The 69,738-nt window shown below is 36.3% G+C and overlaps 2 non-coding genes across 2 annotated transcripts; both read right to left on the reverse strand.

Moving 5' to 3' along the window:
* Positions 1–21,486: 21,486 nt before the first annotated feature.
* On the reverse strand, positions 21,487–21,559 carry TRNAV-CAC (transfer RNA valine (anticodon CAC)). The gene has a single exon. It is a non-coding gene; the product is annotated as a tRNA-Val (tRNA).
* Positions 21,560–21,753: 194 nt separating this feature from the next.
* TRNAV-CAC (transfer RNA valine (anticodon CAC)) lies at positions 21,754–21,826 on the reverse strand. The gene has a single exon. It is a non-coding gene; the product is annotated as a tRNA-Val (tRNA).
* Between the last annotated feature and the right edge of the window lie 47,912 nt (positions 21,827–69,738).

Genomic DNA, 69,738 nt, shown 5'->3' on the forward strand with positions numbered 1-69,738 from the left:
TTCCTGAAAATTCTCGAAAGGGCCTTGGTCCTCGAACCATTCTAATGCTGCACCTGTGCACATTGTTGGTATCCAATGCTTGATAAACAAGTCTTCGGGGCATCCCCGGGAGATAAAAAATTGGCGCGCTTTTACAAGGAACTCTTTCGTGTTTTCGCTAAAACTACCCGAAAACATGGGGGGTGAAAAAGGGGGAGTCCACGAGCTAGGGAGAGGCTGAGGTTGGTCCTCGTGGCGCCCATTGTTAGCTATATTTCCTGGGTTTTGGCGCCCTTCTAACGCTCGGTTTTGAGCGACTACTTGCGCGGACAGCTGCCTTATTTGTTCTTGTAATGCTGCAATAGCCGCTACGTTAGGATCGGGGGCGTTTTCGTTAGGCATGTTGGCTGGTGGGGGATTACGTTTTTGCTTTCTAATTTCTCGGGCGTGATTTTGTTCAATTTTAAGAATTTAGTAGCACTCTTCGCAAGAGTAAAATTTTCCCTAAGTTAAGCTGGCAAAGCTTATGACCGTCCTGAGACGATGACATATACCATGTTATAAGCTTAATTTAAAGCATGCGCTTAATTGAACCGAACGTGTACGGGGGAATTTACTAGGTAATAATAATAGGGACCAGTGACCAACCATAAAAAATACACTCCTAACGTTTTTAAAAAAAATTCTAACCAAAACTTTTAATAAAGCTATCCTACTTAAATCTACAACAAAATAAACTGAACTAAAGCTACACTAATTTCACTAAAAATAACCTACACAATTACGCTACCCACGTAAACTAAACAACACTACGCTAACCACGCAGACTTAAACAAAAATTACGTTAACCACGTAAATATTAAAATATTAGTGCTAGTCTTTAAAATTCAATTTCTTTGTTCCTAATTCATTAAATTACTTAATGGTTACCATCCGTTAATTAATTGGGGAATTTTAGTAGTTCTGATCCCGGACGGACCCCAAAATGCGACATTTTAGTTACAAGATATAAGAGATAAAAGAAAATGTTGATTTATTTAGTATCTAAATTGGGGTGGTCATTTGTCTAGGGGTATTATTTACTAATTAGTTTAAAATATCGCATTGGTGATAAATAAATAGTTCAAAATAGTTCAAATATGTTGTAGCATAATAATGGGGCTGGTTTCTGGTCCGCGTGAGCTCATAAGTAATAATTGTTTACGATACCGTTTTTCTTTGTTCTCCGCACATTCGTTCGCGATCTCTTTAGATCGTTGGGCCACGAGCCGTGAGGTTGATTCCGTTGGACGGGAAAAGGGTTAATAGTCCGGCATCGTGGAAACGGGCTCATCGGGCGGCATTCCTTTGGTTCAATTCAGGTACGGGTCATCGTCGAGAGTCCAAGAGCATCCCAGCATAAGAGCGTAAAGGCGAGAGAGAGAGCAAGAGAGCGAGCCTCTTGGCCGGGTCTCCTTTTATACCTTTTAGGTCAGATCTACGGGGTTCCATATGTCCAACCAGGACACGGCCTGGTTTTTGCGCGGGGTGCCAAAAGTTCGGGCACGATCCCATCCCGTTCGCGAGAGGCAAGTTTGCCTCGTGCGCGATGGTAAAAACCCGATGACGTAAATATTGTAGGGCTATGCCCTTTCGACCAGAATCAGTAGTCCCATCCAGAAACCAGTATTGGGGGAGTTAAAGCTATAGTGCTATAATGGCTATTTTTAAGGTGGTAGTATTTAAAATTAAAGGGGCAGTAACATAAAAACTGTTACAATGTCTGTATTTTTAGAGCGCGAAGATTTAACGGACCATGCATAAAAATGTTTGGACTAAGTTTTTTAAGTACTGGAAACGCATATATTTCTTAATCTTTATTATAATAATTATTAAAAAGGGAAAATTATTAATAATTATTAAAAAAGAATATGTATAATAGAAAGTTAAAGCCATATTAATATTTCTAGAAAGTCAAAAATCATATTATTATTTTTATTATTATTAGAAAGATAAAAATCATATTATTATTATTACTATTAGGAAGAAAAATCATATTATTATTATTATTATTATTAGGAAGATAAAAATCATATTATTTTTATTATTATTAGAAAAATAAAAAATCTTATTATTATTAGAAAAATAAAAATCCTATTATTATTATTATTCAAAAGATGAAATTCAACTTATTACTATTAGAAATTAAAAATAAATAAGAACTATGTTAGAAATACAATAATTATAACTATGCGCGAAACGAGCCTTTTGCCCTTTTCCCCAGCACTGTACGAAACATGATTTGGATTGAGACGCGTGTTGCAATCACCCGCCAATAGCAGATTTTAAATTTTAAACCGTAATCTTAAGGGCGCACCAAGCGGCGAAAAAAAGTGCCAAAAATAAATCCTCGAATGCTAGTATGCGCGGGCCTCGATTAACGTAGGCTCGTTTCAAATCTAGGGTACGACCCCATATTTGTTTTCATTTTAATTTTTAATTTTAAGAATTTAAACTTTTTTTCCTCTCCATGTGACGCTTACATTGGACGTTTCTGTGTGTCTGTAAACTCAGTTTTACATTGATGGCCTTTTGTATTTGTTCGCCTAAATTATTTGGCATTTATAATTTTTAACGAGAATGCTGATTCTAACCGTTAGGGGGATGAAACTAAAATAAGTGATAGAAAAGGGTGAGAACTATTAGCTATTATCATTCATGGCCAACTCCAAATTTAAATGTTTGTTATTCGATAATTAATGGTAGGAAACTTTAGTAGGAAACCTTGTTCGCTTAACCTTAACTCTAATTCGAAAAACATAATCCATGTCGTAATGTTAGGGATTTTCTTAATCAATTGTTTCATGGTTTTACCGATATTATACAATTTCAAACTCGAAAATATAATTAACGCACCTGTACCATCTCCTGAAATTCAAAATTGGTTATTTAAACATTTTTAATAAAGAAGACAATTGTAGATTATTAGACTAATTAATGATGAAGTATACCTAAGAGAAACCCTCCTCTGCTACCGCAGGGTAAAATTATCTCATGGCGGGCGCAGATGGCCATCAATGCCTTTAGTTGAACCCCCGATAAATTTGCATACGTTCCTTTTAGTTTAAAGTTGTTATCTTTCAAAGAAACGCAGTTTAAAAATGACCCTTCACAAACGTGTGCTGGATGATCCTCGTTCGTTTTTGTGTACGTCGCTCCTCTTGATAAGTTTTCCATGATCTATTATTTTCAGCGCTATGTATTTATTAATAGCCATGTTAGAATAGCGAAAATCAGTGATAAAAGTTATTTGGACTCAGTTTTCATTCTTTCTTGCTACTAACAATAAATGTATCTTACCTATCAAAGTATTCTTAAACCCCCTTTTCAAGAAGAAAATTAGCCACGACCGCGTTTATCTGATTTTCTCGAAAAAATGAAACATTTACATATACTCAAGAATTATTCACCATTGAATATTCACCGAGGTAAGGAAACAGCGGCTTAAGATACAAAACAAGTTCACCCCAACAAAATAATTTAACTCCGATTTATCTTATACGACTTATTCTATTAAACGCGCATAGCGAGTATAATAACTAAAGCCACTTATACCTTTGAAAACCGGAAGTAAAGTAGTTAACCGCGGACATCGAAATTAACTTAACCAAAGACATCGAAAAGAAGTTAACCACAAACATCGAAGAAAAGTTAGCCAAGATAAATAAAACGCAAACATACAAGTTAAGTTAACCATGGACATTGAAGAGAATTTAACTGGTACCTCTAGTTTTTTCACTCACAATATGTACTCCGTGCAAAATGTTACAGATGGAAACGAAGGGAAGCTCGGTTTTACATATGAAATAGGATAACCCAGATACACAAGTTAAGATAACCGCCGCGATACCTACTGAACTCATGCTTAACCATGGACTAACTTATTTCAAGGTTTCGTCCAGCTAAGACGCGCTACACTGCAATAAATCTTTCAATTCGTTGCCTTATAGAACAAATACGACTTTGTATATAATTTTTTATTCCTATAGAACTTTTGTGAAGTATGAGTTACTTTAAAGTTAGGGTGAAGTGGAAAATGCATTGTTTTTGAATAAATTAAGCTACTATTTATAAGAGAATAGTGCATAGTTAAACATTTGGGGAAATATAACCGATTAATTTTAATATTCAAATTAGTTAAAATTCATTTGGGCATGGAGCGTGCCACTGGAATTTTGTTAACATGAAGGCAGGGCGTTACGCAGTACGTCGGAGGTCCTAATTCATATTATACATTTAATCTCAAACTAATTAGAATTTTAAAAACTAAGCGCGACATTTTCAAAATGTTTCTATAAGCAGAATTATCTTAAAATTAGTAGGAAAAAGTAAAAATTTTACTACATTTAAATAGATCAAAAGAAAAACGAAACATCTGGCGTCATAAACGGCAGAGAAAATTTATTTTATGGCATAGGCATGGATAAAGAATGCGCGTGAGGAAATCTGTGTTCACTCTACAGGATAGGCAACTCCCTATCTCGAACGACAGCTTATTCTGTATATACTCTGTTACAACATCGTTTGGCAGCACGCGTAAACCTAGGTTTCTAAGTAACGTAGCTAAGTACGTGCTGTCGAGAAAAAACTTCAGGATCTTCAGGATTTAAGATATCCGCGAGTTTTTTAGCTCGAGTGCACGGACCTCTAGGCTTTAGTTTCAAATACGTGTGGTAGGCTGTATACAATTTCACACGTATTTGAAAACTAAGGCCTAGAGGTCCGTGCACTCGAGCTAAAAAACTAGCGGATATCTTAAATCCTGAAGATCCTGAAGTTTTTAGTCTCTTGACAGCACGTACAAAGCTACATTACATAGACACTTAACTTTGCGCGTGCTGCAAACCGGTGTTGTAACAGAGTATATACAGAATAAGCTGTCGTACGAGATAGGGAGTTCCCGATCCTATAGCGTGAGAACAAATTTCCGCACGTGCATGGCATAGGGGAGAACTTGACCGAGGGGACCGACATTAGAGCGTACTTGATAATAAAACACTATAGATTTTCATGATTTCAATGACTAAATAATGATTTTACTGATTTGGAGGTCAATTTCACGTTTTTTAATTAAAAGATTGGAAGAATTTCTGTAAACCATAAAAAAGGAAAACAGGGGAAAATGGAAAAATGAGGGAAATAAATAGTTAACAAAAACTACTCGGGGAAATTTAGAATTTTTTATGTAAATTGAGAGATATTTGCCGAATAATTAAGCAAAATGTTCGTGAATATTCCCTCCGTAGGATTAACATTACACTAAACTTTGGAGGCTCATAACTCTGTTTAAATTAGATATAGGGGTCCTTTGATTGTATAATAGTCCTATTTGCCCCCTCTTTCGATAACATTTGATCCATATGATACTCCCATATACAGGAAAATTAAGGAAAACTCGAGGAAGTATATGTGGAAATGCCTGGAAATCCCTGGAAAATGTTTTTTTACAAAAGTTGTATGAACCCTGGGTAAAGCTTCGAGAGATACATTACAGATTTCACTAATTCGTTTATACTGATTTGAATGTTTTACCAAATTTTTGCAGTTAATTTAACGATTACATGGATATCACGGCGATTTTAGTGAATTTTTGTGTACGAGATTTGAAAGAGCGACGGCACCCTCGTCTTTTGACGCATCCGTAAAAGCAATAAAAATCTTAAAAGGAATGAAAACAAATAGAGGGGGGTATACCGAACCTTTTCCTTAACTACCCATTTTACAGTGGACGGTGAACCATCAGGATAGGAGAAACATTAGTAAAGGGACTTAACCTGAGATTAACCCAATGAATAGAGTTAATGTTACCGTCCAAAACTGGCAATTTTGTTCTAAGAAAAGGGATCAACCTACAGTTCAACACGAAGTAGACCATTTTACTTAACTACCATTTTCATTCTTGTTTACGAAGTGTCAATAGATAGAAGTCCTTAACTGGAGATGGTCGAAGGTCCCCAAATGAGGTATGTTTCCAATTTCGTTTATAGAGCTTCACTTTTTAATAATGTGGGGTTTTGAACGTTAAAGAATTGTACAAACCCCGAGTTAACTACTTTACTCTCGATAAAAACATGAGTCACATTGACACTTGCGAAATGGGACTTAGACTCAAACTTAAGCTAAATATTTCCCGGGAAACCAACTTAACTTTTACTTAACTTGCACATAACAAAATGGACGGAGAACAATCGGGATAATAGAAAGAGGAGTAAAGGGAGTTAACCTTAGATTAACTTATTGAATACGGTAAACTACACCGCGGGTAAAGTAACTTTGCTTTTCGTGAAATGCTTGGTAAATGGAATAAACATGAGTTTAACTTATCAAGTACAGAAGACAAAATAATGAGTTTACTTGACAACCAGTTTCATTCTGTTACAGGTATTGTTGTACGATAGAGAAAGAAATTACGTGGACACTTATAACATTCGAAGGAAATCTAATCTGGTAAGTGTTAAAGTACGTTTTACACACAATGATAAGAAATCCAGAGCTTTAATTTCTAATAATGTGGGGTTTTGAACGTTAAAGAATTGTTCAAACCCCGAGTTAACTACTTTACTCTCGATAAAAACATGAGTCACATTGACACTTGCGAAATGGGACTTAGACTCAAACTTAAGCTAAATATTTCCCGGGAAACCAACTTAACTTTTACTTAACTTGCACATAACAAAATGGACGGAGAACAATCGGGATAATAGAAAGAGGAGTAAAGGGAGTTAACCTTAGATTAACTTATTGAATACGGTAAACTACACCGCGGGTAAAGTAACTTTGCTTTTCGTGAAATGCTTGGTAAATGGAATAAACATGAGTTTAACTTATCAAGTACAGAAGACAAAATAATGAGTTTACTTGACAACCAGTTTCATTCTGTTACAGGTATTGTTGTACGATAGAGAAAGAAATTACGTGGACACTTATAACATTCGAAGGAAATCTAATCTGGTAAGTGTTAAAGTACGTTTTACACACAATGATAAGAAATCCAGAGCTTTAATTTCTAATAATGTGGGGTTTTGAACGTTAAAGAATTGTTCAAACCCCGAGTTAACTACTTTACTCTCGATAAAAACATGAGTCACATTGACACTTGCGAAATGGGACTTAGACTCAAACTTAAGCTAAATATTTCCCGGGAAACCAACTTAACTTTTACTTAACTTGCACATAACAAAATGGACGGAGAACAATCGGGATAATAGAAAGAGGAGTAAAGGGAGTTAACCTTAGATTAACTTATTGAATACGGTAAACTGCACCGCGGGTAAAGTAACTTTGCTTTTCGTGAAATGCTTGGTAAAGGGAATAAACATGAGTTTAACTTATCAAGTACAGAAGACAAAATAAAGAGTTTACTTGACAACCAGTTTCATTCTGTTACAGGTATTGTTGTACGATAGAGAAAGAAATTAGGTGGACACTTATAATTTTCGAAGGAAATCTAATCTGGTAAGTGTTAAAGTACGTTTCACACACAATGATAAGAAATCCAGAGCTTTTATTTCTAATAATGTGGGGTTTTGAACGTTAAAGAATTGTTCAAACCCCGATTTAACTGGTTTACTCTCGATAAAAACATGAGGCACATTGACACTTGCGAAATGGGACTGAGACTCAAACTTAAGCTTAATATTTCCCGGGAAATCAACTTAACTTTTACTTAACTTGCACATAACAAAATGGACGGTGATCAATCGTGATAAAACTGAAAGTAGTAGAGGAAGTTAACCCGAGATTAACTTATTGAATAGGGTAAACTTTACCGCGGGTACATTTACTATGCTTTTCCTGAAATGGTTTAATTTAGGATCGACTAAGGTCGAACACCAAAGAGCGAATTATAAACGAGATCAAGTTTTATAAATCTTTGTTCTAATATTCCCATTTTTAAAAACAGGTCTTTAGTAAAATTAACGCCAAAAAAAATGAGTAAGTGCAAACTGAATAGTTTAGATTTTAATTTAATCATTTTAACTTAACTTTAAAATAAAAATAGTCGTTAAAATAGACATAATATATGGAGAAATAAATCTGCAAAACTATTCATATATATTCTTCCATATTTAACATTTTCAGGCGCAAGATATTTAACAATAAAATATATAGCAGCAAAGCTAGTAGAAACGTATAACGCTGAAAAAGATGCACCAAAATCATCGAACTATAGAATTTACGACGTCGTTAAACAATTAATATTGTTTTGCTCAAACCCAGAAATTAACATTGAAAAGGTTAATGGACTGTATTTATTGGAGGAGGAAATTCCCAACATGTGCAAGGAGAAAACCAAAAAAAAGTATTCGTGGTACAAAATTGTGTACGAAAGTTACCCCAAAGAAACGTAAGAAAGAAAAACCATTTATAGCATCTAAGTCATACATTGATAACTGATGAGCCGTAGGAAATTTTTTTATGAGAGATTGGGAGTTACCTATGTTAGAAGGGAAAATCATATTTAATGAACCTCGTACTTTACAAATGCTAATAATATGTAGGCTTACGTAATTTTAAATTCTTAAATTACTCAAAATGACGGGGGAAATTAAATTGCGTAATAAAATAATTTGCCGAAACGTCAAACCGTTTTGGAGATGAAATTTTAAGGTTTTTCTAATGACGCCTTATATTTAACATGAAGCTGAAAATGAACTTAATAAGTTAGCGCGGTATACATTTAATCTACGACGGACTTGGCGTGACATTATTTTGATCGTCCAGTTCTTCAAAGATTTTATATTGAAAACGCGCAGTTGAAAACGTATAAAATTGATATCATTGGCATAATTTTAGGAATAATTTGAACAAAAAATCTCAAAATAATAAATCCATAACGGTGACGCGAATGTAAAAATATAATAGAAAAATTTGCGTTTAAATTCGATAAACTTTAAACCTAAATTTATCGATACAAGTACACCTTTTGTTAGAACAGGTTATGTTAAATTAAATTTATTATTAATAAACATTTAGGCGAACAAAGCTTTGTTCGAGCATAAATAAATCTTCGAAACGTTTCGCTCAATGTATGGGAAAAAGATTAAACAAGAAAGGGGAGAGCACATTCGCTGATTTAGTGACTTCACTAATAGCAAAACTAGTGTGTAAGTGCCACTTTGAAATATTTTCGACGAAGCTGATTTCCATAGACTAATTCGCTTAGTTTCATTTAAACGTTTTTATTTTGGATGTGAAGTCGCAAAGTATGGCTATACGACATCGCTAGTGGAACAGCTAAAACCAGAAATCGTAGAAGCCTACAAAAATATAATTGAACTATTTCCAATTTGGAAAAAAAAATTTGCCTGCCTCAAGAGCTATTGGAGAGCTACCCATACGCTGAAAACGAAGATGATCCTTCTTTGGACTGTTTGAATGAAGGTAAGATAAATTTTGTGTCATGTAAAACGATTTTCGTGCAAACGTCAATGAGATCAGAGGGGGTTGATCAATTAATTCATGATGTTAACTTACGAAAAATTACGTATACAACAAAGTTTTTGTAAAATAATGCCTGGAACAACAAATCTCAGACTTAAAGGATTCGTACAATTTGCGCGAGGAGGCCGGGCTACTACTTGGCGTTTACTAAGCTACAAGTAACCTGGCCTCTATGTATGAAAACTATATATAAGCGCAAATGACCTATTTAGTTTTTTAACAATAACACAGGCATTAACTATCGGCAAGTTGGTTTTAATTATTTTTACGCTTCAGATACGCCAGTCGAAGAAGTGGCACAAAAACAAACGAAAGAAGCAACGGAACACAACCTTCATGAAGGCTTGTTGGATTTAGAAGAAAAATTACATGTTAAAGAAAAAAAATTCCAAGTAATTCTTAGTATTTCTAAAAATGGGCCTGCAAATAAATAACTAAATGTCGGATAAAAATACAACATTATCAATGTTTGTTATTAATCGTTCCTGGTTATTATTACCCTGTAGAAAATGGAAAAACATAAAATAACACTGAAAGAAGAAATGGAGCAAGTGGACCTAGGCCTCATAAAAATGAAACAAGAAAATGAAAATTTGAAATCAGTCATTAAACAAAACAAGATGGCCCCGGCCAGATTACACTTTTGCGCGCCCTCTAGTGACTAGAATTAGTATTACTATATTCATTGACCCCGACAAATTTATAATTTTCAGGTTTTTTTCCATTGTTTATAAAATAGCATTCCGATTATGAATAAAACCAATCTAGTAAGAATTTGTTTTACAGTTTAATTAAATAAGTAATTAACTGTAGTGTTCAAGTCTTGGTGGATTAATTAGGCTAGATATACTAATCAATATCCAAGATTTATTCTACCATATGCTTATGGTCATTCGTTACATTGGGTGGCAAGGATGCCGCTTGAGTGCGGATAAAGAAGTGAGGAGTGTTCTCTCCTATACGCGATGCACGAGGTTACCTCCCATTTTTAAAATGTGAGTAGTTTTTGGTAATCGCCATCTAGTGAGCGAATTCTGTACTTTGATTTTATTCCGTATTTTAAAAATGGCCGCGGACAACAACAATATTTATGACACAGAGTTAACCCTTTGTCAGGTCCCGAATGAAGTTTGCAAACCCACGATCTCCACTCCCTTAAATCCCTATCACTACTTTTACAGCCAAGAACGGAACATGTTCTACCCCAGCTTGCCATTTTTATTTTTCAAAACTTACTAATTACCAATGAGAATTAAAAAATATGTTCAAATCTTCGGATTCACCGAGCCAAAGGATTTCTGACGATGGTTCTTCCTGCTTTTGAACGCTAGATGGCTTTAAACACCGACGTTTAAAGAGACAAAAATACCGAATTTTACGCTTTACTTCGACGCTAGATGGCGGTATCAAAAACTACTAAGACGCAATGGCAGCCCCCCTTGAATTTGCCTGGTAAACGATGTATATCTCATGCTTAGAAAATGGGGGTTACAATCAATCGATATCTGAGGATGGGGCGCCATCTAGGTTGTGTTTGGAATAGGCGGGAATTACGAATATAGCAATACTCTCCCGTGAGATTAAAACCCAGTGACTGTATGAGTCTTAAGATAATGTGAGGGTTTAACAATAAAATTCGAAGATCCTTGGCAACTTGTAATATTGCGCTATGCATTTGTAACAGTTTGGTTGAGCTTAATGAGGTAGATTGTAATTCAGATTTAACTTTGTTTAAGTCACTATTTTATACTGTCCTTTATGAGGTTATTGTTATTGTGGTGAAAAGTTTGTTTAAAGTCATTATTTATACTGTCCTTTATGAGGTTATTGTTATTATGGTGAAAAGTTTGTTTAAACTCATTATTTATACTGTCCTTCATGAGGTTATTGTTATTATGGTGAAAACTTGGTTTAGCTGCTGTCTCATAGGTTGAGCCTTTCAGGCGCTCGTCTGTTTCGGAGTGGGTTGCGGCGAATTGGTGTCGCGGATGTGGTGGTGGTCCTTGGGACCAGTGACCCTCGCATTAATTATTATTTTACCGGTCCCACTATAAATTAAATTTCTAAAATGGTGAGAATAAAAAGCACGTAAAGACACAAAAGTAAAGAAGCTGAAAATTCTAATTGAATTTGAATTTTTTACTGAAGGAAAAAGTAGCATATAACAATCCATAACAGTTAACTTTTATTTCTTATCACAATTTTTCAACTAGTTGCCACTAAATATTAATCAACATGTCTAATGATATTTGAAGTTCTTAATCCTTTTCTGAACTATCCTTATTCCTTATTGCATTTTACATAAATTCGGTGGCAATATCTTTTCTCGCTATCAGTAAGCCAGATCAAAATCCTGTAATGTGACCATACACTACTGCCTAATGCAACTACTGACAACTAGTACTGACTATCGTCTAGGCTGTCGACTACAAGAGACTCATTCTAGAGTATAGACGCTAGACAAGATCAATAGTCAATAGAATACAAAACTTTTGTAGGGAAGTTGTAGCCAAGGAGAACTAACTACCTAGGAGTAGAATTGGTAGAAAATGTGTTGAGCTAGAAAAATTCTTAAAAGGAACCCCGAATTTATAAACTGGTCCCACCGTCTATTTTTTCCAAAAACCCTAATTAATAAAGTGCTCCCTGATACCACTGACCCCACTTAATATAGGTATAATCTAATTATTTTCATTTCCTTCATCCGTAGCTGGAACTTCTTTACTTTTTGCCCTTCTCCTCGCGGTTTTCCAAGTCATTAATTTCTTTTATTTATCACTAATTGTCTGCTTTAAGGAAGCTTTTGGCACATCCGGAAATTTTCTGCCTGCAAACCCTAAAATTATCTAAATACATGTATTAGAATAAGAATTTTTAAATGAACGCAGATATGAAGGTTACTAATCATTAGTACCTTTCACTGTTTGATAAATCAGAACATTTTTATGCTTGAAAAGTGTGTAGCGGACAGCTTTTTAAGCGAATCGGTTACAAGTGGTACGTGTAGTTAATGTTAGAAAAATCAACTCTTAAATAAATATACATGCAAAAGTGTTTATGAAAATATACCTAGTACTGTGATGACTCGCTTCTGGTCCAATTGTCTTTTAGGGGGAATGTGCTTGTAGGCATTTGATTGTTTTCCAGTAAGAGACGTGTTGGCAATTTCCAATTCAGTAAATACCTTCAGTAAAAGATTTCTGGCAAAAAACCGCCCATTTCCGTTAGAAGAAAGCTCGGCTTGGGTAACATCGGTTGTCTTCACGAAAACCCCATCTCCTATGTTCATCTACAAAAAGAGAAAGCTATGAATCAGCGTCTAAGGAAAGTATACAATTGCTAAAACCAATTTAATTACCATTTCATCCTCAGTTGGGTCAGGAAAACCATGCTTGCAACCATTTCCTGAACTATTTTCAAGTTTCTTGTGCATTTTTTATTAAACAATTCAAATTTCAGTTCCCTATATTTAATGGAAAAAATATCAAAAGTTTCATTGAATTTATTACATGTGTTTTGCATCCTAACGAGGGGGTGTAAACTATTATCCGCAATATAAAAAGCCGAGCGGTGTCGCGATGTCTGATAGACCTGAAAGTTTAATTTTCCTAAAAGGGCAGGTAAGTATACAAAGTTGTGGATAAGTTTATAGACAAATTTTACTTCATTAAGATCTAAAAGACAGCGCATAGTAGGAAGGGATAGAATTTCAAGTAAGAATAAATAGTCATAGCGAGCTTTAGGTATAAAATACGTGTGGCAATATTCAACAAATTTCCTTTGAATACGTTCAATCTTATCAAAGTGGTGGGCACTAACACCACCCCAAGCAACCCATCCAAAAACGGCACGAGATCTTACAAGACTGAGGTACAAGATTCTGAAATGTATTAATGAGTGTATCTTTCGTGTAAGTTTAAGAGATATCGCGAGAGTGCGCCTGCATCTACTAACACAATTATTGACATGATTCGAAAAAAGTAGGCGGGAATCAAAAATGACGCCAAGATCCTTGGTCGTAGTTGAAGTGGGTATAACGGAGTGGTCTATAACGTAAGAAGTGGTAATAGTTCTACTAATGCGGCGAGTGTATGAGATATGAATTGATTTTAACGGATTAATAGGTATGTTATTGCGATTACACCATAGGGACACAGCCTCAATGTTACTTTGTAGAAACAACCTATTCTGAATGGAATCAATCACTTTAATAAGTTTATTATCATCGGCAAACTGAAGCAGATTGGAATGACGAACTGCGTATTGAAGGTCATATAGATAAATGTTAAAAAGAAGAGACCCCAGGGATGAACCCTGTGGGACCCCACAATGTACAGGATATGACACAGAGGTAAGCGTATCTTTGCACTTGACAACATTGGTACGACTATGCAAATAACTACAAATCCAATCAAGTAGTTTACCATGAATTCCAAATGTAAATAATTTATCGCGTAAAAATTTATGGGAACTCTGTTAAACGCTTTGGCTAGGTCTAAGTAAATCATATCGACCTGACCACGGGTCTCAACCACAGGGGCAACGATGTCCATGAAAGCAGCATGATTAGTATCTACACTTTCGTTTGGGGAAAAACCATGCTGGCAATCATTAGGAAACATGGTAAACCAACGCTGGACATGGACATGCATAACAATATTAAAAACCTTAGCAAACGCACACAACAGGGAGATCGGTTGGTAGTTTTTTGAGTCGCACTCGGAACCAGATTTGAAAACCGGTACAACAACAGCCTGTTTCCGAATGGAAGGGAATATTCCGGTAGAAAGAGACAAATTAAAAACGTGTTCTAACAGAGATAGTAGGAGATCCCCACAGCCCTTGATAATAAAAGCAGGGACACCATCGACCGCTGTGGAGAACTTAGCAGGGAGTTTAACAATAGCCCGACGAATGTCCGCTTGTGTTATAACCTGATTAGAGTAAGGGTGATTAGCTAGAGGCGTCAAAAGTCTATGTCCCAGTACGGTCAGTGTTATCGACAGCAATAAACGAAAAGTGGGCCCTGAAAAGTTCGCAAGGATCAGTCACCAAAGGTTGTCCCCGCTTTAAAGCAATGGTGTCAAACCTTACCCCGAGGTTGCCCTTGATATATCTCAAAAGTATTTTAGGATCAGAAAGTGCGTACTGGCACGTGGCCGTAACCATAGCAGTATGATCACGCGCGAGAAGGCGCCGCCTAGCTGTAGCTTGAAGTCTACGAAATTCTGTGGCATCAGACAAAGCACTGGTTTTTTTTTCTTAAAATAGTAACGTTTTAGTTTCAGTGCCATTCTAAGATCTTGTGAATACCAATTGGGAAATTTCCTATTGCCGCGCTTAAGTTTCTTAGGAATTCCCCCAAGTTCATAGCTGTAACAAGACGGTTGGTAATTAATTCAGCACAATAATCAACATAAGTAGAAGCGGGAACATCAGACCAATCATGTGGTATAGAGGAGAATGTAGTCCCCTTGAATGTAAACGTAAGCAGGTCCCTGAGGCGGAGTCACAGAGCCAAGGTTAACAGAAAAAGTCATAGTTAACGGTGTCGGTGGGTGATACTTATCAATAGCAACAACTAGGGGCTCAATAACTAGTCCATTTGTATTAGTTAGGCAAAGGTCTAAAAAATTAACTGTGCTAGGAGTAAGGTTAACCTGGTTCAAATTAAGAGCAAAACACAAATCCATAATGGGAGTAGCTTTAGCTTGGATAAGGGAGGAACAGCCCTGACAGCCATAAAGGTTCCAATCAACTCCCGGTAGATTAAAATCACCGAGTAAAATTACATTTGTCAAGGAGGAGTCTATGAAAGATTCTAATCGGTTATTATACTCTTTGTACTCCAAGTTAGAAATACTGGGGGTAAGATAGGTAGTGCCCGGAATAAGGGAACGACGGGAATCAAGTTTAATATCTACAAACACACTTTCAGAAGTAGCCTCAAGGGCATGCCTCCGAAGGCAAACAATAGAATTCTTTATAGCAATCAGGGAGCCCCTCCTCGAACATTTTTAAAGTTGAGGGTCAAGGCGATCGGCAAGATGTATCGTGTATTGGGACGGAAAATAATCACTTGAAAAATGTGAATTATTCAACCACGTTTCTGTGATACAAATTATGTCCAAGTCCATGATAACAATTTCTCTGAAAAACCCATCAGATTTTGTATGAAGACCGCGAACATTTTGGTAAGCAATGGCAAACTCTGTCATAATATTATTCATAAGTTTGATCGGTAGTATCACTTAATCCAGAGCTATGTTTGTGAGTATCCGGAAGAACACCGTGGAAGTCAGTGATTTTGCAATGTAATGGCCAGATCAGAACGTTTTTCAAACTCATTAGCATCAGTACAATTAACGTAAAAAGAGGAATGGTCGGCCACAGTGTTTTTAGGTTTAAGTCGAATACAATGAGCAGTCATTATACCAGCTTCTTCAGAGAGTGTGTACTGTTAGCCTTTGGAGAGCAAGGGAACGTTGAGGCGACTAGTTAGTTATTGCTTTGAGCTTAGTGATAGTGGCAGACCCAGTCTGCACAGGCTTGGATGGGTTTGAAGTCACGTATTTTCAAAATTCCAAGGAAACAAAGCTACAAAGCACGGTACTGCACTGGAACCTGCAGCTAGAAATATTTACGAAGACATTTATGGAGTGAAGAAGAAAATCTACGCGAATTCCTTTCCCAATTTTGAAATGTAGAGATGTTCAATCTAGTCCACGAATTCCAGAATAATACGTACACAATAACTTACTAGGGAAGATAAATTTGAAAACTGTTTGAGGGCTTTGGATGGGGTTGAGGCGTCTCAACACTATGATTATTAGAGAGACAATATACTTCAATGATTATTAGAGAGAAAATATACTTCAATGATTATTAGAGAGACAATATACTTAAATGATTATTAGAGAGACAATATACTTAAATGATTATTAGAGAGACAATATACTTAAATGATTATTAGAGAGACAATATACTTAAATGATTATTAGAGAGACAATATACTTAAATGATTACTAGAGAGACAATATACTTAAATGATTATTAGAGAGACAATATACTTAAATGATTATTAGAGAGACAATATACTTAAATGATTATTAGAGAGACAATATACTTCAGTGATTATTAGAGAGACAATATACTTCAATGATTATTAGAAAGAAAATAAACTTTAATTATTACTACTGAAACAATGTACTTTAAATATTATTAGAGAGACAATATACTTCATTATTAGAGATACATTCTCTAACTATTATTAGAGAGACATAATACTTCAATGATTATTAGAGAGACAATATACTTCAATGATTATTAGAGAGACAATATACTTTAAATATAATTAGAGAGACAATATACTTTAAATATAATTAGAGAGACAATATACTTCAATGATTATTAGTGAGACAATATACTTCAATGATTATTAGAGAGACAATATACTTTAATTAAAATTGAAAGGAAAAACTATTATTTGAAAGACAAAAATTATTTTTACAAAGACCAAAACTATTATTACAAAGACCAATAACTGTTATTAGAAAGACAATAAATATTACTCGAAAGACTATAATTATTATTAGTAAGACATATATTATTATATAAAAACGTCTTGGTTTGGACCGAGGCCGAAAAAACAAACGATATGTGTGAGGTTTATCAATTGGCTGAAGTTCAGATATTGAAATTTTTTTCTAGTTATTTTTATCCACTCAGTCCTTAATCAATATTTAATTCAATCAACTGATTTTACTGTTAATCGATCTATTCCCTCTAAATTAATTGAAAAAATTACATATCTACGCTTTTTCAAGAACAATTACATTTTCCGAAAACATTTTATCATGAAATTAATTATTTTAAAGGGAGTACGTGTTGAGGATCCAGTATGGAATATTTGAAATGTTCTACTGGATGTCTAAAAAGAGAAAGCGAACTTTGGCATAACTCGAATGGTAAATGTAAATATTTAATCGTGGATGCCAAACAAGGGTGTTGCGCGAATTTATACATTTAATTTCGTATATCGAAATGCTATATTTCTATTTTCTCCTGTATGGTGGTAAAGTTGCACTGGAACTTCCATTTCCGTACTTAAGAATTTCTTGGTCATAACTCAGTCTATGGTAATATTATCTGAGTGTGTTGCAACGGCTCAGGTGACCCATACACTGAAACCACTGGTGATTATAAAATGCCATATATTGGGAAAATTGAGGAAGGGAAGGGGTGTCGGAGTTAATGTGACCTTCTTGGCATAACTAGTAATGAATGATGTGTTTAACCATATTATTTCTGCGGGAAATGAATATAACAAGTACTGAGAAGTATTTCGGTATATGTGATCTTTACCCTTTACCACACAGGATAAACTTTGTTGCTTTGTCTTAATTAGACGACATTCACTGTAAACGACAGTCTTATCAACAACTTAAAACAGATATAAACTTCTTTTGGTGCAAACTTGATAATTTGTCAAGCCAGCGACAATTAAAACTATGTCGGTCAAGGTGCTCACAAGTTAGTGTGCATCGACACGAAATCCCTTCAAAATAATTAATTTCATGATAAAATGTTTTCGGAAAATGTAATTGTTCTTGAAAAAGCGTAGAAACGTAATTTTTTCAATTAATTTAGAGGGACTAGATCGATTAACAGTAAAATCAGTTGATTGAATTAAATATTGATTAAGGACTGAGTGGATAAAAATAACTATCTGAAACTTCAGTCAATTGATAAACCTCACACATATCGTTTGTTTTTTCGGCCTTGGTCCAAACCAAGACGTTTTTATATAATATCTGTCACTTCAGTCTTAATGTAATTACAAGTTGGGAAAACCAAAATATTACCTCTGAGTCGGGGAAAAGACTAGTATACGACTCAATATCGAAATACTAGAGCAACATTTTTTCGCTTTGTTTTGTCTAACGAGCCTTAAGCCATTGAATAGTTTTCTCTACATTGTCAAAATATATAATCATCCGCTAATCCTAGGTTTCAAATCATTATTTACAAAGAATATATAAGTTCTATGTTAAATTTTATTCTCTGATGCATACCACTAACCCGATAACGATTAGCCCTTTCACTGATCTAATTGCTACCATGATGCTTTCTTCTATTATAAAATCTAAATCTGATTATTTAAACGTGTATTTAACTTTCAGCTCACTCTGAACCGTTAATGTCCCTTCATTACAGACACGATAATCAAAACCCAAAGTTACTCCACCTCAGGTCTCAATTATTTTCTCTTTGGTTCACTAAGCCTGTTGCGGATCAAACTTGATTTACCCGACAGAATCCAGGCCTTAGCTTTCTTCTTGAAATAACTAAACCAAGGATTATTCTATATACAGATGTAGTATAGCTTAAGTAATATATAAACAGCCATTTCAAATAATAATATTAAAAAACAACCTTTTAATATCAAAATGAAACAGAGCTTTAAAGCTACAAAAGTACTAAATGCATCGTAATAGACCTTTTCGCAAATTTATGCGCGCATGCGCTTGTCGTGGATAAATTAGCAGACGACGCCATCGGCCTACGGAGAAATTGCTGGGATTGTAGATAAGGGAGTAAATTTGAATCTAAACTATGATAAACTAAAAATATTGGATCATAAATAAGTTTGTAAAAATATGGGAATTATATTTAAATCCTACTGGAGAAAACACATGCACATTGAAGCTTTAAAAAATGATAATATCGAAAATATTTCCCTTTATAACCAAGGCTTAGTGTCGGCTTCATAAATAATGTCGGTATCCAAGCAGGGCCGGGCAAAACCACGAGAGCAACCCCACAAAAAAAGTGCGCTTTCCCCGCGAGGGCCGCCGATTCCCGACCAGGGTCCGATACACACTAACGAAATGCATGTTACATATCCCCGTCTTTGGAGTTCCAACATTTTCGATTTATAACTCTTTCTCCTTTTCACAATAATTCTGTGAAATATCATTTCCACTGTTTTACCATCCCTCTTTACTTTATACGACTGATTCTTGAATCCAACCCACTATCACAACACAGCAATCATATGAAAAAAAATAATTGAACAATGCTACAAAATTGAACTAACTAAAAAACCACTGGCTTAAATGAATTTTATTACACTTTTTTCCAAATCTCTAAGAAAAAAATCAAGAAAATGTATCGAAAATGATCAGATTTAATGGCAAAGCTGATGCCTCTAAAATAATGAGGAAATACGCGGAGGCTAAGAACGTAGTCTGCTATTTTATCCACGTTGTTACTAACACGCATGCGCCTCGCATTTTCCCCCACTTTTACCCTCCGACATGCGAAAAGGGCTATTGCGAAAAAGATTTCCACATATTCACTTTATATTATGGAAAAAGTGAATGTTAAGGTTCTGTAGGATTTCTTAACACATCAAAACAAAGCGAATTGGTAACTCGGCGCACTAGTGTGACAACGGACAGACACACACAGACAAAAAATAGACTGCTTTTTAACTCTTTCCGTATTTATTTTGAATTGAGAAAAGAGATTATCTTAAATATTAAAATAAATATAATTAATATTTAATATTTTCTTCGTTAGTTGTTCGCCTTTTTGAGCGTTACATCGTTTTGAAAAAGAATAATTAAACAACCTTGAGAGACTTGACTAATATTGACGTTTGAATTGATGAATATGACTGTTGTTTCGCCTTACTCAAATAGGTAGTATATAAAGGATTCGAATCGCAGCAGTAGATAAGAACATCGCAATTGCGTGAACCTTGGAGGAAGACCCCTCCATTGGAACGCTAGACGTTTCTCGTAACCCTAGCCGATCGCCGCGTATGTCTTAACCTTAAGGATAATGGTGGTGTTAGGAGGCAGGTGTACAGACTGGTGTCCATGTGGGGTGGACAAAAACAAAGACCAGAAGATGGTGGTGTTAGAAGCCAGGTGTACAGACTGGTTTCCATGTGGGATGGACAAAAACAAAGACCAGAAGATGGTGATGTTAGAAGCCAGGTGTACAGACTGGTGTCCATGTGGGTTGGACAAAAACAAAGACCAGAAGATGGTGGTGTTAGAAGCCAGGTGTACAGACTGGTGTCCATGTGCAATGGACAGAGACGAGAAGGTGGTGGTGTTTAGAAGCCAGTAAGTACAGACTGGTGTCCATGTGGAATGGGCGAAAGACTAGAAGATGGTGGTGTTTAGAAGCTAGTAAGCTCAGACTGGTGTCCATATGGAATGGGCGAAAGACTAGAAGATGGTGGTGTTTAGAAGCTAGTAAGTTCAGACTGGTGTCCATGTGGAATGGGCGAAAGACGAGAAGATGGTGGTGTTTAGAAGCTAGTAAGTTCAGACTGGTGTCCATGTGGGGTGGACAAATGAACAGAGTTGTTAGACAGGCAATGGAGTCTGTAAGTGGAATACAATTTCCGGGAGTGTAAATGCGGTCTGGAAATTAAATACACGTTTGCTCCGATTTGCAAACTGCGAACGCGGTCACGTGGGTGTAACAACGGACAGACAGGCACACAGACAGACTGACAGACACACAGACACGTCGAAATTGGAACCTCTCCGTGACACCCGTCTCTCGGAGAGGTAAAAATTAGAATAATTATGTTTGCTTTACCGTCATACATTTGCACTCTAAAATATAATGGTGCATTCAAACACCATATATGCTGTTTTTTCCAGTGCCAAAATGACATCATTTAGGGTGTACTTTAACCCCATTTCTATGATCAATTCACGACATTTACTAATATTTTTTTCAAGTATTAAGGAAATATTAGGCATTAATGCACTATTTACAGTGGCTTTTAACATCTTTTTTAGACAATCTGTTGAACTTCTAATATTACTTAGTTTAATGGTTATAAAAGTAGGGAAAAAGTACGCTACCTATGTCAGATTATTAAACCAAGTGAAGTGAAATAATTGTTAAATATTTATTATAGCCACTACACCAAAGACACGTGGTAAGTCTAAGTTTTCCAAGAGATCTAGCTAATTAATCACGATGGTTAAAACGTGTATCTACCTGGGCTCGAACCTGGGACTTTCCGCGTGTGAAGCGGACGTGATAACCACTACACCATAGATACGTGATTATACTGAGTTTTCCAAGAGATCTAGCTAATTAATCACGATGGTTAAAACGTGTATCTACCTGGGCTCGAACCTGGGACCTTCCGCGTGTGAAGCGGACGAGATAACCACAGCACCATAGATACGTGGTAGCACTGAGTTTTCCAAGAGATCTAGCTAATTCTTATGTCCAATCATAATGGTCAATACATGTATCTACCAGGGCTCGAACCTGGGACCTTCCGCGTGTGAAGCGGACGTGATAACCACCGCACTACAGATACGTAGTAATACAGAGTTTTCCAAGAGATCTAGCTAATTATTATGTCCAATCACGATGGTCAAAGCCGTACTTCTGTAATTAACTAAAATTAACATACTTAGACTTAATTGTTTTGATCTAACTGGCTGATAGCACACCCTGAATACTTAATTGTTAATTTAAGATAATTCCGAAAAGTATCTTCGCTGTAGTTTTTAAGTTATCGGTGGGGAAAAATCACGAAAAACCCATGTTAATCTCCATAGGAAATTTAGCAAAAGCATGTGAATTTTTCTTTAACGTTACAAAACGGTATCAAGTCATATCTACAAGGGCCTACCGGCCCTGTAGAATTAGAAAGACAATAATTATTACTAGAAAGACAATTCTTATTAGTTGCACAAAACTGTACGTGGTTTAATTGACTACAAACAGGTGAATAAATCATTTACCATTATTTTCCGGAAAAACTGTAATCTAAATTTCAAAAATTTTAATCGCTAATTTACCTTCATTTAGTCGAAAAAATTATTAAGTCTAATTCTTCTGACAGGTGGCCAAACCCTTGTGTTCTTCTTAACATACCAGATATTGCTGACCAAAGACAAGATGGACAGTATTTTTGACGCCGCGAATACTATAAATACGACGCTAATGTCTTGAAAGGTCATCTTCGAAAATTCCGTACTTTTCTGTCCTATTAGATATTTCGTGCAGAATATCTTGTTCGCTCGGATACGATGTCCAGTTTCCCAAAAGTGTTGAATTCTATAAATATAAAATAAAACAAGACAGACATTTGATTAATTTAGACCCAGAATGCCTCGCAGTGGCTTCGCCAGGGGTTTTTTGGAGGCGCTTGAGCCCCTGAAAATTCTCTGAGGCCCCTCCTAAAATTTCTTAAAAGCGCTCCCTTACATTTACCTAAAGCCTCTCCTAATTATTCAGTTGGGGTGAATTGAAGTTTTTACTATATGAAAGTGAAATACACATAGAAACACTATATCATATTTATATCATCTAGAGCGTATGTATACAGTCGTAACAGTCTATTTTCATGATTTGTCTATAGTATAGCTACCCTACACCGTCCCAAGCACTGATGGCAACATCTTCCCCCTTTCGTCTCAATCGCCTGCCTTCCGAAGCAAGGTCTAAAAAATAATATCTCCCCGTCCTCTACCCACTAAAGTACCTAGGATCTCCGAATCGAATAATTGAAATTATGCCATTAACGCCCCCCCCCTTCAATTAAGCACGCCCACTAGTCACACTCGAGTTTAGTCTATAGTCCTAGGGATGCACCGATATCGGTCCAGCCGATATATTGGCCGATATTATCGGCCCATAAAAAATAATATTTCTCCATAAATATCGTTCCCAAGAGTAGAATCAGCATTATTTAGGACCATTTACGTTTTAACTTTGTTTTATTAGAGACACGTGTCACATTTCTATCGTGTAATGTGGTACCAATACATATTTTAGCCTTAACCCCCCTTCCTTCAAAAATGGTGTGGTCTAACTTAAATCCTTGCTTGGTTTTTAGTAAAAATGCAGCTCCTTTCCTTGTTCAGCATGAAGTAGCGTTATAAGCAGACTTTTGGACCATAAGTGAAAAGTTCAAAATGTAAATTAGTGACACCAAACACATTAGAGAGCGTCAGTGTCGACTTCGACTGTCTACGGGAGGTATGGCAAACTAGGGAAATTACTTTCTCATAGTCGTAAACAACGGCATAGAACTGAGATTGTGGAAAACCTTGCATTTTTAAAGGCAAATGTTAAATTGTGGGCATAACTTTTTTTGATGTGTTTCAATTAGTATTCATTGAGTACTTTATTTCTTGTAAATTTTTTTCCCGGAAATATCGGTTTACACGATGCCGGTATTGGCTGATACCGATATAAAAAACATAGGCCGATAAATCGGTGCATCCCTAATATAGTCAATGTCAAGTTATATTCAAACATTTTCACACTAATAAAATTAATTTGTGTGATGCGAAAGCTTTTGTGATAAAACATGCGTTCAGTTCTTAATTACTTTTCCTTATTTTATTACTCTAATATTCGCCTTATAGACAAGAGGGTGTCATGATAAAAGTGGTGTGTTTTGAAAAATTGGAAACACAATTCTTTAGGGAGGGCTTAAGCCCTCCCAGTTTCGAGACCCACGCCACTGATGCCTCGGGGACTAGGCATTAAGCTGAAATAGCAATCCAACGGTGACTAGGATGGCTGCTTTAAAACGTGCGGCAGCTGGGAATTATCTTCAAGACCATGCAAATTGTTCGCAAGGTTTGTAAATTTTTATCTCGGCTTGAGTAGTTGAAACATTTTTGGGGAAATTTGTGCCCAAAGAGGCTAAAGTGCACAATTTCTGGAATAAGTTACCTCATGTTTATGACGTTTTGGATAATAGGTGATGCCTTATTTGACATTTCAAAAATCTTATAGGTCGATAAGAAAGGATCTTTTCCGTAATGTAATGACTTTTTCTGGTTGTAACCATAATGACAGAAAAACTCCAAATGACTAAGACTACCAAAGTAGACTGCGTTTCCGTTGTTGAAGACGAAATCCTCGTCTTCTCCCGTCTTCCTCGGGAAAGTCTTCAATCTTCTCTGGAACTCTTGAAAAATATCTTGACGGTTGGCCTGTAGAAGAGGGAATTTAGTTTGAGCTTAATAGACAACAATGACAAAATGAACTTTAAGTTAAGGTTTTCATTCGGATCGGTCTATGCTATTTTCGGACAAGAGCAAATGTGTCTTAACCCGCATCGCCAGATCTGTACCACGGTGTGAGTAATTAACGAAGACAAAAGTCACTACATTCTACCTAGGTTACGGACTTTCCAGTTTTAGGGTTATGATAAGTTATTTTTTTTTCAAACCGAGGAATTAAAACTCACTAAACTTGAAACAACTATTTACCTTAAGAAAGTCAACTAATGCATTGTTGTGTTGAAAAACCATGCGCGTTTTAGGGTATTTGAAGATATCGTTCATGTGATTTATGTTTCGATCCACCTGCACCGTCAATTTGGTCGACATGCTGGCCTTGAAGGCTTCAACCAAAAGGAAACAGCCGACGAGGTAGGTGACCCACAGAATCTTTTGGGCACTATCGTATTTGTTAATAAATAAATCACAGTCACTTAAAGAAACCAATCGGGGCACCAATCGTTTGCAAATCGCGAACAGAAGTTTTATATTGAACAAAATAAGAAACATATTGATAAAAATCCATACCTGAAAAAGTCAATACATCGGTTAAAATTTAAAAAAAAGCTTCTGCCTGTTTTTGGGTAAAATGCCAAGTTCTGTTATATTGACTTTTACATTCGCTTGCAGGCAGGGTTGGCAGATTTTCCCTAGGGCCGGTTTTAACCACGATTAAAACCGGTTAAAAGGGTCCTGGGAAAACCAATTCTCCCCAGTTTTCGAAGTTTCGAACTAATATTAAACTATTCCTTTCTTAAAGAAGGGTAAGGCGCGTTTTATTGTTTTAGACAATTAGTTTTGGTATATTTTTTTAGTTTTACTTTTTTGGAAAAATGTATCTCTACTATAAAGAAGTAAGATGCGAGCCGCGTAGAATATATTTTTCAATTAATATTAAAATTAAACTTCTATAAATTAATTTTAATTTTAAATGAACTCTCAATAGGACAAGCCTTGGATATAGGATGCCATAAGCCTTTGTGGTAAATGAATTTTGAAAGATATTCAGGCCGTAAATGGTTTAGACCGGTGAAGCCCATTTTTTTGTAGTGTCCTGGGAAAAACTAGTTTTTCCTATTTTTCCCACTAACCTAGTTTTTGACGGGAAAACCCGACCCTGCTTGCTGGTGACTAGTGGGCAATTAAGAAATAGAGAAGAGATACACCAAAGGTCGAAAGATATCAAAAATTCCGGTCAATGATATTTGGTATTCGTCTTCCCGGAAGTAAGACAGGATGTTATGTTCGGAGTGAAAATATGGGTGTGTGTAAGTTCGGTTATACTTAGCCCGAAGGATATCATAAACTTGAAGAGCAAAGGGAGCGAAGTAGAAATCACCGGTCTAAAACGACATATAAAATTAATATAATTTTCTTCAAATGTATCATAAACCAAAACATTGCCTGTTCGAAGTTCCTTATGACGACGGGAATGTACGATATATTCACCCTTTTATTAAATTTGAATTAAAATTTAGGTCCCACTTTAAAAATGTTACTTTAAACGCCAGAAACACTTACTTTCCAGTCGGATATAAAATGAATTCGTTGATAAGAGTATCTTCATGGGTGAACTTTTCATAAGCAAATGTTCTCGTTCTGTTGCTGTAATGCTTCTAAAGAAACAAATGCGGAAGACAATTGATAGTAAATTTTTGAAAGCATTTCGAAGTGGACAAGTCCCCTTTTAATAAGTGAAAGATTGATGTCAAAAACGTCAAGGCACTATGTTATAAAGAACCGATATTTCGGCAAAAATTACACGAGGCTCATAGTGACATTATTTAGCCCTGTTTGACTTCCACTGAGTTCTAGGATGATGCCAAACTAGGGTGCGCCATAATGTGGACAATTTAGCCTCCTAGTAGGTTTAATTGTGTTTTGACCTTTGTAATGGTGAGAAGCATAAACTTTCTATATAAGTAAAGAGCTTCATTTCTCTGTTATGTTAAAAGGCCCATTAGTAAATATCGCTTAACATTAGAGATAGGGCGAAAAAACATTCGAAAATTGCGCAAAATGGGTCATTTTTGATCATTGATTACTCTTAAAAGCGCGAGTGAATTTCGACGCGCTTTCTTTAAAATGTAGTGAGAATGTCACGCTATAGAAATACCTGGAAGGATACTTGCGGTTTTTAGCTGGTCTTTTAACAGTTGGTGTCACAATGTCTAAATTAAAAATGGAACGAAATATGCAAAACGGTAAACGGCTCACTTAAAAACATACAGCACCTTTATGCCAACAATAAGGGAAACATTAAAGTTCAAAATGAAACAGAATATGTTTGTTTATTAATTTTATAGTACATTTTGGTATGATAAAACTATAACAGTTTACCCGTAATCTTTATATCTGTTCTTCACTCGGTGTCCAAACTGAAAACAATCTACATTCGGTAGTACCCTTACAAAAATTTTAAGCTGTAATTCATCTGCATACGCTCTTTTTTATCGCTACTACGCTGTAATATGTATACATTAAGGCTACATTTTCTGCAGCTCGAAAAACGCGAAAATTTCACAGCAATTCCAGAACTGCAAATTGTCTGCCGTTTCTACATTTTCTGTTTATTAACTGTTAATGGTCTGTACTGGCAGAAATATGCAGCGCGATTCTGCAAACGCGATGCAAAAGTATAAAAAAAGCTGCAAGTTTAAAACTGTAATTTGACCACAGTTATAGACATGTTACATGCCTGCAAATGTGATGGAAAAGTAGAAATACCAGCTGCTAGTTTAAAACTGCAACTTGACCACATTTATAGACATGTTACAAGTCTGAAAAAGTGATGCAAAAGTAGAATTCCAGCTGCCAATTTAAAACTGTAATTTGACCATATTTATAGACATATTGCAGGTATTCAATTCAAGTAAAATGTCCTACTTTTGAATACCTGAAATATGGCTCTAAATGTGGTCAAATTACAGTTTTAATTTGGCAGCTGCATTTCTAATTTTCCATCACTTTTGCAGACCTGTAACATGTCTATAAATGTGGTCAAATTGCAGTTTTAAATTAGCAGCTGGATTTCTACTTTTCCATCACTTTTTCAGACCTGAAACATGTCTATAAATATGGTCAAATTGCAGTTTTAAATTAGCAGCTGGATTTCTTCTTTTCTATCACGTTTGCAGACCTGTAACATGTCTATTAAAATGGTCAAATTACAGTTCTAAATTAGCCGCTGGATTTCTACATTTCCATCACTTTTGCAGACCTGTAACATGTCTATAAAAACGGACAAATTACAGTTTTAAACTAGCAGCTGGTATTTCTACTTTTGCAAAGCGTTTGCATATTTCTGCCAGGCTAGACAGTTAACAGTTAACAAACAGAAAATGTAAAAACGGGAGTCAATTTGCAGTTCTAGAAATGCTGTGAATTTTTCCCGTTTTTTGAGCTGCAGAAAATGTAGCCTTAATGTATACATATTACAGCGTGGTAGCGATAAAAAGCGTGTATGCAGATGAATTACAGCTTAATATTTTTGTAAGGGATGAGTACAAGTTGGAAATCCAAAATAAACCTCTCCAAGTCGAGACGCAATTTCGAGGCTATTTTTAAATATTTAAATTAATATAATTGATATTTATTAATTAAATTGTCATTAATTTACCTTAATTCTAGTTAAATCGTTTTAAGAAACTTTATTCCTAAAATCATTTTAAACATAGCTATTGTTGACGTTTGAACTCAAGCGTAAGCCTCTTTAAAATGTTTTGGAAATTTAGGGTATATAAGGCGACTGATTCACAATAATTGATAGGAAAACCCGCAATGACCCTGCAAAGCACCTGAAACGCGCCTGCAATGATTCTCCAAAGTATCTGAATCGCGCCTACAATGATCCTGCAAAGTATCTGAAACGCGACTGTAATGACCCTGCAAAGAATCTGAAATCAACTGCAATGATACTGCGAAGTATCTGAAACGCATCTGCAATTATCCAACAAAGTATCTAAATCACGCCTGCAATTATCCTACAAAGTATCTGAAACGCGCCTGCAATTATCCTACAAAGTATCTGAAACGCACCTGCAATGATCCTGCGAGATATCTGAAACACATCCACAATTATCCTACAAAGTATCTGAAACGCGCCTGCAATTATCCTACAAAGTATCTGAAATGCACCTGCAATGATCCTACAAAGTATCTCAAACGCACCTGCAATAATTCTGTGAAGTATCTGAAACACATCTGCAATTATCCTACAAAATATCTGAAACGCGCCTGCAACTATCCTACAAAATATCTGAAACGCGCCTGCAACTACCCTACAAAGTATCTGAAACGCGTCTGCAATTATCCTACAAGGTATCTGAAACGCGTCTGCAAATATCCTACAAAGTATCTGAAACGCGTCTGCAATTATCGAACAATGTATCTGAAATGCACCTGCAATGACCCTACAAAGTATCTGAAACGCAGCTGCAATTATCCTACAAAGTATCTGAAACGCGTCTGCAATTATCCTACAAAGTATCTGAAACGCGTCTGCAATTATCCAAAAAAGTACCTGAAACGCGCCTGTAATGACCCTAAAAAGTGTCTGAAATTCACCTGCAATGATGCTGCAAAGTATCTGAAATGCACCTGCAATGACTTTAAAAAAGTATCTGAACCGCAGCTGCAATTATCCTACAAAGTATCTAAAACGCGTCTGCAACTATCCTACAAAGTATCTGAAACGCGCCTGCAATGATCCTACAAAGTATCTAAAACGCGTCTGCAACTATCCTACAAAGTATCTGAAACGCGCCTGCAATGATCCTACAAAGTATCTAAAACGCGTCTGCAACTATCCTACAAAGTATCTGAAACGCGTCTGCAACTATCCTACAAAGTATCTGAAATGCGGCTGCAATTATCCTACAAAGTATCTAAAACGCGTCTGCAACTATCCTACAAAGTATCTGAAACGCGCCTGCAATGATCCTACAAAGTATCTAAAACGCGTCTGCAACTATCCTACAAAGTATCTGAAATGCGGCTGCAATGATCCTACAAAGTATCTGAAACGCACCTGCTAAATTTTGTATACTGCTGTACTGAGTTTTCCAACGGAAGATATTTTTTCTGCAAAACGTCTAAAATGTTCTGCATTGCTCTCAGGAATGCATCTTAATTTTGTCTGAAGTTGAACCTTTTTCAGGTATATTCCAGTATTATTCCAGAATATTCCAGTACATTTGCAATATATTGCAGATTCTAAAAAATCTACTTAACAGCAAAATGCAGCCGTAAATTTTTGTACGGGTAAGCATATATAATAATAATAAACTAAGCTTTGCCTATGAAGGGATTTCCACACTAAGCCTGTTGCTTATTTACAGGTGGGTCCCTTTACAATGCATAGAGGGGTGGTGGCTAGCCCCTATGCCACAGCTAACCGCCAGCGCCCTATACTAACTATAACCGTTAACCTCTGCAAGTTTTGATGGAAAGGAAAAACCGGGTTAGACCGCGGAGGAAAACTCCTTTAGCAAGTGGGGAGAGAACTTGCAAACTCTACGCAGAAGGATTTGTTCCCAGATTTTCACCAGGTGCCACAGTCTGGGATCAAACCCGGGATCCTCTTGCTGCGAGGAAAAAGCGCTAACAGCTACGCCACCCCAGTCTTCTGTTTTATGTTCTTCAGTAGGTTTCGGGAATATCCTAGGTTATCATACTAACAGGTATTAAAAGTTTGATGAACATTTTCTGTTACTGTGTTGTCCTTATTGCTGGCATAAAGGTCCTGTATATTTTTATGTGAGTCTTTACCGTTTTGCATACTTCGTTCCATTTTTTAAAGGCATTGGGACACCAACTGTTAAAAGACCAGCAAGAACCGCAAATATCCTTCCAGGTATTTCTGTAGTATGACATTTGCACTACATTTTAAAGGAAAGCGCGTCGCAATTAACTCGAGCTTTTAAGAGTAATCATTGATCAAAAATGACCCATTTTGCGCAATTTCCGATAGTTTTTTCTCGGTATATCCAATGTTATGTGATACTTCATAATGGAACTTTTAACATACCATAAAAATGAATCTCTTTACACATTACAAACGTCAAAACCCACCTACCAGGAGGCTAACTTGGCCGAAAATGGCGCACCCGAAAACTATTTAATTTTGCAAAATTCTAGAACTCTGTAGAAGTCGAACAAGCATAAATATTGCAACTATGAGACTTGTGGAACTTTTGCCGAAATATCAATACTTTATAACTTAGTGCATATGGCAAGAACACTTTGCACTTGTCATTCCTATTATCGAAGGAAGGCGCTATCGCGTAGAAAAATCTTACTTTGCAGTAAAATGCTAAGAAACTTTAAATACCCAGGGTTTGCAAAAATACAGCTATTTCCCAAAAATAGATCAGCCTAAACTCTAGTGACTTCTCTAAACTTTAGTCTCATTAAAAAAAAGTTTTCAAATCTCGCTTTTTTTCTCTATAGTGATAACTGGTCTAGGTGGTTCTAGCCAACCCCACAAATACCAAGCAAAATTTTAATTGGTCAATTTGGTTCATGAGAATTAAGAGATATTTAATAGCGATGTCGCTATAAAAGGCGAAATTTTAAAATGTTGTATGATATACATATTTGATACCTTTGATGATCTGATAAGAGTACTTACCATTAACAACACGACTTTCATTAAAACTCGGTTATCCATGACAGATTATTTTTGAAATATCAAGAATATGTCCAAACGAATAACAAGCTGTAAAAGTTCAACGGAAATCGTGGAAAAGAAACAAAAAATATACTGAATTATTTATAAACATTTCTTTAATAAATAGTTCTGAAATGTAAGTATTCTAATATATTTTTAACAAGCTTTTCGCAGGTTTGAAACCATATAAAATAGCATTTTAATGGAAATTAAAAGTGAGTTTCCCTATTCAACATTATTATACAATATACATTTCATCATTATTTCTCAAAACTCTACAAATATAGCAGCGATAAAAATCAATATTTTTACCTCTTTATGCTCTAGTCTAACTCGGCCTTAACACGCTCAATATTTTGTACTGTGTCCCCCTATATCACCCAACCTCATTTTCCCCAATCAGAAGAATTTAACCCAAATCGTATATTCTTTCCTCACCCAAATGTATTTCTCCTAATTCCCGTTTGCCACAAAAGGCGATAAAACAGAAGTTGGCACAAAAAGCAAAACCAATATTTTAAAATAAGATTTTTAAAATTAGTATACAAGAGACTGTTGATCAGTGCAAATTATTAAATATGGAAGTCGAATGGCTTAAAACTTCAAAAGGAAACTATTACCCCGTAATTCGTGGCCAGATAATTACGATAAAATGCACAGTTCAAAATCGCAAGTACTGACGATGCCCGATAGCGGAATGCAAGTTGATTATGAAGGATATAGTTATATCAAAGCCACTGGATTCTTTTAACAAAGTACGTAAGAAATATTTAAATACCTTTTTCTGAGATGGGGTTAGGTTAGGTTTGGTTTGGTTTTGGTTGGGTTATGTTTGGTTAGGTTATGTTTGGTTTGGTTTTGGTTGGGTTTGGTTCGGGATACGTTTGAGATTAGTGAAGAAGTGACACTAGTGGCAACTAGAAAACGGAACCAAAACCGCTGAAGAATTCCTAGAAATTGTCAAATGGGGCTTTAAAATGGATTAAAATGTATCCCTTATGGAATGAAACAAGTTGGGAAAACAAAAATATTACCTCTCCGAGTCAAGAGGTCTACTACTACAAACTTATTTACCTAGTTATGGAATTATTTCTCTTTTTTGAAGTAAAAATAAACGAAATATTGAAGCAGTATTCCAAGCATAGCGAATAATACAGTAAAGCAGACGACATTTTACATCCAATAAGGATAAATCTTGGACACATGGAAATAAGTCAATAGGGAAAAGATCAGGAAATGAAGTCTACGCTTCAGCTGTTTACCGTATATTCTGAAAGCTACACTCACAACTGGTTTGCAGTGTAAACACTATCGTCTCGTCTCGCCTCAATAATATTCTTAGTTTGCCAACATGAATGTTAACGTTTAATAACACCAAAGTTAAATTGTAGCTAGACGCACTAATAGTCAATGCGCACCATAAAGAGAATAAAACGTCTGTAGCTACTACCCGTTTACCATTAGCCCTATTACTATTCTAATTGCCACCATGATCTTTTCTTCTATTATAAAACTTAACCTGATTATTTAATAGTGTATTTAACTTTCGGCTCACTCTGAACCGTTGATGTCTCTTCATTTCAGACACGAAAATCAAAGCCCAAAGTTTACTTCACCTCAGGCCTCAATTATTTACTCTTTGTTTCACTAAGCCTATTGCGGATAATACTTAATATACCCGCCGGAGTCTAGGTCTTAGTTTTCTTCATGAAATCACTAAACCAAGGATTATTCTATATACAGATGTAGTATAGCTTAAGTAATATATAAACAGCCATTTCAAATAACAATATTAAAAGAAATCTTTGGAATATCAAAATGAAACAGAGTTTTAAAGCTACAAAAGTACTAAATGCATCATAATTACGAAAAATACATCCACATATTCACTTTATATTATGGAAAAAGGGAATATTAAGGTTCTGTATGATTTCTTAACACATCAACACAAGGCTAACTGCTAACGCGACGCACTAGTGTAACAATGGACGGACACACACAGACAAAAACATAAGACTGCTTTTTAACTCTTTCCGTATTAATTTTGAGTTGAGAAACAAGATTATCTTTAATATTTAAATAAATATAATTATTTTTAATTATTTTAATCTTCAATAATTAACATTAATAATAGTTAAATCGTTTAAAATAAAGTTATACCTATTATCATCTCAAACTTTGCTAATATTGACGTTAAAATGAAGGGTACCCCTCTTGCCCGCTTTCTTCCAATTTTGGGGTATATATACGATTCGTTTCCATTATAATAGTAAGGAAAAAGCGCAATTGCGAAAACCTTTGGTGGCGATCCCACCTTAGGGAGGCTAGACGTTTCTCGTAACCCTAGCTGATCGCCGCGTATATCCTAAAACCAAACGATGAAAATGGAGTAGAAGCCAATGAGACAGATTGGTGTCTATGTGGAATAGACGGAATACCAGTAGATGGTGGTGTTTAGAAGCCAGAATGTACTGACTGGTGTCCAAGTGGGATGGACAAAGACCAGAAGATGGTGGTGATTAGAAGCCAGTATGTAGAGACTGGTGTCCAAGTGGATTGGACGAGGACCAGAAGATGGTGGTGATTAGAAGCCAGTATGTACAGACTGGTGTCCAAGTGGATTGGACGAAGACCAGAAGATGGTGGTGATTAGAAGCCAGTATGTAGAGACTGGTGTCCAAGTGGATTGGACGAAGACCAGAAGATGGTGGTGATTAGAAGCCAGTATGTACAGACTGGTGTCCAAGTGGATTGGACGAAGACCAGAAGATGGTGGTGATTAGAAGCCAGTATGTACAGACTGGTTTCCAAGTGGATTGGACGAAGACCAGAAGATGGTGGTGATTAGAAGCCAGTATGTACAGACTGGTGTCCAAGTGGATTGGACGAAGACGAGAGGATGGTGGTGATTAGAAGCCAGTAAGTACAGACTGGTGTCGTTGTGGGATGGACAAAGACCAGAAGATGGTGGTGTGAGAACTCGAGTAGAGTAGCCATTTCCGTGACTGTGAAAGCAGTTCGGAAATGGCGAACACGTTTGCTCCGATTTGGAAACTGCGAACGCGGTCACGTGGGTGTAACAACAGACACACAGACAGACAGACAGACAGACAGACAGACACACACGATCGTTACAGAACCTCTCCGTGACATACGTCACTCGGAGAGGTAAAAATAAATAAACCCATCAAATTCTACTCTATTTGAGTCTTTTTCGGTATGCTATTTTGTGTTAATTGGTATATGAGAACTGGGAATTGGGATGAATGAGGTTTGGGTAAATGGGTATTATGGAATTAAATTGGGTGAAATGGGTAACCTTTTGCACAAATTAAATGGGGGACATCTTTAAAATTCTTGATCTTACAGATTATTCTCAAAACCTTTCACTAATTGTGCAAATCAAAATCCAACATAATGTTAAATGCCCAATATTTAGAAGAAAAAAACCCTAGAACTTTATTGGACAAATATATTGATAAAATTCCACATGATTTAGTCAAGTATATTGAATATATTTTGGTCACATTAAAAGTGTTGATATTGAATCCATCGACCGGGTAAAATTTTATTGCCTAAACGCGTCTAAAAAACAGACTTTAATGTTATTCGAATGCGAAATATTGTTCAATTGTTTGAATAACATTATGAGCAATAGAAAGACTTATTCAATGTATATTTTCAGTTTATTACGCAAATATTTTTCAAAAATAACCGAGAATGGGGTTCCATTTCCTAAAACATATTGTGGCATTATATTTGAACTTTGCACAAATGTTAGTCTGGATAAGGTTTTACTTTTACTTTGTAACTTAAACGGGTCCCACGTTTTTCTGTGCAAATTTTTGAGCGTGTAGGGTCCTCTTAATTACATATAACACGCTACAATAACAAAATGATAACGTATTTATTTATAAGAAAATGTTTTTTAATTTGAAAGAGAAATATCAGTTTTTTTTAAACATAATTCATGGATTTTATAAGGGAATAGTTTGTCCATTTTAAGAGTCCTAAAGCATCCCTGTTACGCTGAATTAATTAAAATCTTCTGATTAACTAAAATGTAGGCCAGTAAGAATTGGTTTAAAGATGCCTATTGAGTGTTGCCAAATGCAATATTATTTCCAACCATTTTTCACGGAAAATTATAATTTCGTGTACTTTTCGCCGTTTGACCTTTTATAATAATATATTTGGATTCTTTTCCACTTTATTGAAAGGATAGTCCTGACGAGAGAAACGTCCTCGCCTGTAAGGAACCCTCGATTTTCATTGAAAGTCTATCCCCAAATTATTTTGCTTTAGATTACTTCCTTATATTTAAAATCTGGCAATACTCCTTTTTTCTGTGTGAATTTTTGACAATACCAATGTAGGCCTAGTAACCAACTATAGGGCGAAATTAAATTGCCAATAAATAACCTAAGTAAATTAACGATGAAACGAGAAAATATCAAAGTAATTGACGTGTTGTATAACCATTACCTACCTTCCATAACATTTATTTCGCACTCTGAATTGGTATCTCTGTCCCATTGTCGCTTAGATCGTACAAGAAAGTATATTTTCTAACCTCCTCAATAAAGACTTCCTTATTAACATCTTACCTCTATATACTTCGGACTTCCATTAGATACATTTTTCTTTCTTCGTGGCATGTTTCCGACCAAAAAAAATACATGGCGGCTATCACTCTATCTAGCGTATGCGTGCACTCTTGAAATTTATGACGTAGTCAGTGGGATAATTTCATTGGCTGAGACACAGGCGTAACGCCGAACACGACCGAAAAATAGAACACAACTTGCGCCCGGCCGAGCGGAAATTCAGTCGGGCTCGGCGTAAAGATTTTTCGGTCGAACCCCTTTCTACCGGGTCTCCGTCGTGATTTCCGTCTAGTGCGAGTCTAGCTTAAATGTATCAGGTGATATAATGAAAAATCAGCCCCACTGATGTCAAGTTCTTTAAACTTACCTTGTTTGAGCGAGTTTTCGAGGTAATGTGGTGAAATACTTTTGACTGTGATAAATGAAATGAACTTAAATCGGCATTATTTAATAATAGAGCTATTTCAATTCGGCGGTAAGGAGAGTATTTGAGTCGGGGTTTCGTCAGTCCCCGCCTAGGTGCTTTATTGTGCGCGAAATTTAGATTAGAGTTCTACAGTGGCCCGCATGGAGGGAGGGTGAAAATCGGCTCCTTTTTTGGGCAGGCCCAACTGTGACGTGTCCCCCTTCAACTGATATAGATCTATGCAGGCACGTTTTATTTCACATTCATTCAATGAAACCTTCTAACGTTAAATTATTATTTAATGCAAATAAAAATACAAAAATGTTACATTTTAAACGTCATCTGGTTCATCATCCGAATCAATCTGATAATCAATATATACGGTTTCATCGTCATAGTCACTCTCCCTCCTTGTGGGCCACTGTAAAACTCTGTGCTAAATTTCATGCACAATAAGGCATCTAGGCGGGGACTGACGAAACCCCGACTCAAAAACTCTCCTTACCGCCGAATTGAAATAGCTCCATTATTAAATGATGCCAATTTAAGTTCATCTCGTTAATCACAGTCAAAAATATTTCACCACATTACCTCGATAGAAACAGAGGCATCTCGCTCAAGTTTAATGTACTTGATATTAGTGGGGTTGGTGTTACAATATATCACCTGCTACATTTAAGCTAGACTCGCACTCGACGGAAATCACGACGGGGACCCGACAGAAAGGGGTTCGACCGAAAAATCTTTACGCCAAGCCCGACGGAATTTCCTTTCGGCCGGGCGCAAGTTGTGTTCTATTTTTCGGTCGTGTTCGGCGTTACGCCTGTGTCTCAGCCACTGAAATTATCCCACTGACTACGTCATAAATTTCAAGAGTGCCCGCATACGCTAGATAGAGTGATAGCCGCCATGTATTTTTTTTGGTCGGAAACATGCCACGAAGAAAGAAAAATGCATCTAATGGAAGTCCGAAGTATATAGAGGTAAGATGTTTATAAGGAAGTCTTTATTGAGGAGGTTAGAAAATATACTTTCTTGTACGATCTAAGCGACAATGGGACAGAGATACCAATTCAGAGTGCGAAACAAATGTTATGGAAACCACTCTAATCTGTCACGTGACCCAAAAATATCTACCGCCAAACTCAAAATTCAGTCGTAGTGTGAACAGTCTACAGCCGGACGACGGCGTAAGGTAATATTTCTACCTTATGCTGCGTGATTTTGCGCCGGTTTTTTTCGGTCGAGTGGGAATCTAGCTTTATGAGGCACGAAGTTGTCATAGTCTGACGCAAGAATCAGGCCGTCAGAATAAACCTTAGCCGCGTATATTCCAGTCAGATTTTATATTCTGTTATTTAGCACGACCAGATCTATCAAACAACACCGGATTCATACATGTACATCATGAGGTAAGAATTCATAGCTCATTCGACCATTTTAACTCCTGTCTGATTTATTGATGGCCCCTTTGATGACGTCAGATTTCATATATTTGGAATCGCCATTTCCAGTTCTATCATTAGCCACCTTTTTTAATCATGAACCTCATGAGGTAAGAAATCATACCTCATTAGGGTCAAACATGACTCCGCCCCCCTCGAGTGCCCCAGCTGTGACGCGTAAGACGGCCAAATCTATTATTGAGCATCAAAACTGTACTCATTCCAATGGTCAGACCTTTTGTACTTTATGAGGTAAGATGCAGGCCACTGACTCTTGGTCTAGAATATAAATTATCTCGAATAGTGCTTGTTATTGGAAGTGACTTTTGGAGGATAAGTAATTGGCCTACCATAAACTGAAACCAAAATACCAACCTGCAATTCGTAAACACGACAAGAAATAGTGTTCTCCTCTATGCGTAAACCGACTTATTAACTTCAAAGATCTCTTTTTTTTCGATGATAATATTTCATGGATTCTAACCATAATTGTTCTTTTAATACAACTATTATTATTACCACATTATTCCTACAACGCATGAATAATACATTATTTTAAATTTAACGTCTGCAGTTTAAGGTTTCCCACTGTTCGGTTCAAATCGGTTTTGGACTAAAACTGAAGCTGAACTGAAACTTTTCAGTTAAGATTTTCAAGAACTGAAACTGAACTGAAACTTTTCAGTTAAGATTTTCAAGAACTGAAACTGAACTGAAATTATCAGTTCGGTTCAGCCAGGAAACCGAACTGATCAGTTCGGTTTTCAGTTATAACTGAACTGAACCGAAAACCCCAGATTGTAACTATTAACCGCTAACATTTTATACTACTACTAAGTATTTTGGAATCATTAAGTGCCATACCTTAAGAGTCATGTTTATATCACTAACTACTAATAATTAACATTGAACAATTTAACTTTGACTAACTAACTAATTATGATACCCTTTTTGGTTACTAATTATTGGTATTCTTTTAGCCTGCGTCTCTCTGCAGAGGGTCCCAGCTAATCACGGGACTTAAATTAATAGCTTATTTCTATGCATAATTAAATATACGCGACATAAATGATGAAATATACGCGACATAAATGATGAAATATACGCGACATAAATGATGAAATATACGCGACATAAATGATGAAATATACGCGACATAAATGATGAAATATACGCGACATAAATGATGAAATATACGCGACATAAATGAATAAATATACGCGACATAAATGATGAAATATACGCGACACCAAGAACGAATTCAGGATACCATAAGAACGTTGAAACAAGGCAATGCTGGCGCCATGACCATGTAGTCATACGTTTCATAATATTAGGGAGGGGCCTATTTTTGGGAATATGGAAAATGGGGTCTCCTAGGTCTAGGAGTGTTGGTGTCGGTGTCAAGAAAAAAATTGTTAAAATCGTTAATGATGAACTGATATATTTAAAAAGAGTGGTTATAAAGAATCTAGATTTTTCTATTAGAGAGCCTGATTTTTCTGGGACAAAGTCAGTACAATGGATTTCCCAAAGTTCGCCGTGTAGCACCAAGACTGAAGGCCAGAGAAGCTGAATGCGATACTAGCCACTTTAACTGATTTATAACCCACCTATGGCACTAAAAACGGATTTTAAGGCGTTACCTAGAATTAAGGCGGCAACGGTTTTCGGAAGAAGTATGACTTCATGGTACCAGGGTACAATGTTACCATTCCACGTTCTTATGGTATCCTGAATTCGTTCTTGGCGACACTAATAAGGTAACTTTACGCGACACATCCCCCAAAATATCATACAGCATGCAATACTAAACGATGCCAGTTTTCTATTGTTCTACTAATGTTTGCGGGAACGTATTGATATGGTTTCTCTAGATAGATCGAAAGAGTACTTAACTATCTCTTCAGTTCAGTTTTTATCAGTTCAGTTTATGAAATAAACCGAACCGAACTGAAAACTGATCAGTTTGGAGATTTGCAAACCGAAACTGAACTGAAGCAATCAAATCAGTTTAGTCCCTAAACTGAAACCGAAAACAACTGAACTGAACCGAAAACTGAACTGTTTGAACTGAACTGTGGGAAACCTTAGTTGCTGAACTAGAAAGTGACATTTTGAAGTTAGCGGTGTTATGGAAAATGGAGTTGGGAAAACGTCTTCCTGGCCCTGAAAGCTTAAAGAAGCGCAAATGTCTCTTTTAAATTACTAACAAGCTCGCAATTAATGAAATCTTTTAAGAAAATTATGTTCATTTTAATGGAACACGTAGTTTTGGGAAAGAAAACTAGTAATATTACTGTAGGAATACTATTATCAGAAGGGAATAAGAGAGAAGGGACACACTTTATATCTCCATAATGCTTTACACTCGTAACAACAGTCTAACTAACCTCAAATCAACTACCCTTCACCGATTAACTATCTAACTTCTGCCTTAGCTGTGACGTCACATAAGAAGGTGACGTCTCGTTTGACGAATAAAAAGTAGTTTTGTTTTCAACTTTACATTGAAGGACATACAAATGGCCGAATTTCTTGTTGATAAACGAAATCAAGCTGTGCAATTAATTTAGATACACGGGTATTGAAAACATACCAAAATCAGATAATTTGAAGGTAATAAATAGATGAAAACTAATTATTCTGAATTAATATTAAAAAATACAAATTAGTTTCAATAAAATACATACTTGAGGTTATAATTACACAAGAACGAAACATCGACAGCCCTAAGCCTTTGGAGAATGAAAATCTAGCAGACAAATGGGCCGATACCGCGGAGAACTTAAAGAACTATTTTTGCAGTAAATTGGTTAAAAGCTGTGTGCTTGCGCAAAGTTTTCGCGGTTTTCTTGAGGTTGGTCGTACTCTCGTTACCAAAGCAGGCTCTAATGACTCCCTTCTCTCTTATTCCCTTCTCCTATTATTAGGATTTAATATTTTAAATACCGCGCCTCATTTTCGTCTGTCAAGAGTTCAAATGTCAAGCGCTACGTCACGCTATCAAAAAAACTATCTCGAGGAGTTGGCTATTTAATGGCAAGCGCCGAGCATCATGACGAAAATCTGACATCGTTTAGTAAACGCGGTCATCAAAGAGGGTTGCTGAACGTACCCCAGTAATTGTAAGCCAATGTTATTAGACGATATTATCTGCTACAATTATTTTTATTTTTGATGTCAATCTGATCTTTTTTAAAAATAAACCTAAAACCAAAATAAACTAAAAGGAAGCTAAAATAACTGTCAAATAACCTACTACTATTTTGAATTATTCGATGAATATTTAGATTATTATAGGTAATTTTTCATTAATTGGCAGATGTCAATTATAATCATTTTATTCGATAAGTATTTCTTGTAACTTTTGATATTCGACTGCTAATTGTCAACCGGCTAAGCCAACTACCCTGATAACTGAGAATCAAATATTTGATAACTTGAACCAGATTCGATGTCCATAGAATCATAAACCGCACACCCCTAGCTAAAACATTTATTTTTAATTCTTTATAACTATAACGGTAGAACACTTACAGATCGGGTTGAGTAAATAAATATGTTATCCATTTCAATTTCGTAAAAATTGCTAGGAAGAAATTATCTTGATAAATTAAATTTTGTAATAACGACTAGAAAAGAATTGCGTTGCCCTTGTATTTTTCCCAGGGCTATAATAAAATTTAATATTAGTTTATTTCAAATAGTAGATGTAAAATGTTAGCTATAGCACAGTTACATATGGTCATTCTTAGTAAGCATTAAAACTGTGCTGTAAAGGCCTGTCCAGACTGACGCATTTTGCGCCAACGCATCTTGGCTTGGTTTCGTTGCAAGTTCGCGCTTCAGTCCACATTGGGGTTTCACTACTCTGCGTCTTCAGCTTCTTGCAACAAGGCAAATAATCTCGTGCCTTCGCGAGAAAAGCACCAATCACAGACGAGAAGAAGGGTGGGGTGTGGAGGGTGTCGACTACTTTTGTTTTAGTATTTGCGTGTATCTGAACAGTAGCTAAAATGTTTTTGGTGATCTGTTGCGAAGATGCGTATAGACGAAGGTGCGAACACGTAAGCCTAATATGAACAAAGATTAAAAACGCAATCACGGATTTTTGTGGTCTCCCATTTGCCTCCTAAACGGTAAGTTCGATATTTTAGGGTAAATTATATATAATAATCAAGAATATGTATAGATGATGAAGGGTATAAATCGGCAACCTAACAGCCATTTTATTTATAGTGTGATAAATCTGGCAACGTTAGGTTTGGATGCGGTAGGGTTAATATTATGTTAGTCAAGGCTAGGATTAGGTTGTGTTTCTTTTAGCCATATTCAATGCTTCCATTTTCTTCTTAGAAGAAATTTACATAAGCAGATTGGAAGGATCATTTTACTAGCATCTTGTTAAATAGATTATAGTACATTCTATTTTGGTAAAGTTTATAACACACGCCACTATCTCAACACAATTAAAATTAAGACTAAAGTTACATATTTAAAGGCCGAAAAAACAAACGATATAAATGAGGTTTATCAATTGACTGAAGTTCAAATATTGCAATTTTTCTTTAATTATTCTTATTAATTTAATCATTGGTCACAATTTATTTCAATCAACTTTTTATTCCGACTGAATTAATTGAAAAATCTTTCAAGAAAAAGTACGTTACGATTAAATTAATTATTTTGCACCGATTTTGTGTCGATTCTCACTAACTTGATAAGCACCTTGACGGAAATAACTGTAACTGTCCCTGGCTTGTGAAACTTTTAAATTTGCACTATAAAAAATTTACGTCGGTTAAATGTTGCTGAGAAGACTGATGTTCAAGATTTTGCATCCGCCATTAAAATAATCAACATTTTCCTTATAAATTTTGACAAAGATCACTTGCTCTTTTTAGAAATAGTAGAATATATATAAATTGTTCAATATTGATCCCTCAACAGGTACTCCCTAAAATTTTTACTTCATGATAAAATGCTTCGGAAAATCGAATTGTTCTTGATGATATGTAATTTTTAAACTAATTTAGATGGAATAATTCGATTAGCATTTAAATCAGTCGATTTATTTAAAAAGTGTTTATCTTTTTTCTTACTAAAGTCTATAATCTTAAAACAGTCGGATCAATGGTACGGGCTCTCGCAAAGAGGTTTCAGGACTTCCAAGTGGCTTTTATAACACTCGTGACTCTGAAATGATCTCGAACACTTATTGAAATATGTGGGCTCCCATTCTCATTTTTTGTTCTCTCCGGCACTTTTAGCAGAACGTGAAACATTTTTTATTACTTTTTCTCCAAAAAGGAAGGAGGCGTTTCAAACAAAACACGTCATGGTTATAAAGGGGTATAATATTAGTTATTATGTTATAGTGACGTCTTTCATTCAAAAGTCTTCGTCTATCGTGGTCAATTTCTCCAACCACCAATACCGGCCAATGTTTCTCGAATTTGTATACTAGTATCGAAAATTTGCTTAAATATGTTTAAAAATCTCAAAAAAGTCGGATTTTACTTTGAAAACAAAAACCCAAATGAGAATACTATGAATAAAGACCTTGAGAGAGCGAAGCGAGGTCCGAAATTTCGCTGTCAATAAATTTGTTCTCGATGAAAGAGCTAAATTTTGATAAAATTCCGGCTTAACTATATGAAAACTTCGACTAAGTCAAGAGTACAAATAATATTAGAACCTTTCATGAAATTATACGATTATACAGGACAGGTTCAAATATGTAGCATATTATAGTAGTTATGGACGGCTGGGTTCCCTGCAACATCCAAACAACCGTTTGGTATTACCAGCCCCATGGCTCTATAGAACGCCAATCGTGTCACATGCACCACAAATTAAAATTAAAGAAAAGGCGACGAAAATTTTCTGTCGGGTTAAATTTTAAACCAACCAAATTCACGGATATTTTCGCTAAAAATATTTCAACGAATCGTACATAGGAAATCTGAAGGCCGTAGCAGGGGCGTGTATTTAAATTTTAACAATACAAAATTACTTAAACGTGTTGAAAATATTTTAACTCGATGAAATCGTCTCGTCGCGTTGATTTTCATTTTAACGCGACAAAAACGCGTCGTTCATTTTCGATGGTGTTCTATTGGTTCAATCTTTATCCAATTACCACAAACATTTTACCAAAGGAAATTGTTTAGTGTTCATCACTAACATAATTGGTCCATTACCAGTTTCACGACATTAAATCTAGTATATCACAGGTCAAAATTATCGTCGCGTCAAAACATGGGCCAAGAATAGTAAGAGGACTTGGCAGGGTCGCGAAATGGCGTCCAACGGAAAAAACGGTCACTAGTAGCGCGATCTATTGGCTCAATTTATCGGAGAGCGGAACTTCGTCACTCTTTGGGGTCAAATCACGTGGCTCAAAAATTGGGAAAATATAATTCCAACTTCAAGGCCTAATAGCAGCTGAGCCTAAATTAAGCCAGCCATTGCGCCCATTGTATGCATAGCAAAGGCTTGGTTATCAGTTTATCAAACGTTATAAACCCAACACCTTTCATGTACTGTTTATGAAAGTAGCGACTATCACTATTACAGTTAGTTAAAGCGCTGAGACTATTTTTAACCATCTTGAAAAATTAAATTATTAACTTTATCCTTTGCCGTACTGTTTAACTATCCTTGGCCCAAGGTTTGGGTTTAAACAAGATAAATTCGGGAAACCGTCATATTTAAAGGGCAATACTCTGAAATACGGCCAACCGAGATCTCGCAAAGTTGGCCGTAGCCGGAAATGCTAGACCCCAATTCCGGTTTCTCCCCTATTTCAACCCCCGCTGAAACGGGAAGGCTGTTTTTTTAGAAAGACGAAATCGTTTGGGCGTAGAAGCTTGCAACTGCCTAGTCCTCTTACTATTCTTGGCCAATGGTCAAAATAAGAATTAACACTACAAAATAAAGATTTTGTCGCGTAAGGCAAGGTTAGGTTGGGTTAGGTAAAGTAAGGTAAGCTTTGGTTGGGTTAGGTATGGTAAGGTTGGGTTAGGTATGATAAGGTTAGGTTAGGTTAGGATCACCGGTTTTAAAAAATATTTTTATTTTCATAGAGGTCCTTGCATAAGAAAACCGGGCCTTTTTCGAGTGTTGGGTTCCGGTTGAATTAAAAAATTAGAAAACCCAAATAATAACAACCATATTTTAGAAAATGGTTTAGGTTCGTACTTTTGCAATTCTTAAACAGTACTGTAATGCTTTAAGCTAGATAAACTTGGGGTTCAAACTTAAACTATTGAAATCAAAACCAGAATGATCTAAAATGAATATGTTCTTCAATTAATCCATTAGATTTCAAAATGGTTTCAATTCAAGCCTTCCAGGGTTTGAGTTTTGGATAAAAACTAAATACACATTTATGGTTTAAATTGAAACATATGATTTTCATTTTGTGGCGTATGTACGTCCTACAGACGGAATAAAGGGGGTTGGAAGAGGCGGTTATGGTGACCTGTTCTCTTATATAGAGTTAAAATAAGCTGTTGTTGGAGATTGGGCGTTGTCTATCCTGTGGCGTGAAAACATATTTCCTCCATGACTTAACTTTGTTTTAAGGACGACGAGAAACCTGCTAGAGCGTAGTCTATGAAGAAAAATATAGAAGAGAATCATGCACTACCTACCAGGTTTTGCTGAAAGATTTACCAAACTAAATCCATGCAGTAAGTTTACATGAGTCTTTCTATCAAATTTTCTCACAACAATAGCGTGTTAAAAGCTAAAATTCGATTTGCACTTTCACGCATTAGCTTCAATTTTCTAAAACAATGGTTCTTTGTTTCTTAATAATATGAAACTATTAACTTTATTTGACTTCAATTTAATGGTACACTTATTTTCCTTGTAGTTTGTACTTACACTATATTTTTACCTCTCCGAGTGACGTATGTCACGGAGTGGTTCTATGTTGACGTGTCTGTCTGTTGTTACACCCCACGTGACCGCGTTCGCAGTTTGCAAATCAGACCAAACGTGTTGTCAATTTCCGGACCGCATTTCCCGGAAATTTCGAAAATTGTATTCCACTTACACTGGCTATTATTCCAATGCCTGTCTAACACCACCATCGCCTGGATTTTTGTCCTCTACTTTCTGATTTCTTATCACCAATATTTGTTGCTCTTTGTCCATCCCACATGGACACCAGTCTGTACACACTGGCTTCTAAACACCACCATCTTCTGGTCTTTGCCCATCCCACATGGACACCAGTCTGCACACACTGGCTTCTAAACACCACCATCTTCTGGTCTTTGCCTATACCACATGGACACCAGTCTGTACACACTGGCTTCTACTCCACTATAATCGTTAAGGTTAAGACATACGCGGCGATAGGCCAGGGTTACGAGAAACGTCTAGCCTCCCAATGGCAGGGCTTCCACCAAAGGTTCACGCAATTGCGGATTTTCTTATCCATATCTACGATTCGAATCCTTTTTATACTACCTATTTGAGAAGGCGACGCAACAGGAGTATGCTTCATTTCAAACGTCAAAATTAGTCAAGTCTCTCAAGAATGATTAATTGTTCTTTTTTAAAACGATGAAACTCTCAATAAGGCGAATAACTAACGAAGTAAATGTTTAATATTAATAATATTTATTCTAGTATTTAAGATAATCTTGTTTCTCAAATCAAAGTTAATACGAAAAGGGTTAAAAAGCAGTCTATGTGATTGTCTGTGTGTGTCCGTCCGTTGTTATGCTAGTTTGCCGCGTTAGCAGTTCGCCTTGTCTTAATGTGTAAAGAAATACAACGAAACCTTATTATTTGGTTTTCTAAAAAAATAAAATTAATATATGGAAATATTTTTCGTAATTTCGATGCCTTTAGCAGTTTCGTAGCTAAAAAGCTCTGTTTCATTTTTATATCCCAATAATATTTTTTATATTATTATTTGAAATGGATGTTTATATATTACTTTAGCTATACTACATCTGTTTATAACATAATCCTTTCTTTAATGATCACAAAAGAACGCTACTATGTCGGTCAAATGAACTTTTATTTGTCAATAGGCTTAGTGAACCAAAATTTAATCGCTTGGTTTTCTTTTCTGTAATGCAGGGACATTATCGGTTCAGTCTTAAGAGTGAGCCGAAAGTAAAATACACTTTTAAATAATCAGGCTTAGATTTTATAATTGAATAAAGCATCATGGTGGAAATCTGGGCCGCGTTCAGCAATGCTGTTAGCAGTGTCCTACAGAACGCGATTTTGTTTTTGTGTTTTGACGTCACGGTGCTCAGCACTGAGCCAGCTCGGTCACCAAAGAAAATAGTCGGGTTTTTGGATAACGTGATGTAACACGCGTAGTTCTCAGCTTGGCGAAAAAACATGGAGGAAGTATTACAAATAGCTCTTGGTGATTCTGATGGGACTATACCTATTTAATTGGCGTGAAACCAGTTGATCACGCGAGAGTTTTAAGAGACATGTTAGTCTTTCCAGTTTTAAATATGAAAGTTGTTCTTATCTATCTCTATAAATATGTTATCATTCAAATTTCGTTAAGCCTTGGTACCTTGCAAACTTTATTAAGCTTGCGTCATTTTTAAAACACCGATGACCGGAGAAAAGCGTTAAGCAAAGCTATGACGACAGAGCTCTATGGTAAACGTATTCCAAAATCCGTTGTCTTTTTTGGTGCGTTCTGCTGATCGTAATCGGATTATAGCTTCGTGTTTTCATGCTTTTTATGGTGCGCATTTACTTTCAGTAAGCTTTGGGGTTATGTAACGTTAACAGTCATGTTGACAAACTAAAAATATCGTTGAGGTGAAACGAGAGGATAGTGTTTACACGGCAACCCTGCTTTGAATATGGTTTTGATCACAGAGGTTATACAGTTGAGGAGTAGAAAATTGGGCCTTTACAAACACGTAAAGGTAATATCCCTCCAAAATTTTATCTCTTCATTTCCCGTTTTTTCCCCATCGGATGATTTTAATGTGTACAAATATATCCTTATTGGATGTAAAATGTCGTCTGATTTACAGTTTATTCGCCATGATTTGTGTACTGCTTTAATATTTCATAAATTTTAACTTCAGTATTTGTTCATAAGTAAAAAAGAAACATTTCCATATCTGAGGTAATAAGTTTACTCGGAGAGGTAATATTTTGGTTTTCCCAACTTGTTATAAATTGGATTTGGTTTACTTTGCACTAAACCCGCAGAATCGTAAAAAAATGTCCAAATACATCAGTTATAATATTACTAGTTAAAGATAAGATTCGATCTATGAGTTTTTATTTTCTTTTTGGTGCTTTTGGCGCTTAAAGAAAAAGTTCAAGTAACATAAGAATATACCTTAAAAGAACGGCTTTTTCTACATATAAATTAAAAACTATTAGTCAAAAATAAATGATCTTTTACTACTAAGTCGAACCTTTCACCCGCAATCAAACTGATGTGCACATTAGCTCATGATTAAATCAGTGCAGACTTGGTCAAAATTCTGTGCTGTGTCAGAGTCACCACTCTGCACATGCTTTGTCCAAGATTGTACAGTTTTTATTAACAGTGTTTGATCTCGCTAAGCGTCATCCAAAAACCAACGCCGCAAAATTACATTCTTTCCGATGGTATCTTCAAGTCCAACAATGGCTAGGGCAAGATTTAATCCCGAACAGTGGTGAAGGTTTCGTGATCGCGAAAGTCGAAAACCCATTCACACCACTCTCCTTTCTGCATCAGATGAACTTTCAACACTCATCACTTGCACCTGCAATCTGCAAAACATCTTGTGTAAAGAACTGTAAATGTAAACGAGGAGGATTAGTTTTCTCGGCACTGTGCGGACATTGTCAAGGTATTAGCTAAAATTAAAAATCTTCAGGATGATGATAAATATGAAACAAATGTTAAAAACGTGTCCTAAATCTAATCCATTCCCTAATCAACATGTTGAGTAATATCACAAGGAGAATAATCTAACCCCAAGGTCCTAAATAAGATTTTTTGCCGTTGCCTCTAGTTCTGAAAATTGTGACGTTAAGCTTTTTGACGTTCCCAACGGAGCTCGTGTGAATAGAGAGATAAAATTGCTAAAATCTCGACCACGACCGGGAACGAGGTTTTTGAGCAGCGCTCCACAATTAAACAGGCGGGGCTAATTTTTTTATCTGAGTAAGTTCAAGCATTAAGGTTTCATCCATTGTGTTTACGTTATTTATGGTGACGACGTATCGAGTGGCGTGCTAAGGCTTTTAAAGAAGTTGGTTATTTAGATAAAGCTACGGGGATGAAGTTGTAAGAGTCGAGGAATAACAGATTAAATACTTTTATTTCTAAAATAAGTGTACCGTTAATTTCAGTGATTTAGGTACAATTTTTCTCGTCCCGATTGATAATTTCTCCAATCAATAATTGATTATCATAGCTGCTACCAAAACGATAACTTTCTCCAAGTCGAATAAACTGACTAAACAATCCATGAATAGTGCTATGGGATTGCCGCCGGTGTATCGTTGTTTTCGGGGTCAAATTTGTTGCATTTGATACAACTAAAATCTAGGCACGTTTTTACTATACAAATCCTCGCAGACGGAGATGCCAACACATGAAATAGGCTGATGTTCGCACGCCCCCAACTTTTCCTAACATATTTTCGTCTGAATACATTAAAGGTCAAAGAAAACATCCATATGTTCAGGTACATTTCGACGAGGTTTTTTTAGAACGTGCAATAGGACTCGAGCCGAGCTGGGTCTTGGCTCGGTTAACATATGTATGTTTAACAAAAATTGCTACTACCAACGCTTGACTTGAGAACAACTAGGAATGGTATCCCATGTATAGAAATGTAGAGGTTCAGTAAAACCCGCTAATAACAAGACGGCCCAAGGGCTCGTAATAGTAGCCACATCGTACGAGTGAATAGCCCCTCTATACCCTACCCCAATGAGTGGATAACCCCTCTTTACCTTACCCTAATGAGTGAATAGCGCTATATTTTACTATTTGCCGGGAGTGTGGCGCACTCCTGTAAGCCAAGCTACTGGGCGGCAAAGTTTGAGGGAATAAGACACATGTCGGCGATCCTACCCTATAGGTGCCGACTGCCCCGTGTCCGCCGGAGGTGACTTGACCCCCACACCCCGTCCGTCACCTCCCAAGTAAACCTCATTTCCTTCCCCTGCTTACACTCCTACTGAAACCTGATTAATCACATCCTTGCCGCGGTCCATAGACCCTATTCGCATTGAAACCTCAAAAAAAAAAAAAAAAATATTTTACTATTTTACAATGCTTAAATGATTTACCGTACACAAAATCCGAGTGAATAGCCCCTCGATGCCCTACCCTAAACAGTGATAAAATTATTACCCGTATAAATTTAATATCTTCCTGGGGCGTTAGTGTACCATATGCACATCAAAATAAATTTTAAGGAACTTTTAATTATACACAAACTTAAAAATATATTTCTGACACAAAAAACAAGGGACCAGATGTGAAGGTTAACGGGAAATTAATATGGCCTTAAGGGTTATAACGGAATTCTATAACTTGTTCTTAATATTGACTTCCCCTCGAACTTTTCAGACAGCAATAGTTTAGACTGCTTTTTGGATTACTTGATTGGAAGGTTTATGGGTTTTGGTGAATCATTGATCTCCAGGTCTCCAGTTGTGTTGGTTTAGTTTTTTATTTATTCGGCACACACGGCTTCATTGGTTTTTGCCTCTTGAATTTTTTTTGTAATTTTAAGTTAACGGCGCTTCGGGTAATGTTTTTCTCTATATTGGTAGAATTATTTCGAAGTGTCTTAGCAGCTTCCCAGGCATTGTTTCTGACAGTGAAGCACCGTTTTTTTTTTGTATTGTGGAGGTTTCAATGTAAGTAGGGCACATACGTCACCGACAAGGATGCGATTAGTCAGGGTTCAGTATGTGTTTAAGCAGGGAAGGAAATGAGGTTTACTTGGGAGGTGACGGAAGGGGTGTGGGGGTCAAGTCACCTCCGGTGGACACGGGGCAGTCGGCACCTATAGGGTAGGATCGCCGACATGTGTCTTATTCCCTCAAACTTTGCCGCCCTGAAGCTTGGCTTACAGGAGTGCGCCACACTCCCGGCTGCGAAGCACCGTTTCGCTGATATAGTTTTATTCATCTTGTCTCAACCAAGCTTTTGGATGTGGTTTTAATTGGATTAAAACATTTCGAGGGGGGATATTCTTTACATGTGGGATGAACTTGAATAGTTTTCTAAAGAACTACATATCTGGTCTCCTTAATTTAAAAAATAATAAAACAAATTAGTTTTTTTTTGCATTTTAAATCTTGATTAGATAGGTAATTCAATTTCCTTAATTTCATAAAATAGTTTGATTATAGTGTCAATATACTTGGTTTAATATTTAAATATGGAAATATTATATATTTCGCATTTATAGAGTGTAGATATTTGATAAATTAGTTTCTTAGAATGTACATATTTGATAAATTAGTTTCTTAGAATGTACATATTTGATAAATTAGTTTCTTAGAATGTACATATTTGATAAATTAGTTTCTTAGAATGTACATATTTGATAAATTAGTTTCTTAGAATGTACATATATACTTATAGATAAGAAAAGTTTACGGGGAGAAATTAATAATAATGCAGGGCTCCCAGAGTACCTATAATACCTATAAATACCTATAATTCTGAGATGGTCCTATAAAAACCTATAATTCGTAAATTTATCCTATAATACCTATATTTTGGATATGTTGGTTTAAAAACACTGAGAAACTTCAAAAACAATCCAAAATATTTCATTTTTTTTTTCAAAATTTTAGCGAGATTACGTTTTAAGTTATACATTCAAGAAGGCGATTTAAACGCTCTAGTTTAATTATTTAGAATAATGACAGTTGGGCCTAAACATGTCAGGGAAAATCGTAATAAAAGTCCAACAAAACCTGAAAAAGTCAGGGAATTTGAATCTGAAAATTTCGTGGTAACCCTGAATTAGTCCAAAGTCAAAAGTACCTGACATTTAAAATAATTTAAAACATGTAAGGTAGTTATCTATAAAAAATTTCATGCATGGTAAATAGTAAATTAAATAATGATCATATTTTTTTTTTAAATATGTTTAAAAGTTGTAGTCTACTCTCGAATATATAATATACTTCCTGTAAAACTCCAATAATTCGTAATTTTAAATGTATAAAATTTACATAACATAAGTTTGAACCTATAAATTGATGATTTTTGGACCTATAAATATCCTATAATTTTAGCCTATTAGACCTATAATACCTATTATTTTTTGTGCACTAAGCGCTGGGAGCCCTGTAATGGGAAGTTTATAATTGAAAATGTATCAAAATAGGTGAAAACATAAGAGGTAATGAAGTCTCTCTCAAAGTGATCTCTATCAGATGTATACACATCACTCTCTAAAGGCCAAGAAAGCATGAACAATATGAATGAATTCTTTATTTAGAAGAATTTAGTCAATTGGAAATGTTTTCTCCCTCTGAGTGATCTCGATCACGTGTATACACATCACTCTCTAAAGGCCGAGAAAACATGATCAACAAGATTAAATTCTATTTAAGAATTTAATCAAATGGATATGTTATCTCCCTCTGAGTGATCTATCACTCTCTAAAGGCCAAGAAAGCATGAACAATATGAATAAATTCTTTATTTAGAAGAATTTAGTCAATTGGAAATGGTTTCGCCCTCTGAGTGACTCAAGATCACGTGTATACACATCACTCTCTAAAGGCCGAGAAAACATGATCAACAAGATTAAATTCTTTTTAAGAATTTAATCAAATGGATATGTTATCTCCCTCTGAGTGATCTATCACTCTCTAAAGGCCAAGAAAGCATGAACAATATGAATAAATTCTTTATTTAGAAGAATTTAGTCAATTGGAAATGGTTTCTCCCTCTGAGTGACTCAAGATCACGTGTATACACATCACTCTCTAAAGGCCGAGAAAACATGATCAACAAGATTAAATTCTTTTTAAGAATTTAATCAAATGGATATGTTATCTCCCTCTGAGTGATCTATCACTCTCTAAAGGCCAAGAAAGCATGAACAATATGAATAAATTCTTTATTTAATAGAATTTAGTCAATCGCAAATGTTTTCTTCCTCTGAGTGATCTGGTTCACGTGTATACACATCACTCTCTAAAGGCCGAGAAAGCATAATCAAATGAATATGCTATCTCCCTCTGAGTGATCTCCCATACTTTTATCGAATGCCATTTTCTAAGCATTTTAAGGCTTGTCTTAAACTTTTCTAAAAACATAAATCGATTTGTGAAAAGAATAGGTCGATTCTCTATAATCAGCACTATATTTTTGGATTAGCAATACGTTTCCAAAGGCTAAGTCAAGCTGACTCCCTTTATTGGTTGAAACCTTGTTCTTCAATCCTGGCATAAGTTCAATTTGCCAAGGCAAAAAAAACTTTGTCAATGCCTGTTTCCTTAGTAAAAAGTCAACATTAAAATCTCCAACGATCAAAGTAGGTACGGTTGGATCGTATTTTTTAGAAAATAGCATAGTCAAATCATCTAACACCAGTTTCAAGCTGGCTTGAGGCGATTTGTACAACAGTACTATCGCTATTTTCTCTCCTCCCAATTTACAATCGAGCCAAATCCGTTCAAGGCGGGCTATGGGCGATGGCTGCCCATTTGGAAGCCGGCCATGAGTGACTTTACTATCCAAAACCTGTTCAGTCACTTTACTATTTCCATAAATCGTCGATCCATAAGATCTTCTTTCGGGAGCGTTCTCGGGCAAGAAAATTCCTCCAAAATTCTCGAATTGAGCGATACTTAAATCATCTTGCTCTTTCGCTCGAATTTCCACAAACAAAAGCAAGTCAGCACTGACAATGAAATCATCACGTCTGACGTCCTGCAAATGACCCCTTAAAGACTCGGGGTTATGGAAAAACATAACTGGCCGTGAAAGCAATGTGGACACGAAGAGCTGCGCTTCTCTTTCCATTCTCTCCATTTCTATTTTAACGACGTCATTGTCCTTTGGAGGTTCGGGCGCTACAAAATCACCATCGATAAAAAGCCCCTGAGCGGAAGTGGCTCGGCTGCAAGCAACGTACAACATTGACCTTTGCATTTTTCGGTTTTTGTTGGTATGAACCACCACGCATTTGTAGGTATCACCCTGACTCTTATGAATGGTTATTGCTTCTGCCACTTGTAAGGGAAATTGTTTCCTAGACACAGTGACGTTTTTATTCGAGTGTCGAAGCGTGAATGATCTCACCGTCTTTTCAAGGGGAGTCCACGAAGGCTCGGCCTTGGAAGCGACAATGAAAGCGGTACTTTTAGCTCGAATATCTTTACCCACCCTTTCGTGGTCAAAGGAAATCCAAACTCTAATAGGAACACGAACCCCGTCTGGACGCACTCCGTAGTCAATTTGACGAATTCTGCCAGTGGCTCCATTAACAACTCCATCTTGAATGTCAATGTTGTTAGTAACCATATAGCAGGCACTAATTTGCAAGCGAATTTTTTCGCTCAATCCGTAAGTTGAACTAGGCTTCAGTTGTTTCGCTCTATCCAGTATATTTTTTCGCACAAGCGCTTGAAAGTCTCCTTTGACGTTATCGAAAGCCAAAGAATCGCAAAATTCAGTATCAAACTGACTGAGACGCATCTCATTGAAATCTGCCGCGCCTTTGTTCGTAGCATACAGATGTATGGCGTCGAGAGGAGGCTCGCCTTTTACATTCACCTGCTGTTTCTTGATTAGTGATACGTCACTGACTTCCATTTTTCCTATTGCCATTCGATTCAGAGCCATAGCGAATTCCTTGTCTTCCTTCTGACGCATGATCTCATTCAAGAAAAAAACCTTAAATTCTTTCCATTGCGGATTATTATCTAGCAATCCAGCATAAGGGGTGTCACGAGCTTTAGGAATTTGAAACGCGTAACTATCGCCTACTGGTTTCAGTTGGTTAAAATCGCCAACAACCAAAACTGATAGTCCACCGAATGATTCTTGTGACCCCATAACCTCTTGGCACCTAGAATTGACCTTCGTGAGTATCCCTACTCCTGCCATTGAAATCTCGTCAATAATTATCAGTTTAAGATCCTTCCAGGCAACCCTAATTTTGTTCAGAGTTTCTGATTCCATTCTCGACATGGGCCCTCCGTATTGGCTAACTGGAAGCGAGAAAGCCGTATGCAAAGTGGTTCCGCCAATGTTAAAACCGGCTTTTCCCGTGAAAGCGCACTTCAAGACAATAATGTTGGAGTTGTCAGCCCCAGGTTGTTTGTGGAAGTACCTAGTGACGCCCTCGCAAACGGCGTTAATGAGAACGCTTTTACCTACTCCGGCTCCTCCAGTGACAAATAGGCGGAGATACTGGTCGGGCTTAGTTTTGAAATGCCCAAGAATGTAGCCAAATACTTCTCTCTGCTTTACGTTTAGACCCTGTACCATTTTGGCATACTCACTGTCCTCTACTATACGAACAGTTTGCACGACTGTGTAATCTGGGACACGGCAATCGGGGATTTCCCGTCCGATGTCCGCCGTAGAATCTCTTGCGCAAGCCAGAACGGCGAATTCTGGGTCATCCATCGTGTATTGGCGATCTCTTTCATCTTGATGCTCCAGTATTGGTTGCACATTAGCCAAATCTACTTGAGCTTCACTTTCGAGGAATTCTACCCTCGCTCTTTCAAAGTCGGCTTCACCAGTTTCATTTACAAATTCTTTTCTTTTCAGCGAAATCAGTTCCAGATTTGCTTCGTAGACTTCTTTGAAATCTTTTTCCAAAACATCTGTGGCCTCGTCGCGCCAAGGATAGAACAAGAGAATTTGCTCTCTGTAGAAATCCAATGTATCTTTCTCGATACTGTAATTCCTGTATCGGAGGACTTTAGCCTGTGTACGTTTGCGTACAAACCCGTGGCCATGCTTCAAAGCGATCCAAACCGAAGCTACATTAGATTCGGGCTCGCTATCAGGTCGTTCATCCTCGTTTAGACTTGAAACTTGCTGACCTCGGCCTTTTTTCTTATTGAATTCATACCAGGCTGAAAATTCAGCCAAACAGACTGATTCCATATCATCTGGCCTTTAAGGGTAACGATCAATTAGGCCTTCCGAAACAATATCTGTACTATCTTCTGGCAAATCATCAAGCTGATTCTTTGGTTTGAGAATATGAACTCGTTTCTCTGGCATATTTGTGTTGATAAAGATGGTAGCTCTACTAGACTTAGACACGGTTATCTGCAGGCATAAGTACGCCGCTTCTTGGGCGGAAATTTCATGACCAGTGAGAAACTTGTTGGCGATAACTTTAAGCCTTTCTTTAACAGTAGAGCCCGCCTGCCTAGCGGCTCTCATAGCTTCCATAAGTAATTGGGAAATGCCACGCTGTGATTTTCCAATGTAAGCGATGACGTACATAATGCACGCGTAAGCATCGAGAACAAATTGAATGTCCATATTGGCTCTCCATAATCTAAGAATGTCTTTGTTGTAGGCGTTTACTCTTACTTCCAGAGGAGATCTCTTCAGGAGAATGGTTTTTCTCTTAAGATTTAACGTAACGCAATCAATATAGACCCGTTCCGTCATTTGAAGAGGCCGCAAAAACTCTTCAAATGTTATAGGAGAATCTTCAGTTGTCAGAGCCGCTATGGCTTTTTCCACTTTCTTATATTCCAATGCGATATGTTGACCGTACTCCTCTGTCCAATTTCTTAAAACAGGATCGTGAACATATGTTCTCGGCATTGGAGGCCAGGGAATTCCAAAACGACAAATCGTTTCTTCTCCCCGTTTCACCTTGCACGTTCTTGTGTGTTTGTGCGTTTGAAGAGGAACCAGGTTGACCAAATCTTCATTTTCTGATTTGGCGCAAGAAATGAAGCGCTCAACAAAAGTCTCGACTTCTTTAGTGTTTGAACCATCCGGTTTTAATTTTGGAGCGCCGGAGACCCAAATTACACTGTGCACATGAGGAGACCCACGATGTTGAAACTCAACTCGATAATAATAGTCCACCACTAGCCCCAGAGGTCCAACCTTGCTCCTGAGGTACTTTAATAATGCTTGAAATCTGTAATCAAAATATCTCGCGCATGTAATAGGGTCCTCCTGAATCAACTTGGCTTTATCTTTGAAAGCCATAGCTTCAATGTCTTGGTTATTCGTTATCCTTTTGCCAGCAGTTACCAACAACGCATTTATTAACTCAGGCCATCGGGTTTCGGCCGCGCTTACAGTCAGGAAAAACGTAGGAATTCCGAGTTGTCTCACCATGGCCAGAAGGTCCCTCGATTTTCGTTGCCAAAATGCGGGGGAGTTGCGAAGGGGCTCCAGTATTCTGAAACCATCGTCATGGTGAAGCAGCGATTCAATTCCACCTTCCAACCTCAGTGTCCCCGCTGTTAGTCCACGCCCGTCAGCAGACTTAGTTTTGCGTAAACAAATTTGAATTGCTTGACTGACTTTCATAGTCTCAATCTTTAACCATTTAAAAAATAGATTGGTGACGTCACTAGCGCATCTTCTGTCTGAAGACAGCAATTCCCATTTTACAATATCTTGATAGCTGCATTTGACCTTAATGTCCCTTTTCTGCCCTCCATAAATTCGAGGAAAGGACAGTTCTTCGCAATCTTCATCGTATAGCAAAGACACGGGACGGCTACCTTCTCCTGGTGCAAAGGTTATCGTGATATTAGTGTCCAATAAATCATCAGCTGATAATAGCAACGAATCTCTGGCTCCACAATTGACGCTTTCTTCTTCCTTTTCCTCAACCCATTCTTCGTCACTATCAATTTCCTGCACATTGACACTCTGGCCCACTTGCCCATCACCTTCGATTGAGGGTGTCTCGTTCACTTGTGCGGCTTCACTTTGAGCAATATTTCTGTCGTTTTCGTTTACGACGAAATCAACCGTTTCTTGCACCAACGTGTTCATGAGGTCCTCCGAAAGAGTGATGCAATGTTTCTTATAAAGTGGTGATTGCAGCAAACCCTTAAGCGCGGCTAAAATAAGCTTAGGGCGCACAGTTTCAAACAAAAATGGGTTATTATACTGCATGCGACGCATTAATTTCACTTGTATTGTATGTGTGTTGTCAGGCAGCCCTGGTAAAACGGAACAGGACGTATCCACGTTACAAGGAACATTAACAACGGTGCCCTTTAACCCTTTTTGCAAATCACAGCCAAGATATCGTATTTGAATGAAGGGAATTCTAGGGCTAACAAGCCGTTGCTCGAGATTAGATAACCCTGTAATAGTCTCATTTACGACTGGAAAAAAAAAGCCATTAACGGGGCTGTATTTTGGAACCAACCCTTTAGATGCGGCTGCGTGACAAGGCATGCACAATTCCACAAAGGGAGTCAAAACACTGGTAACCAATCCAACGCGCGCCTGAAAAGTTTCTAAACTTATTGAGGTCGAACTGTTCTTAAAACAAAGTCTAGAACATATTTCGCACTTGTGCGTAGGCACATCTTTAATCGATTCAGAATATAAAAATTCTTGATATAATGGGTCATCCTTTTTAATAACCCTCCTAAAGCAGGTAGCGAAATTTTCATTATGACGAAATTCAGGGTCATCCCTTCGTTCCGCCATATTGGCCCTCTCCTTCTCCCGAAATTGAGGGTCTTCCCTTCGTTCCGCCATATTGGCCCTCTCCTTCTCCCGAAATTGAGGGTCTTCCCTTCGTTCCGCCATATTGGCCCTCTCCTTCTCCCGAAATTGAGGGTCTTCCCTTCGTTCCGCCATGTTGGCCCTCTCCTTCTCCCGAAATTGAGGGTCTTCCCTTCGTTCCGCCATATTGGCCCTCTCCTTCTCCCGAAATTGAGGGTCTTCCCTTCGTTCCGCCACCTTAGCCCTCTTCTTTTCAAGAAATTGAGGGTCTTCCCTTCGCTTATCCATATAAGCTGCATACCTCTTCCTATTTCCTTCCTCTTGCCTTGTTTCAGTTTTGTAGGCTTTGTCTTTTACCCGGAAATCGAGTTCTAGCCTTCGCTCCGCCATATAAATTCTAGTTCTCTCTCTATTTTTTGCATTTTGCCCTCCCTCGTTACTTTTTGGGTCTTGCCCTCCCTCGGCTTTGGCAATTGTCTCTTTTTCTCGCTTAATTTTATATAATTCTCTGCGTCTAGCATTTAACTTAGCTTTACCCTCTGCATTCGCAATTGTTTCCGCTCCTAGGCCTTGCCCATCTGCTTTGGCATTTTTCTCTTTCTCCCGCTTAATTTTATATAGTTCTCTGCGCCTAGCATTTAGTTTTGCTCGAACCTCAGGATCCACAAAATTTCTCCCCTTTTTATCACTAACTTTGTCCTTCTTACTTCTCTCACCATCATCTACATCATCCCCTTTTTCGCTACCAGACATTCTTCTTTATGAGCTTATGACAAAGAACTATTTTCGAATATGGCATATATAAGAAAAAAAAAGTTAAATATCCTACTTCAAATCTTCAAAGATTAACCAAACACTGTACCAATCTTTCACAGATTAACCAAACACTGTACCAGTCTTTCACAGATTAACCAAACACTGTACCAATCTGTCACAGATTAACCAAACACTGTACCAGTCTTCCACAGATTAACCAAAAACGGTACCAGTCTTTCACAGATTAACCAAAACACTGTGCCAGTCTTTCACAGATTAACCAAAACACTGTGCCAGTCTTTCACAGATTAACCAAAACACTGTGCCAGTCTTTCACAGATTAACCAAAAACGGTACCAGTCTTTCACAGATTAACCAAAACACTGTGCGTCTTTCACAGATTAACCAAAACACTGTGCGTCTTTCACAGATTAACCAAACACTGTACCAATATTTCACAGATTCACCAAACACTGTACCAATATTTCACAGATTAACAAAACACTGTACCAATATTTCACAGATTAACAAAACACTAAGCCAGTCTTTCACTTCAAAAGGTAGAAAAACTTTACGATGTAACTTAACTCTCGTTTTTATACACAAAAATATTCACCGACAGAAAAATACACACCTCGACATTGAAATTTCAGTCCAGAAATGAAGAGGATTTAAGAAAACTCCCAACGTAAAAAGCAGGAAATGGTTAACATACCAACGCAAGCAAACCTTATCTCATGTTAACTTGCCCAAAAGGCATAATAAAGGTAGAGGCAGGGTAGTGTCATCGCATGTTAACTACCTATAAGCCGTAATACAGGCAGAGGCAGAGCGGAGCCTCCGGCAGTCAAGACCGTACCGGCGCCAGCGGGATGGGGACACAATGATTTCATTTTTGGCGAAAAGCTAACGAAAATGAAAGACATATAGTAGTGTGATCCCATGTTAACTTGCCCAAAAGCCATAATAAAAGTAGAGGCAGGGTAGTGTCATCGCAAGTTAACTACCTATAAGCCGTAATACCGGTAGAGGCAGAGCGGGCCTCAGCCAGTCAAGGGCGGCGCCCGCGGGATGGGGAAATATAACAAGCTATACCTTTCTTTCCATTTAGCTTTAAAAGATTTAGACTATTAATGGTTATTTTAAGAATTAAAGTCGCCACTTCCACTTTAATGAAGTCTGGTAGAGTATACGACCCCAAAGATACAAATTCAGAACTATCCGACCCGAAAGATACAAATTCAGAAGTATCCGACCCGAAAGATACAAATTCAGAAGTATCCGACCCGAAAGATACAAATTCAGAAGTATCCGACCCGAAAGATACAAATTCAGAAGTATCCGACCCGAAAGATACAAATTCAGAAGTATCCGATCCGAAATATACAAATTCAGAAGTATCCGACCCGAAAGATACAAATTCAGAAGTATCCGACCCGAAAGATACAAATTCAGAAGTATCCGACCCGAAAGATACAAATTCAGAAGTATCCGACCCGAAAGATACAAATTCAGAAGTATCCGACCCGAAAGATACAAATTCAGAAGTATCCGACCCGAAAGATACAAATTCAGAAGTATCCGACCCGAAAGATACAAATTCAGAAGTATCCGACCCCAAAGATACAAATTCAGAAGTATCCGACCCCAAAGATACAAATTCATAAGTATCCGACCCTAAAGATACAGCACTCTCCCGTTCCAAAAATTTGCCCATTGTTACCCATTGTTATCTATTTAATTAGCACATAAATAAAAAGAAAAGAAATATAAAGACCAACACATAAATGAAAAGAAAAGAAATATAAAGACCAAAAGACACAAATTCAAAAGTATCCGACCCCAAAAATACATAAGTATCCGACCCCAGAAATAAAATAAATAGGGCCCTCCCTCATTCCCGACCCGTTAGAGATAAATTAAAGGAAGAAAACTCGCTCTTATTGACAAGCCCTCGTGGTATAGTGGGTAGAGTGTCTTGCTGCTGCGTGAGCGTCCCGGGTTCGAATCCCGGCTACGACCAAAAAAAATTTCAATTAAAATAAAATCTCTAACCAAGCTCAGATACCCCTATGGGTGGTTTGAGGAACTATCGAATTCCTTTTAAGCTAAAATCTAACGATAACGAAGCGACAACCCCGGCCACTACTACTACTACTACGGCTCGGGTCAAACTAAGAGCCTCATCGTATGTTTTTTCTAGACCGTGGCAAACGGTGGGTCTCATACATTTAAAGCAAAAATCATTACATTTATCATGAATTTATTTATTTAACATGAATATATATCTGCATTGACTAGTTAAACTACATATTCAGGGATGGGAGGGGCTTAGTTTGAGTGACGTCAGAGAATTTAAAGCTAAAGCTAAAGCTCTTGTCATGCGAATGGCTAATTATGCTTATAAATTGATCAACTACCGCATTAATTTTACCTCCAACAGCAGGGAAGAAAACCAGCAAGATCAATTCTCACCCTTTCAGATGTTGGTAGTTAATTTTCAACCGTTTCATTTACCTTATGGCCAAGGCTTAGCACTTTACCAACAGCTTTCAGTTTTAGATTAGGAAAAACATTGTACACACTTATTAAGAAACTTTTCAGTAGTAATAAAAAACGTTTCGGTAGTAATAAGAAACGTTTCGGTAGTAATAAGAAACGTTTCGGTAGTAATAAGAAACGTTTCGGTAGTAATAAGAAACGTTTCGGTAGTAATAAGAAACGTTTCGGTAGTAAAAAGAAACGTTTCGGTAGTAAAAAGAAACGTTTCGGTAGTAATAAGAAACGTTTCGGTAGTAATAAGAAACGTTTCGGTAGTAATATGAAACGTTTCGGTAGTAATATGAAACGTTTCGGTAGTAATATAAAACGTTTCGGTAGTAATAAGAAACGTTTCGGTAGTAATAAGAAACGTTTCCCTAGTAATAAGAAACGTTTCGGTAGTAATAAGAAACGTTTCGGTAGTAAAATAAAACGTTTCGGTAGTAATATGAAACGTTTCGGTAGTAATATGAAACGTTTCGGTAGTAATATAAAACGTTTCGGCAGTAAATTAAAACGTTTCGGTAGTAATAAGAAACGTTTCGGTAGTAATAAGAAACGTTTCGGTAGTAATAAGAAACGTTTCGGTAGTAATAAGAAACGTTTCGGTAGTAATAAGAAACGTTTCGGTAGTAAAATAAAACGTTTCGGTAGTAATAAGAAACGTTTCGGTAGTAATATGAAACGTTTCGGTAGTAATAAGAAACGTTTCGGTAGTAATAAGAAACGTTTCGGAAGTAATAAGAAACGTTTCGGTAGTAAAATAAAACGTTTCGGTAGTAAAATAAAACGTTTCGGTAGTAATAAGAAACGTTTCGGTAGTAATATGAAACGTTTCGGTAGTAATAAGAAACGTTTCGGTAGTAATAAGAAACGTTTCGGTAGTAATAAGAAACGTTTCAGTAGTAATATAAAACGTTTCGGTAGTAATAAGAAACGTTTCGGTAGTAATATAAAACGTTTCGGTAGTAATATAAAACGTTTCGGTAGTAATAAGAAACGTTTCGGTAGTAATAAGAAACGTTTCGGTAGTAATATGACACGTTTCTGTAGTAATAAGAAACGTTTCGGTAGTAATAAGAAACGTTTCGGTAGTAATAAGAAACGTTTCGGTAGTAATAAGAAACGTTTCGGTAGTAATAAGAAACGTTTCGGTAGTAATAAGAAACGTTTCGGTAGTAAAATAAAACGTTTCGGTAGTAAAATAAAACGTTTCGGTAGTAATAAGAAACGTTTCGGTAGTAATATGAAACGTTTCGGTAGTAATAAGAAACGTTTCGGTAGTAATATGAAGCGTTTCGGTAGTAATATAAAACGTTTCGGTAGCAAAATAAAACGTTTCGGTAGTAATAAGAAACGTTTCGGTAGTAATAAGAAACGTTTCGGTAGTAAAATAAAACGTTTCGGTAGTAATAAGAAACGTTTCGGTAGTAATAAGAAACGATTCGGTAGTAATATAAAACGTTTCGGTAGTAAAATAAAACGTTTCGGTAGTAATAAGAAACGTTTCGGTAGTAATAAGAAACGTTTCGGTAGTAATAAGAAACGTTTCGGTAGTAATAAGAAACGTTTCGGTAGTAATAAGAAACGTTTCGGTAGTAAAATAAAACGTTTCGGTAGTAATAAGAAACGTTTCGGTAGTAATAAGAAACGTTTCGGTAGTAATATGAAACGTTTCGGTAGTAAAAAGAAACGTTTCGGTAGTAAAAAGAAACGTTTCGGTAGTAATAAGAAACGTTTCGGGAGTAATATGAAACGTTTCGGGAGTAATATAAAAGGTTTCGGTAGTAATATAAAACGTTTCGGTAGTAATAAGAAACGTTTCGGTAGTAATAAGAAACGTTTCGGTAGTAGTAAGAACCGTTTCGGTAGTAATAAGAAACGTTTCGGTAGTAAAATAAAACGTTTCGGTAGTAAAATAAAACGTTTCGGTAGTAATACGAAACGTTTCGGTAGTAATAAGAAACGTTTCGGTAGTAATATGAAACGTTTCGGTAGTAATATGAAACGTTTCGGTAGTAATATGAAACGTTTCGGTAGTAATATAAAACGTTTCGGTAGTAATAAGAAACGTTTCGGTAGTAATAAGAAACGTTTCGGTAGTAATAAGAAACGTTTCGGTAGTAATAAGAAACGTTTCGGTAGTAAAATAAAACGTTTCGGTAGTAATAAGAAACGTTTCGGTAGTAATAAGAAACGTTTCGGTAGTAATAAGAAACGTTTCGGTAGTAAAATAAAACGTTTCGGTAGTAATATAAAACGTTTCGGTAGTAATAAGAAACGTTTCGGTAGTAATATGAAACGTTTCGGTAGTAATAAGAAACGTTTCGGTAGTAATATGAAGCGTTTCGGTATTAATAAGAAACGTTTCGGTAGTAATAAGAAACGTCTCGGTAGTAATATGAAACGTTTCGGTAGTAATAAGAAACGTTTCGGTAGTAATATGAAGCGTTTCGGTATTAATAAGAAACGTTTCGGTAGTAATAAGAAACGTTTCGCTAGTAATAAGAAACGTTTCGCTAGTAATAAGAAACGTTTCGGTAGTAAAATAATACGTTTCGGTAGTAATATAAAACGTTTCGGTAGTAATAAGAAACGTTTCGGTAGTAAAATAAAACGTTTCGGTAGTAATAAGAAACGTTTCGGTAGTAATAAGAAACGTTTCGGTAGTAATATGAAACGTTTTGGTAGTAATAAGAAACGTTTCGGTAGTAATAAGAAACGTTTCGGTAGTAATAAGAAACGTTTCGGTAGTAATAAGAAACGTTTCGGTAGTAGTAAGAACCGTTTCGGTAGTAATAAGAAACGTTTCGGTAGTAAAATAAAACGTTTCGGTAGTAAAATAAAACGTTTCGGTAGTAATACGAAACGTTTCGGTAGTAATAAGAAACGTTTCGGTAGTAATATGAAACGTTTCGGTAGTAATATGAAACGTTTCGGTAGTAATATAAAACGTTTCGGTAGTAATAAGAAACGTTTCGGTAGTAATAAAAAAGTTTCGGTAGTAATAAGAAACGTTTCGGTAGTAATATAAAACGTTTCGGTAGTAATAAGAAACGTTTCGGTAGTAATATGAAACGTTTCGGTAGTAATAAGAAACGTTTCGGTAGTAATATGAAGCGTTTCGGTATTAATAAGAAACGTTTCGGTAGTAATAAGAAACGTTTCGGTAGTAATAAGAAACGTTTCGGTAGTAATAAGAAACGTTTCGGTAGTAATAAGAAACGTTTCGGTAGTAATAAGAAACGTTTCGGTAGTAAAATAAAACGTTTCGGTAGTAATAAGAAACGTTTCGGTAGTAATATGAAACGTTTCGGTAGTAATAAGAAACGTCTCGGTAGTAATATGAAACGTTTCGGTAGTAATAAGAAACGTTTCGGTAGTAATATGAAGCGTTTCGGTATTAATAAGAAACGTTTCGGTAGTAATAAGAAACGTTTCGCTAGTAATAAGAAACGTTTCGGTAGTAAAATAATACGTTTCGGTAGTAATATAAAACGTTTCGGTAGTAATAAGAAACGTTTCGGTAGTAAAATAAAACGTTTCGGTAGTAATAAGAAACGTTTCGGTAGTAATAAGAAACGTTTCGGTAGTAATAAGAAACGTTTCGGTAGTAATATGAAACGTTTCGGTAGTAAAAAGAAACGTTTCGGTAGTAATAAGAAACGTTTCGGTAGTAATAAGAAACGTTTCGGTAGTAATAAGAAACGTTTCGGTAGTAATAAGAAACGTTTTGGTAGTAATAAGAAACGTTTCGGTAGTAATAAGAAACGTTTCGGTAGTAATAAGAAACGTTTCGGTAGTAGTAAGAACCGTTTCGGTAGTAATAAGAAACGTTTCGGTAGTAAAATAAAACGTTTCGGTAGTAAAATAAAACGTTTCGGTAGTAATACGAAACGTTTCGGTAGTAATAAGAAACGTTTCGGTAGTAATATGAAACGTTTCGGTAGTAATATGAAACGTTTCGGTAGTAATATAAAACGTTTCGGTAGTAATAAGAAACGTTTCGGTAGTAATAAGAAACGTTTCGGTAGTAATAAGAAACGTTTCGGTAGTAATAAGAAACGTTTCGGTAGTAAAATAAAACGTTTCGGTAGTAATAAGAAACGTTTCGGTAGTAGTAAGAACCGTTTCGGTAGTAATAAGAAACGTTTCGGTAGTAATAAGAAACGTTTCGGTAGTAATAAGAAACGTTTCGGTAGTAATATGAAGCGTTTCGGTATTAATAAGAAACGTTTCGGTAGTAATAAGAAACGTTTCGGTAGTAATAAGAAACGTTTCGGTAGTAATAAGAAACGTTTCGGTAGTAAAATAAAACGTTTCGGTAGTAATAAGAAACGTTTCGGTAGTAATAAGAAACGTTTCGGTAGTAATATGAAACGTTTCGGTAGTAAAAAGAAACGTTTCGGTAGTAAAAAGAAACGTTTCGGTAGTAATAAGAAACGTTTCGGGAGTAATATGAAACGTTTCGGGAGTAATATAAAAGGTTTCGGTAGTAATATAAAACGTTTCGGTAGTAATAAGAAACGTTTCGGTAGTAATAAGAAACGTTTCGGTAGTAATAAGAAACGTTTTGGTAGTAATAAGAAACGTTTCGGTAGTAATAAGAAACGTTTCGGTAGTAATAAGAAACGTTTCGGTAGTAGTAAGAACCGTTTCGGTAGTAATAAGAAACGTTTCGGTAGTAAAATAAAACGTTTCGGTAGTAAAATAAAACGTTTCGGTAGTAATACGAAACGTTTCGGTAGTAATACGAAACGTTTCGGTAGTAATAAGAAACGTTTCGGTAGTAATATGAAACGTTTCGGTAGTAATATGAAACGTTTCGGTAGTAATATAAAACGTTTCGGTAGTAATAAGAAACGTTTCGGTAGTAATAAGAAACGTTTCGGTAGTAATAAGAAACGTTTCGGTAGTAATAAGAAACGTTTCGGTAGTAATAAGAAACGTTTCGGTAGTAAAATAAAACGTTTCGGTAGTAATAAGAAACGTTTCGGTAGTAATAAGAAACGTTTCGGTAGTAATAAGAAACGTTTCGGTAGTAATAAGAAACGTTTCGGTAGTAAAATAAAACGTTTCGGTAGTAATATAAAACGTTTCGGTAGTAATAAGAAACGTTTCGGTAGTAATATGAAACGTTTCGGTAGTAATAAGAAACGTTTCGGTAGTAATATGAAGCGTTTCGGTATTAATAAGAAACGTTTCGGTAGTAATAAGAAACGTTTCGGTAGTAATAAGAAACGTTTCGGTAGTAATAAGAAACGTTTCGGTAGTAATAAGAAACGTTTCGGTAGTAATAAGAAACGTTTCGGTAGTAATAAGAAACGTTTCGGTAGTAAAATAAAACGTTTCGGTAGTAATAAGAAACGTTTCGGTAGTAATAAGAAACGTTTCGGTAGTAATAAGAAACGTTTCGGTAGTAAAATAAAACGTTCCGGTAGTAATAAGAAACGTTTCGGTAGTAATATGAAACGTTTTGGTAGTAATAAGAAACGTTTCGGTAGTAATAAGAAACGTTTCGGTAGTAATAAGAAACGTTTCGGTAGTAGTAAGAACCGTTTCGGTAGTAATAAGAAACGTTTCGGTAGTAAAATAAAACGTTTCGGTAGTAAAATAAAACGTTTCGGTAGTAATAAGAAACGTTTTGGTAGTAATAAGAAACGTTTCGGTAGTAATAAGAAACGTTTCGGTAGTAATAAGAAACGTTTCGGTAGTAGTAAGAACCGTTTCGGTAGTAATAAGAAACGTTTCGGTAGTAAAATAAAACGTTTCGGTAGTAAAATAAAACGTTTCGGTAGTAATACGAAACGTTTCGGTAGTAATAAGAAACGTTTCGGTAGTAATATGAAACGTTTCGGTAGTAATATGAAACGTTTCGGTAGTAATATAAAACGTTTCGGTAGTAATAAGAAACGTTTCGGTAGTAATAAGAAACGTTTCGGTAGTAATAAGAAACGTTTCGGTAGTAATAAGAAACGTTTCGGTAGTAATAAGAAACGTTTCGGTAGTAAAATAAAACGTTTCGGTAGTAATAAGAAACGTTTCGGTAGTAATAAGAAACGTTTCGGTAGTAATAAGAAACGTTTCGGTAGTAAAATAAAACGTTTCGGTAGTAATATAAAACGTTTCGGTAGTAATAAGAAACGTTTCGGTAGTAATATGAAACGTTTCGGTAGTAATAAGAAACGTTTCGGTAGTAATATGAAGCGTTTCGGTATTAATAAGAAACGTTTCGGTAGTAATAAGAAACGTTTCGGTAGTAATAAGAAACGTTTCGGTAGTAATAAGAAACGTTTCGGTAGTAATAAGAAACGTTTCGGTAGTAATAAGAAACGTTTCGGTAGTAAAATAAAACGTTTCGGTAGTAATAAGAAACGTTTCGGTAGTAATAAGAAACGTTTCGGTAGTAATAAGAAACGTTTCGGTAGTAAAATAAAACGTTCCGGTAGTAATAAGAAACGTTTCGGTAGTAATATGAAACGTTTCGGTAGTAATAAGAAACGTCTCGGTAGTAATATGAAACGTTTCGGTAGTAATAAGAAACGTTTCGGTAGTAATATGAAGCGTTTCGGTATTAATAAGAAACGTTTCGGTAGTAATAAGAAACGTTTCGCTAGTAATAAGAAACGTTTCGGTAGTAAAATAATACGTTTCGGTAGTAATATAAAACGTTTCGGTAGTAATAAGAAACGTTTCGGTAGTAAAATAAAACGTTTCGGTAGTAATAAGAAACGTTTCGGTAGTAATAAGAAACGTTTCGGTAGTAATATGAAACGTTTTGATAGTAATAAGAAACGTTTCGGTAGTAATAAGAAACGTTTCGGTAGTAATAAGAAACGTTTCGGTAGTAGTAAGAACCGTTTCGGTAGTAATAAGAAACGTTTCGGTAGTAAAATAAAACGTTTCGGTAGTAAAATAAAACGTTTCGGTAGTAATACGAAACGTTTCGGTAGTAATTAGAAACGTTTCGGTAGTAATATGAAACGTTTCGGTAGTAATATGAAACGTTTCGGTAGTAATATAAAACGTTTCGGTAGTAATAAGAAACGTTTCGGTAGTAATAAGAAACGTTTCGGTAGTAATAAGAAACGTTTCGGTAGTAATAAGAAACGTTTCGGTAGTAATAAGAAACGTTTCGGTAGTAAAATAAAACGTTTCGGTAGTAATAAGAAACGTTTCGGTAGTAATAAGAAACGTTTCGGTAGTAATAAGAAACGTTTCGGTAGTAAAATAAAACGTTTCGGTAGTAATATAAAACGTTTCGGTAGTAATAAGAAACGTTTCGGTAGTAATATGAAACGTTTCGGTAGTAATAAGAAACGTTTCGGTAGTAATATGAAGCGTTTCGGTATTAATTAGAAACGTTTCGGTAGTAATAAGAAACGTTTCGGTAGTAATAAGAAACGTTTCGGTAGTAATAAGAAACGTTTCGGTAGTAATAAGAAACGTTTCGGTAGTAAAATAAAACGTTTCGGTAGTAATAAGAAACGTTTCGGTAGTAATAAGAAACGTTTCGGTAGTAAAATAAAACGTTTCGGTAGTAATAAGAAACGTTTCGGTAGTAATATGAAACGTTTCGGTAGTAATAAGAAACGTCTCGGTAGTAATATGAAACGTTTCGGTAGTAATAAGAAACGTTTCGGTAGTAATATGAAGCGTTTCGGTATTAATAAGAAACGTTTCGGTAGTAATAAGAAACGTTTCGCTAGTAATAAGAAACGTTTCGGTAGTAAAATAATACGTTTCGGTAGTAATATAAACCGTTTCGGTAGTAATAAGAAACGTTTCGGTAGTAAAATAAAACGTTTCGGTAGTAATGAGAAACGTTTCGGTAGTAATAAGAAACGTTTCGGTAGTAATATGAAACGTTTCGGTAGTAAAAAGAAACGTTTCGGTAGTAAAAAGAAACGTTTCGGTAGTAATAAGAAACGTTTCGGGAGTAATATAAAAGGTTTCGGGAGTAATATGAAACGTTTCGGGAGTAATATAAAAGGTTTCGGTAGTAATATAAAACGTTTCGGTAGTAATAAGAAACGTTTCGGTAGTAATAAGAAACGTTTCGGTAGTAATAAGAAACGTTTTGGTAGTAATAAGAAA

This window comes from Phalangium opilio, unplaced genomic scaffold (assembly GCF_054372755.1).
Source record: "Phalangium opilio isolate 3A_F unplaced genomic scaffold, DU_Popi_V2 ptg000043l_1, whole genome shotgun sequence".
Lineage (NCBI taxonomy): Eukaryota > Metazoa > Arthropoda > Arachnida > Opiliones > Phalangiidae > Phalangium > Phalangium opilio.